The sequence below is a fragment of the Paramormyrops kingsleyae genome, chromosome 24 (assembly GCF_048594095.1).
Source record: "Paramormyrops kingsleyae isolate MSU_618 chromosome 24, PKINGS_0.4, whole genome shotgun sequence".
Lineage (NCBI taxonomy): Eukaryota > Metazoa > Chordata > Actinopteri > Osteoglossiformes > Mormyridae > Paramormyrops > Paramormyrops kingsleyae.
The window spans coordinates 16,883,750-16,950,364 of NC_132820.1; the positions used below are offsets into that span (position 1 = coordinate 16,883,750).

Below are 66,615 nucleotides of genomic sequence, written 5' to 3' on the forward strand. Positions count from 1 at the left end.
TAGTAAAGTATGATTCATATACTGTATAGCATGAACTATTTTACTGCATGTAAGTGTATCTGAAAAAAAAATAGCTTGTACCGCTACAGCCAGATAAAAACAAAAAACAAAACTCAAAGATTCAGTATTCTTTAAGGGTGCAAAGATTGAACCAAATTATACATTGTAATAAATCAGTATGTACTACTAAATTTTGATTGCAAAGATCATTGTCCCATTTGCCATAGCTCCAATAACATCCGCAAAATGGTCAGCTACAACAATTTTGATTTTAGTGACTGGACTCTCGCAGAGCAGGTATCACCAAGATCCATAAAGATTTTCTGAATGACTTCAAAAGTATATTTCAGTTCTTTTGGGTATTCCATATTGAGTGCATACAAGAGACCGAACAAGTAAGCAAAGGCTTCAGGCAGATCTGGAATTTCCTGAAGAACAATGGCCTCTTCCAGGATTATTGCATGGTTGATCACAGTGGCCAGTGAAGCAGGAGTGCCAACATCATCTTCAACCACAGTGAGGATTCCGATCTTTACACCTCTGGTGCTGCGGTCTTCAGGGTCAACGTCCTAGGAGATTAAGTGATAGGAGGGGGCATTAATTGACATGTAAACATAATTACTTATTGTTATTAGGGTTTGAGCAATGGTGGTGCTTGCAGCCCTAATTATTATTTTTATAATGTGCAAAGAAAATGAACAAATGTAATACTAAGCATGCTAACAAATTACAAATAAGGTATGAAAAGGGCAACTTACCAGACACATCTTGAGCAAGAAAGCCGAATTTTCACGCAGAATGAGTGGCAGTCCCTCAAGAGCTGCTCTTTTTCGGTGAGTGACAATATCACTGGCCTGGAAAAAAAAAGAAAGTTTACAAAGGGTGCAGATGCTTTACCGCCTTATAAGTCTTATGGATTAAATGGATCTCAAATTGAGAGTAAAAAGGATCATTTGTGATTAATTGCACAGTGCTTTCACAGTGGGGAACAATTATATAGTTTATAATTATTATACAATTATTCCTAAAATTCACCAGTTCAATTAGATTCCCACACAACACAGACGAAAGATATGCAAACTTGCTTTAATTACCCTATTCAGGAAGGTACTTCAGTATTTTAAATATGTGTATTGTATATTAAAGAATCTTAAAGAGTACCTGGTCATCCAGCTTGTCCAAAAGTGTCTTCATTTCTGGACTACTAATTTGCAAAAACTTTTTTTTCCAGCCATTTCACATATTTAAAATGTGATTTCCAGCTAGCGAACTGTCTTGAGGTAAGTTAAGTTGGCCTGGATAGCCAGCGCCACAATACAATTTATTGGCCGTTTAGTCGAGGTAACCGAACGTCTCAAGTGATGTATATTGCCTGAATGTCACACGATGTTCTTGATATACTTAGTTCTCACTGTCTGTTCCACTGTTAAAACCGTTAAGAATACGCGCAACGTTTAAACAGTGCCGACAGGCATCCGGATAGACAGGACTTAAAGTTAACGTTATATTCCTTGTTTTGCAAATGCATATGACTAGCAAACGTCACGTTGAACTCATTGCAATACTCATGTATTTTTTTTTTCAATAAATAAATGACAAATTCGCTGTTCAAACATAAGCATTCAAAAGTCTAAATTAGTTAAAAAGCTAACATAACCCCGCAAGCAGCTACATTCGAATAGATAGTTATTTTGGGACACCAACATCCAAGCTTACACGTCAAATAATATAACTTTAAGTTAGATGATAATAAAAAAAAATTAATACATAACTTACCTATGATTTGGCAGAAATGCTGGACTGCTTTGAACCAGCACGCTGTTTCAAATCAACACTACACTAGTAAAACAGATTATGTAGTTAGCTTGGTAGCACATCACATATTAAATGAAAAAAAAAGTTATTCGATCATGAAAATGATTGACACTCACCTGTAACTCGGCAGAAACAAGTGAATTGTTGGCACGATGCTGCCCTTTCACTAATCCCCGCAGTTGAAGTTTCAAATTACCATGCGATTGGGCCAACAAGACGCAAACGCACGCTTTAACGCAAAACTAACATTTTAATGTAAGTTCAACAAAACATTTTTAGTATTATGCAGTTTTTTAACATTGAAGCAACATATTTGTTGAATAAACTAAGTATTATTTCTGAATATTTCAAACAAAAATATCTTAGTTCAGTTTACTTTTAAAACTTTATCTAGATAACTTTTCATAAGTTGGCTTTTTTACAGTGCAGTACTATATGCTATATACAATATCTATACAGTATCTAAGTAGTATTGCATTTTTAAAATGCAACTAGAAAACCCCTTGTCTCATGCTGTCTTGCCATGCTTCCCCAAAGATAATACTTGTTACAGTTCGCATCAGTTAGCATAGCACTGCGCTAGCAGACCATAGCTGCTCTGGGTAAAATTGTTCTAAAATACGTTACACAGCAAATGTGCCAGTGTTAAATTAACACTGCATACTGTTTATATTGGCCCACAGCATTCAGTGTTACCTATAATACTTTACAGTGTGCAGTGAGTGTTGTTTTTACAGTGTTAATATTTCTTAAAACTCTTATAGTGTTCAGTTGACAACATAGACTGTTAAGTCAGTAAGTCGCCACCTCTTCCTGGATTGCAAGCCAATATGGGTGGCACACAAGTACAAAATGGGTGGCCCATGTCTGCCCCATTTTAATATGCACTCATTTGAACTCATTTGGGCATTCAGCTGCTGTGTTTTACTAACCCACCATAATAAGAAAGACTTAGACCAACATTGCCTTTTCTCATTTAAGCATGACTAATAGGTTTTTTGTATTTGTATAAGAAAGAACCAGTTAAGTTCATCTATGAACTGTTTGTGGTATTAATGTGTGTAAAATGTATAACACCAGCCACCAAACACAGATTACAAAACTTGCCTGTGTTCAACCGCATAACAATTATTTAACAGGGCTGTGAAAAGGTGAGAGCTCTGGTAATGGTTGGAGTGTGTTTCAGCTAAAGCAGCCAGAATGGGTGGTGGCCTTATTGCTTTTAGACCACAACTTGTGATGGTAGAACAAATAAAATCATTTTGCTCATTTAATATTCAGATTTAAATTAAGCTTAATTTTTGAAACCCACCACGACTGAGGATGGTATGGCACTGATATTAGTCTTCACCACATTTTGCTACTTGTGTATGCTAGTTGGTCTGAGCGGTGTATTTGTGCTGCAATCTTAACTGTAGTGGTGCATGTGATCTGGATACTTTACCTAGAGAGCCCAGGCTTAGAAAAGGAGAAAAAAGAAAATATATTGATTTTCCCATAGCCTTTTCTTTCCCACCTAGTGCTGCCTTTAGTCAAAGCATATAGGCTAATTAATCTCATTTAGTCATTGGCAAGCACACAAGTGGCATTTCTGTGGTTTTTATTCTCTTGCCCTATTCATCACAATCGCGGTGGATTGAAAAAAATAATCTATTAAGTCAAAAACAGTACCGTGTCATGCTATGCAAATATTCATCCAGTACCATTGGTCTACAGTGGAGTGGGCGGTACCAGGAACTGCAAAGAAAAGGGTATCACAACTGTCCTAACACCTTTCCGCATATATTCATCCAAGGGCCAGACTAGCAATCAAATGCACCCCCACCCCATTAAAATACATATCACTCTAGAGACATGTCCTGTACGTCTCCACAAAACTTTCTTTGACCAGACACCAACATATATAAAACCACAAATCAGTGGAAAACCACCAGGACCACAGCTCTTTAATCTTCAAGATCAGACAGAACTTAGCCAACAACACTTTAACATAAGACAAGAAAAAGCTGGTCTTTTTTGGTCAGAGTCTTTCTCATTATGGTGGGTGAATCTGGGGTGGCTCTTCTGATCCTTATGACTTCTTGTGTGCATATTGAAATGGGGCTAATATGTGGAGCTGGTGACTTAACAGTCTAGGTTGTCAATTGAACACTATATGAATTAATAAATATTAACACTGTAAAAACAAAACTTACTGCACACTGTAAAGTATTATAGGTAACACTGAATGCTGTGGGCCAATATAAACAGTATGCAGTGTTAATTTAACACTGGCACATTTGCTGTGTAACGTATTTTAGAACAATTTTACCCAGAGCAGCTATGGTCTGCTAGCGCAGTGCTATGCTAACTGATGCGAACTGTAACAAGTATTATCTTTGGGGAAGCATGGCAAGACAGCATGAGACAAGCGGTTTTCTAGTTGCATTTTACAAATGCAATACTACTTAGATACTGTATAGATATTGTATATAGCATATAGTACTGTATATAGAATTGTGCTGTACAATATAGATGTATTGAAATTGACTGACTGTACTCATATTTAAACCCTGCTGATCATACACACATATAATGCACACGATTATATTCCACTATTCAAATTGTTTTCTACTTGACTACTTTTGCAACATTTGCACAATTTCTGGATGTCTAAAATACCTATTGTATGCTTTCTGTGTTTAGAGTTGATATTTGTAATTTATTTATAAAAGTTCTTGTACTCAAACAACAGGGTCCATGTGTTCTGTATGGCTCAGTGGGCTAAGCCTGTGTGCCAATAATCACAAGGCCACCGGTTCAAATCCAGTTTCAGCATGTCTGCGGGTCCTTGAGCAAGGCCCTTAACCCCCAGCTTCCTGGGCACAGCCATGAGTGGCTGCCCTTCATGGACAACTTACTTACAAAGAGCAAGTTGAGGGAGACATAAAAGGCAGTTTCCCCATGGGGACTTGCAGTCAAATATAAGAACATTGTTAAACAGCTTTAAGTTACATTTTCATGTTGAGTTAACTTAAATATATAAGTACACTTAAAAAAAGTGAACAAGTGAATGTTGGGAGATATTAAAAAAAATATTAATTGATCTCAAAATGTATAAACAGGGTAACTTGGGTATTTTAAGTAAGAACAAATTATTTTGCATGAGTACAACAAACTCAAAACTAGATTTTTCTGTTTACTTAAAACTGGAAATTTCATAACTTAAAAAATTTGATGTAACTGATTATCTCAAATTTTTTGAGTTTTGCCTACTTATTCGGGATTACAGTGCAGTATATTGTTAATTTTACTGCAATAAACCATATTTTCATGTTTTTAACTGTGAAATGTAAGGTCTTACTCTGTAAAACTAATTACGGTATTTCACTGTAAATTCTAAGGTTATCGCATGTTTTGTGGAATATGGTTTTATCCGGTAGCATTTATACGGTATTTTACTGTTAAATCTACGGACATTTTTTACAGTGTAACGCTGTCAGTGAAATTTAATTTTATAGGGAGACGCAGCAGCAGCATCAACAGAAAACAATTGAGGAATTTAAAACGTGGATGCTTAGCCTGTATATTCTTTAGGCTATTAAGTCCACAAGATTAATTTATTTTAAGCCTATTTTTGTGTGGAATGCCATTGCCAAACCTGTCCGTTGTTGCCTATATGTTGTTTAAAAATAAATATTTTCTGTTCTGAGTGACAATGTTGCCGTTGCTCATATTTCTTTATGATATAAGGCTTCGGTTTAAGGTGACATTTGTTAGGCATGCAGATTATTTGTCCCTCTTTTAAATAGGAGCGAGCTTGGAGCGATATGACTGGAGCGGGAGGAAATTTTAGTGGAGCGAGGAGCGGTGTTGAGCGGAGCGGCGTAGTGCGAATTAGAGCGCAGGAGCGGGCGCAGCCATAGCCTCGTGAGCGAGGAGCGGAAATTGTCGCCGCTCCACTCCGCTCACATGCTCTGGCTCACATCCATATTAATGCACCGATGACGACGGGGTACCTGAAGTCGGCTACTTATTCGCCAGCTTCTTATTCGCAGGATCCGCGCCACATAAATGGGGGATGCTGTTTCAATAGAGTCCAGTAGACTTTATTCTAAATGGAAAGCTCCAAGAACGTTTTCAGCTTTTCATTTAACTAAGAAAATGGTAATAATTTAAATGTATTTGTTTGTTCGGCCATTGGCTCTGAAATTAAACTATTAATTTAAATGAAATTTATTAAATTCCGAATCTGAGTTGTATGCTGTGCTTGGTTTCTCGGGTATTATCATTATTGTACAATAATAAGAATTATTATTATTATTGTTTTTGTTGTTATTTCAAAATGTTTCATTTAACATTTTTTCATTTTAATGCCCTCTGAAAGTGATAGGCTACTCATTCATTAAGACCTACTGACCTGGTTAAAAGCTTTTCATTATTAGTTTCCCTGTGGGGATAGTACTCGCAGCAACACATACTCTACAGTTTCTAATAAAGACATTTTACAAATACAAAATAATGTATGAACAAAACGTTTCTGCTGTAGCACTTACATGTATCTCATATATGAATTTCACAAATCTCACTGTAATGAAGAAACTACCCAGGCTTAGTGTGACTTTTCTTTCATAACAGCCAAATGATAGCAGGGCATGGTCAGCAAGTGGACAAATAGATTTGAATAAGAGGCCTCATTGCCAATAGGAATTTGGAGGTCTTACTCATCCTGGGCCAGGCAGACGCAAAATGCATAGTACACAGCAGGTATGGCTCTGTAAGGAAACACTGAAACTAGCCTGGCCTTGCGTACTGCTCTTTGTTCTTTTTCCAGCTGAAGGGTTTCCTTTTCCCTTCTACTCTTAGCTTTGGACATGCATTCCTTTGTCCCAGTTTGACCACACCTATTGAGGCATTCGTCATAGATGATATCACTAAAGATGGTCACTATGTTTCCCACTTTGCCTTTGACAGAGTTCTTCAAGAGGAGTGCCAAGTCATTGTCCAGTTTTCTCCAAACCTCAAAATCATTTAGCCTTTTTCCTGCCAGGATCTTCCTATTTCTTCTATCCTCGGTTGCTGGGGGCCGCTCTGCTGCTTGGAAGTTCCCCAGGCAGTTAGTGTTGGGGGATTCTCCATAGCGCTGTGGTACTCAACCCGGCTCTGTGCCCTTCTTCTCTCATCTGTCTGGGCAGTGCAAGGCTGCCTTTGGTCGTCCCGGAGACGCCTCTTCTTCCCTTGGTGGACTCTCAAGCCTCTGATGGTTGGTATCTTCCTCCAGCCTCCGGTCTTCTCATTTTCCATTGCCATTCCATTCATTACACTTCCATCCCACCTCTTGATGGACCGCTGGACTCTCTTCTCTTTTCCATAATTGTAATTCAGTTGATGATACTGCTTCCTTTTTTTGCTCCACAGATGGAAATAACTCAAACAACAACATTTAAAATGAAAACGACAAACAACATTTAAGCGCTTCACTCTTCACATCTTAAAAACTTTAAACACGAATAGCCCTGAATGGAGCTTGTAAGTCTTTGGCTTCAACTCCAGTGATCAGCTATTGGCCATTCATGAAAATGTTTAAAAACCAAAACGTCCTCCTTGTGTAACACAAACATTTTGCGCACATGACGTCATCGTGCATTTATTAAGGGGAAAGTATTTCTTGTATTTTCAAAATTTAATTTCAAAGTATTTAGATAAAAATGACAATCATTTTCCTGAATAAGTCAAATACAAATGATAAAATATATTTTTGTGTTTGAAATACGCATTTTAAATACAATTATAGAGATATAAGCCATTCCTGCTTCTGTCTAATCTTCATGTTGCCTTGTTTTTTTTTTGTAATTTCAATGATAACTTCCATCCTCTCTGTGTATTATGATGTACTGTAGAATGTGTAGTTAAAAAAAAACACTGGCAATGTACCAAGATGGCAGCATGAGGCAGTTGCACAAAACTGTTATAACTCTAGTGGTGTGGCACCAGGTTTGCCCGAACCACACGCTGGCCCTATAGGAAATAAGTAGGAAACGTCTGTATTTGGTCTTCAGGGTTCTAAGATCTTTTATATTCCAGCTGCAGACGAAGCTGTCAAAAACATTTATTCCCTTAAGTCTGACAGCCGTGTCCTATTGGCAGTGTGACTGTCTCCTCGTCCATCCTCAGAACTTTACTGCATCAAAACAAAAAAGAATTGTAATACAGACCCCACCTTATCATCCTTTGGAAATGTAAGGATGGGAACACAAGTAAAATGAAGCTTTCTGTTCTCCCTTATTTTTATACTGTATTTGTTTTTAAGTCATTCATAGGAACCTGCACCAAGTTACGCAACGTGCTCATATTAGGTGAACACAAGGACCTGATGATGTGGTTTTCACTTACAGACATGAGCCTAGATAGCTCAGTCGGTAGAGCATCAAACTTTTAATCTGAGAGTCCAGGGTTCAAGTCCCTGTTTGGGTGGTTGTCCCTTTATGCACCTGTACAGCACAGTATCTTGTACGTCGTCACTCCGAAAGACCGAGGACTGCACTGTAAAAAAAAAATGTTCAGCCAACTCAAAAATTCAAGGCAACATGCTGCGATAACATTTTTGAGTTAAGCTAGCCAACTCAATTACAGAAGTTTAACAAACCTATAGACAGAGGTTCAGCTAACTTTGACTTCAGAGTTAAGGCAACACTGTAATACAAGTTAGATTAACCTAGGTACAAAGTTTCAATAAACTTGGATTGTTAAATTGTCAACACTATTTTGCAAGTTCGATTAACATAGGTACAGAGGTTTAGTCAACTTTGTTTGAGGAATCAAATTAAATACCTCCTGAGACCCAAGGAAAAAAGTGTCCTTCAATTGTAGGTTATTTGTCTTTGGAGGAAATAAGACATCTTACAATTTAGATTTTTTCTAATTTATTCTTATTTTAATTTCACAGCATGTCCTCTTTAGTGCACAACAGGAATAAATACGTTTCCCAACATCAGTGAAAAAATAAATGCAAAAATACAATGTCCACTACAATGGACATAAATGAATAGGTCGGGTCTCAGGAGGTTAAATAAACCTGCCTTGTTTAGGTGACATTTTAAGAGTTAATGTTTTCATTAACTTTTTTAAATAGCAAGATTCAACTGTAATATTTCAAGTTGCCTTGTTTAGCGTAATAAAAAACTTATATTACCATTAGAACTCACTGAAAAAAGTGTCACAAGTTTCACGTAGGATTGATGTATAATTTTCTTTAATGTGTTCAACTTTAATTTTTTAGCTGCCCCATTTTAATATGCGCACAAGAAATCATGAGGATCAGAAGAGCCATCACAGATTTACCCACCATCATGAGAAAGACTCTGACCAAAAAGGACCTTGCAGCTTTTTTTCTTTTTCTTATATTGAAGTTTTGCTGGCTCAGTTCTGACTGATCTTAGAGGTTAGAGAGCTGTGGTCTTGGTGGTTTTATAGCATGTTGATATCAAGACAGATGAAAAACTCTAGGAAACGTACTGGGTGTGTCTCCCGAGTGATTTGTATTTTAATGTTGTAGTGGTGTATTTGATTGCAGGTCCCGCCCTTCGATGATTAACATATTTGGAAAGGTTTCAGGACAGTTTCTGTGCAGCTCCTGGTACCACCCACTCCCCTTTAGACCAATGGTGCTGGATGTATATTTGCATAGTATGACACAGTACTGTCTTTGACTTAAGATTTTTTTAATCCACCATGATTGTGATGAATAGGGCAAGAGAACAAAAACCACATAAATGGTTTTAGTCTGCTTGCCAGTGAGTAGTTCAGATGGAGTATCCTCTATGGTTCAAAGAAAACGATATGGAAAATGATTTGCTTCGCTTTGATTCACAGCCAAGACCCTCTAGGAAATGCATCCAGACCATGCAGTATGTACCTCCGTAATTGATATACTTTGAAAGAATGTGTTGCAAAGCACAACAAGATTTCTTGGGGGATGCATACACGTAAGAATAACAGCACTTAGACCAATTAATATACATCAAACCAAAAGCAGTAGCTATCAAATGTGGCAAAGACTAATATCAGTGCCATACCATCCTCAATTGTGGTGGGTTTCTAAAAATTAAGCTTAATGAAAATCTGAATATTAAATGAGCAAAATGATTTCATTGGTTTTCAATCCAAGTTGTGGTCTAAAGACCAAAGGTACTGTTTCTGGCCACTGTATCTTGTTTATAGCTATTTATGCAAGGATGCAACAATGTGTTGTAATAAAGTGGACTGTTGCAGTAAACTGGCTTTTGGGTTATTTAGTTCTTTCAAATTATATTTATTAGTTGAGAATGAGCAGTTTTATTGGTTTTAAGTGCAAAAATCTAATGTATTAGCTTGACTACTTTAAGTTGAACTGACTTGAAAAAATTATATTAACCAAACTTGAAAAAAGTTTGAAAAAAAATATTTTAAGTTGATCCAATGTTTCCTTTTTAGCCTGTAGGTTCTAATGGTAATATGTTTTTTAGTACTCTAAACAAGGCAACTTGAAATATTACAGTTGAATCTTGCTATTTAAAAAAGTTAATGAAAACAGTAACTCTTAAAATGTCACCTAAACAAGGCAGGTTTATTTAAATTTAACTTGACTCCTCAAACAAAGTTGAATAAACCTCTGAACCTATGTTAATAGAACTTGCAAAATAGTGTTGACAATTTAACAATCTAAGTTTATTGAAACTTTGTACCTAGGTTAATCTAACTTGTATTAGTGTTGCCTTAAGTCTTAAGTCAAAGTTAGCTGAACCTCTGTCTATAGGTTTGTTGAACTTTTGTAACTGAGTTGACTTAACTCAAAAATGTATTGCAGCATGTTGCCTTGAATTTTTGAGTTGACTGAACATTTTTTTTACAGTGTAGGTTAATCTAACTTGTATTAGTGTTGCCTTAACTCTTAAGTCAAAGTTAGCTGAACCTCTGTCTATAGGTAATTTGTTGAACTTTTGTAACTGAGTTGACTTAACTCAAAAATGTTATCGCAGCATTTTGCCTTGAATTTTTGAGTTGGCTGAACATTTTTTTTTTTACAGTGCATAATTGTCTAAGCAATGGCTCACCAAGAGGTTTGGCTACAGTATTTTGGCATCTGATGCATTTTGTCTATAAATACCAGACACTGAAAGGCAGGGAAGCTTAAGCTGAGTAACGATTTTCAGCTGAAAGTTGCTGAACATAGCAGATAAAAAGCTCCCTCTCTGCAGTGCTCTTCCCCAGACTACTTCCGTATCGTACCGCCTTACACCAAATGGTACAGACGGGCTGGAACAGAATAACTTAATCTAAAATATTTATAATTATATTACTTCCGTACCGCCTTACACCAAATGTTACAGACGGGCTGCAACAGAATAACTTAATCTAAAATATGTATAATTATATTACTTCCTTACCGCCTTACACCAAATGTTACAGACGGGCTGCAACAGAATAACTTAATATAAAATATGTATAATTATATTACTTCCGTACCGCTTTACACCAAATGGTACAGACGGGCAGGAACAGAATAACTTAATCTAAAATATGTATAATTATATTACTTCCGTACGGCCTTACACCAAATGGTACAGACGGGCAGGAACAGAATAACTTAATCTAAAATATGTATAATTATATTTCTTCCGTACGGCCTTACACCAAATGCTACAGACGGGCAGGAACAGAATAACTTAATCTAAAATATGTATAATTATATTACTTCCTTACCGCCTTACACCAAATGTTACAGACGGGCTGCAACAGAATAACTTAATATAAAATATGTATAATTATATTACTTCCGTACCGCTTTACACCAAATGGTACAGACGGGCAGGAACAAAATAACTTAATCTAAAATATGTATAATTATATTACTTCCGTACCACCCTACACCAAATGTTACAGACGGGCTGGAACAGAATAACTTAATCTAAAATATGTATAATGATATTAGATGCTGCCTAAACATGATGTTTGTAATCTGTTTTGATTTTGACCCTATTGTTTTAATGTGCTCTATTGGATCTTAAATTTAAACTCTTTATATTGGACAGGTCTCTCTTATAAAAGAGATTTTTAAAATCAGTGAGACTAACCTGGTTAAATAAGGCAGAAATAAACAGACGTGTGTCTCCTATAGTAATGAAAAATCACAGCAGGTGTCTTCAGCAGCCACATAAGACTGTGAGCAGGAAAACTGCCTTCTGTTAACGGAAAGTTCAGTGCATGTGTGTGAGTCTCATGGACTCATCTCCCACATTCTGCAGACTCAGAACTCACTCGCCGACCTCTTGCTGGATTATCTGAAGGAGCTCGATGATGATGAGCTGAAGAAGTTTAAATGGAAACTGAATCGCACGAAGTATAAAGAGTTAAAGCCCCTTCCCAGGGGTCAGGTAAAGCACTTGGATAGAACAGACCTCGCCGACATGATGATAAGTTACTACATGGAAGTTGGTGCTATTGAAGTCACACTTGAAATCCTGAAGAATATGACCCTGAATGACCTTGCTGAGAGACTGAATGAAGACCTGCAGAAGTGTAATCATATTTTTAACCTTTCTTGTTTTTTGTCTAAATTGTAACCTTTTTAATCTCTCGAAAAATTAACATATTGTATAGGATTATATGGGAAATGCTGATGTTTGTTAGATACTGATGCTGAAGACAGAAATGAATTTGAAATTCTTCCTTATTTCAGGTCCCCAAGCAGGAAGTGAGCTGGGTGACATATTGGAGCAGAGTAAGAGCTTTTTCTATACTGTTAGTATGGGGGGGGGCAGCCAGTTGTCCGTTGTCATCTGACTTTCTTTCTTTTATTTCTTTGTCTTCTCTTTTCTGTGTTTTTGAAATATTCTGTATAAATGATGCAGGAATGTATCCCAACATGCCCATGTAAAGCACCTTGGACTCGGTAATGAAAGACGCTATATAAAAATACATTGAATTGAACCCTGTATATCAGGGTGGCCCATGGCATAGGCAGTACAGGAAAATGCCAGGGGTGCCGTCTATTTAAAAGGGGTAGAATGGGTAGGGGGAAATTAAAATTTTGACTTTTACTATATGGATTTACTACTGTTTTACACTATTATCTCAGAATAATAAAAAGCTTATTAAATAAGCAAACCTTATTAAAAAAGGGATATTTTTTTGCTTTGCCCGGCGCCCCCCTCCCCTCCGTATCACACACTGTGGCGTCTTTAAGTGACATTGATACGATTGATAAGTGTGTGACACGATTAATGGTATCTAATTCAAACAGACACTATCATGTCAGAAAGACCAAAGCCATCCGGTGCCCAGGAAGGAAAAGGAGGGAGAGAAGAGGAGGAAAAACGGGGAAAAGACAGAGGTAATGATCACTAATCAGAATAACCATGTTACCATGTTACTGTCTGTGGTTTGTGGAGTGTTACTAGCTTACCTTGGATAATTTGGCATTTGCTGGTTTAATAAATAGCTAGAATCAACGTCAGTTACTCCCAGCGTAAATTCATTAGGGAAAGTTGGAAATACTTTTCAGGTGTTTGGGAACAGGAATAACCTACAGCATCATTTTCAGAAATACACTTTATCTTTAAAGTGTCCTGCTGCTTCTGCAGGAACCGTCCACTGTGTCTGTCTCAGGATAGTAAACTGTAATAGTCAAATAAAATGCTTTTCTGTTCCCATCCCCCTTTTTAACTAATAGTTTAAAACCTTTGCATTTTTATTATTGATTAGTCTTATATGCATAGCAAACAGCATTATCATGTGAGCGATGTGCTCATTGAATGAGGTTTTGTGCATGAATGCCAGCCAGCTGTAAATTCTCTTGCTGTTTACTTTGTGTTTAGAAAGTTATAATCTGGCTTAGGTGCTGTTATTGGCTGGGTTTAATGCCACCCCAGCCAGGGCCGGTCTGTCCTATAGGCGACATAGGCGGCCGCCTAGGGCACCACCTTCTGAGGGGGCACCGACTTGCCAGCCAATTTCACTTTGCCTCAAGCAGGGGGCACCGGTGGTGATGCTCTCCTAGGGCTCCACATCAGCTAGGACTGGAAATGCTGTACAGATATCTGGGGCTTCAGTAACAATATGTAGGATGTGAAATTTAAAGTTTAATTTTAATACAATGAAATAGTAAAAAGTGTTTGTGTGGGGGGAGGGGAGGATTAGGTATCCCAACAAAAATGCCCTTTTATTTTTACGGTGTGGGGAACATTTCTCAGGTCCCCACTAACATCTGTGAAGGCAATCAAAAAACTAAACATGCCAAAAAACCTCGTAATTTGTTTGGTAGCTTATGGTTAAGGATAGGGCTGAGTAGGGGTTAAGGTCATCAAGTTGGGATTAATGTTGTGTGTTTTAATCCTCCTACCACACTGGTCAGGATCATGTTGAGAATTAGTGCATTTTCCTCTCATTTTTCTTCAGGGGAGCTCATGTCCAGCATGATCAAATGTACCCTGAAGCAGAACTGTGAATGTGTATTTGAAGGGAAAGCTAAGGGAGGACAGCGAACACTTCTCAATGAGATTTACACAGAACTCTACATAACTGAAGGTGAGACTGGAGGAATCAATGATGAACATGAAGTGAGACAGATTGAAACAGCATCCAAGAAATGCTGTGGTCAAGAACTCCAGGACGGCTCTGTAAGTGACAGGGGGATGGGAAATCATGTTTGGTCTGGCAGTAATACATTAACATTATATTAAATATATCTAATTTATTTCTCCTCTTGGATTAATAACTGGGGTGTTTGTTTGATAATCTGGAACACAGACTTTATAATGACTGAATGTAGTAACAAGCAAAAAAGTCACAGGCACAGCATCCTAATCTGCTATAGAAACAGTGAGGGCTCTTTATCCACAGGGTGTATAAGTGGTATGTGAGTGTTATTGTCAGCAGGTGTGTTCATGTGATGGAGCCCAGAGCTGGGAGCTTCCGTATGACTGCTGTCTCTGGCTGCTCACTGGCGGCCTCTGCTGGCCACAGCTGCTCCTGGCTGAGGATGTGATGATACATCTAGTTTGGCAGTAATACATAAACATTATTTACCATATAAAATGATGATGTATATATGTAATTTATTTACCCTCTTGTATCAATAAATAGGATTTTTAGGAACCTAGATTTTATATTAACTGAAGGTAGTGATGTAGTAAAAACAAAAAAGACAAGATTTCCATGACCATCCTTTGTGTAACAAATAACCAAAGATACAACATTATACAGAATGGTCCAGTTTTCATGAATAGTGGGAAAACCACTCATATTCTTTTCAGTTCTGGATACTGTAAGAAGCATTTCTGTAAATACTGGGTGTGGTGCGTGACTCTTTGGGTTCGGACACTGTGTCCATGAGCGGAAAATCACTGGTTCAGATCTCCTGGCCGGCAGAGTGATGTCATCGCTGAGTCCTTGAGCTATGGGGGGGGGGGCTGGATGCCCCCCCAGTCAGCAAATCAGAGGGAACAGTGGCAAGGATAAGCTCCATAGAAGGACAAAACCTTGGGAGGAACCAGACTCAGAGGGGGAGCCCATCCTCCAGGGGGCAGCAGAGGAAGCCCTAACCCTAACCAGACTCAGAGGGGGAGCCCATCCTCCAGGGGGCAGCAGAGGAAGCCCTAACCCTAACCAGACTCAGAGGGGGAGCCCATCCTCCAGGGGGCAGCAGAGGAAGCCCTAACCCTAACCAGACCCAAAGGGGGAGCCCATCCTCCAGGGGGCAGCAGAGGAAGCCCTAACCCTAACCAGACTCAGAGGGGGAGCCCATCCTCCAGGGGGCAGCAGAGGAAGCCCTAACCCTAACCAGACCCAAAGGGGGAGCCCATCCTCCAGGGGGCAGCAGAGGAAGCCCTAACCCTAACCAGATACCAAGGGGGAGCCCATCCTCCAGGGGGAAGCAGAGGAAGCCCTAACCCTAACCAGACTCAGAGGGGGAGCCCATCCTCCAGGGGGCAGCAGAGGAAGCCCTAACCCTAACCAGACTCAGAGGGGGAGCCCATCCTCCAGGGGGCAGCAGAGGAAGCCCTAACCCTAACCAGACTCAGAGGGGGAGCCCATCCTCCAGGGGGCAGCAGAGGAAGCCCTAACCCTAACCAGATACCAAGGGGGAGCCCATCCTCCAGGGAGAAGCAGAGGAAGCCCTAACCCTAACCAGATACCAAGGGGGAGCCCATCCCCCAGGGGGCAGCAGAGGAAGCCCTAACCCTAAGCAGACTCAGAGGGGGAGCCCATCCTCCAGGGGGCAGCAGAGGAAGTCAATTAATGAAGATGGTGACATCTCAATTCACATTGTCCCAGTCTTAACATTTGAGTTTTTAGTTTAGACCTGAATATTGGGAGTGAGCCTGAATCCCGCACATCCGGTGGAAGACCATTCCACAGCTGAGGAGCTCTATAGGAGAAAGCTCTGCAGCCTGCCGTAGCTCTTTCTACCCTGGGTACTAACAGATATCCTGCTCCTTTAGATCGAAGAAAGCGAGGAGGGTTATATAAAGCCAGCAGATTACTAAGGTATTCTATATATAAAACTGTGTATCATCTGCATAACAATGAAACCCAACACCATGATTTCGGATAATGTTACCAAGAGGTAACATATGTAAAGTGAACAGTAGGGGGCCCAGCACTGATCCCTGTGGGACACCATACTTGACTTTGGTGATCTTGGAAGATTCATTATTCATGTGGACAAACTGACAACGATCAGTTAAATTGGAGTGAAACCAATAGAGGGCTGTCTCCTTAAGGCTAACCACAGATTGTAGCCGGTCCAAGAGGATATTATGGTCCACAGTATCGAATACTGCAGTTAAGTCTATTAACCCCAACAAAGATATACAGCCATGGTCAGAAACCATGAGCAAATCATTCATTACTTTAACTGAAGCTGTTTCTGTGCTGTGGTTTGGTCTAAAGCCAGAATGATATAATTCATTAGCATTATTTTTCTGTAGGAATGAATTTAGAATTTAGTAATTAATTATCATTGTTGACACACAACAACAAAATGTGTTCTCTGCATTTAACCTATATGTGACATAGCAGGGGGCAGCTAATTTAGTGCCCAGGGAGCAGTACCTTGTTGGTCAGGGATTCAAACCAGCAATCTTTCAATTACAAGGGTGCTTCCCTAACCATTAAGCCACCACTGCCCAGAGAGAAGACAGCTGGTGAGCAACAGCTTTTTCCAGAATCTTTGAACAGTGTAGTACTAATCAGTGGTGCAATCTCCTTGAGGATTTTTTTAGGAATTGGGTCTATGAGGCTAGAAGAGGATTTGCAGGGGGACACTAAGCTCAAAAGTTCTGATTGTTTGTTTTATAGGAAGGAAAGATTCAAAGGTCACATTATCAGTATGCATAGGACTATCAGGAGGCTGGCAGCTGTATGTAGCTACAGACGTGCACTGGATGGTCTGTCTAATCTTGTTATTTTACCATTTAAAAATGTAATAAAGTCATCACTCTTAAAAGCTTGTGAGACTTGCAAGTTCAACGTTGAAGAATTCAGACACAGATTCAAATACTGTAGGAATTTAGGATTATTTTTGTTCTCTTCAATTAGTCTGGAGAGGTACACAGATCTCACAGTCACTAGTGCTTGTCTGTACCTAGTGAGGTTCTCTTTCCAGGCAGATTTGAAAACTTCTAGTATAGTTGAGCGTCATTTGCGCTCTAGCTTGCGTGAAGCCTGTTTAAGTTCACGCGTATGATCAGAGTACCTGGGGGCAGGTTTCTTATCTCTATGCTTTATCATCTTAAATGGAGCTACAAGATCTAGGTGCTGCGAGGCGATTTCTCCATGTGCATAGTTACCCGTTCCAGTTCATTTTCACACGAGGCTTCGGAAGTAAGGTTTAAGGACTGGGGAAGTTAGTTGATAAACGTTGTTATAGTTAATTAGGCAATGAAACATCTGATACTGTACTTTGGAGCTGGAGCCGAAGGGAGGCTTTACTGTATATCAAACGTTAACAAGTAATGATCTGAAAGCAGAGGATTCTGAGGTATAATAGATATGTGTTCCACCAGGACACCATGGCTAAGAATCACATGCAGGTTATGGTTACAGGCATGAGTAGGCTGACTACATTCTAACATACACCTACAGAGTCTAGGATAGCAGCAAACATCGTTGTTAAAGGATCCCTGTCATTCTCCATGTGAATATTAAAATCACGGCTTTCTCAGTAGTGACCACCAGGATTGTTGAAAACTCCAGGGACCAGGTGGTCTATACACAATAAAAATGGTGACTGGAGGTTAGGGACCAGGCGGTCTATACACAATAACAATGGTGATTGGGGGTGAAGAACTACAAAGAGATGATTTGGCAAGACTAAGAAAAAGAATTTCAAATGTGCTAAAGCTATAAGCACTTTGCTCAGACACTCCTAGGTTAGACTGAAATATTGCAGCAGCACCAGCACCTTTGCCATCTGGGCGAGGGTTATGCTGTAATCAGCTGGAGTAGATTCATTTAGTGTCATGAATTCATTTGGTTTAAGCCAGGTTTCAGTTAGGCATAAGGACTGTAAATGACCGCAAAATGGTGTTGTGTTTCTTTAAATTAATTGTACGTGTTACGTGCATTACACCGTGAGGGGTGGAGTAAAAGGGGTAATCAGTTCATCGGTGAGAAGCGTGAAGATTTCTGTTCTTTCAAAGTACATGGAGAAAATTGAGTTTTTTGGTGAATGCAGTTTGATTCAGCTCAACTTTAAACTTAGTACCCTTTGGTAAAGCGGAGCGAGGTATGTGAAGCTGACACATGTTGCATTTTGTACTTTATTTCGAAGTTGTATGGGCTCGCTTTATATGTCATAAGCTCTTCTTATTAGTTTTACTGTAAATTATTTATTTATTTTGGTGGTTCTTTGTAAATGTACACCTTATTTGTGACATTTATTCGATTATTGTTTTCTTTGTGTAGTTTCACGGTGCTACGCAACAAAAGGCTCAACGGCGCTCTGCAAGCGCGAAGTAAAGAGAGATAAGCACCCGTTTGAAGCACTCTGTGTCCCGTTATTTATCGATACCGAAGGGCAGCTACAAGGACCAAAAACTAAAATCAGTAATCATTTAATTTATGAGAAGCGCCTTAGGAGCCAGTGATCTTACATTCAAAAGTCCAGGTTTTAGCCTTGCATTACACCAATTATCTAATAACAGATTTGGTTTAATTGTTATTAAGTTATTATGGCACACACTACGGTGGAATAGGCTTCCATGATTAAAAACGCCAGGAACAGACACAGTCCCAATAACATGAACCCTAGGTGACGACTCTAAGCGACTAGCAGGTGGTCGGTTATGCCGGTTTGCCTGCCGCCCAGAATTGGCTCTAGTTAGCCAGTGATTTGCCTGGAGGCTATGAGCTATGCTTTTGGACAGGAGATCGGCACCAGCCCACGAGGGGTGAATACCGTCCCTCTTCAAAAGCCCAGGCCTACCTCCAAACGTTCGGCAATTGTCTATATAACCCACAGCATTTATCGGGCACCATTCCGACAGCCAGCGATGCAGCGACGATAATCTGCTGTATATTTCATCACCACGTCTAGCAGGGATGGGGCCAGAGCACGTTACTGACACAGACCATCTTCTTTCCATGGCTGCACACCTCTATGAAATGTGTCTATGTAACTATTGACTGTGAATTGCAGAAGCATAAGAACATAAGAAATTTACAAACGAGAGGAGGCCATTCGGCCCATCAAGCTCGTTTGGGGAGAACTTAACTAATAGCTCAGAGTTGTTAAAATCTTATCTAGCTCTGATTTAAAGGAACCCAGGGTTTTAGCTTCCACTACACTAGCAGGAAGACTATTCCATAATCTAACTACACGCTGTGTAAAGAAGTGCTTCCTCAAATTTGTTTTAAAATGTTCTCCCGCTAATTTCCACTTATGGCCACGAGTTCTAGTATTTAGACTAATATTGAAATAGTCATTTGGCTGAACAGCATCCAGACCCGTTAGAATCTTATAGACCTGAATCATATCCCCCCTTAGTCTCCTTTGCTCAAGGTTAAACAGATTCAGTTCCGCTAACCTCTCCTCATAAGACATTCCTCTAAGACCAGGAATCATTCTCGTAGCTCTTCGTTGCACCTTTTCTAAGGCAGCAATGTCCTTCTTGAGGTATGGTGACCAAACCTGCACACAGTATTCTAGGTGGGGTCTTACCAAGGAATTATATAAGTGTAACATCACCTCCCTTGACTTAAACTCCACACATCTAGAGATATAACCCAACATTCTGTTCGCCTTTTTTATTGCTTCCCCACACTGGCGAGAGGGGGACATGGAAGCATCAACATACATACCGAGATCTTTCTCGTAATCAGCTACCTTTATTTCAGTGGAACCCATAAAATATCTGTACTTTATATTTCTGCTCCCTGCATGGATTACCTTGCATTTATCTGTGTTAAATTTCATCTGCCAAGTATCAGCCCATTCGCTAATTAAATCCAGATCCCGTTGAAGCCTCTCTGCTGCTAGATTAGTATCTGCTACCCCGCCCACCTTGGTGTCGTCTGCAAATTTAACCAGTTTACTGTATGTATTTGTGTCAATATCATTAATGTAAATTAGGAACAATAGAGGTCCTAAAATTGAACCCTGCTGTACCCCACTATGAACGGAGGCCCACTGTGACATTGTGCCTCTAATAACTACTCGCTGCTTCCTGTCAGTTAGCCAGTTTTTGATCCAAGTTGCCACAGTTCCTAAAATCCCTGCAGCTTTAAGCTTTAGCAAGAGACGTTTGTGGGGGACAACATCAAAGGCCTTCTGGAAATCTAAGTAGATCACGTCGTAGGCCTTTTTGTGATCAATTTCACTTGTAGCTTCCTCAAAGAACTCAAGTAGATTCGTTAAGCAGGATCTACCTCTCCTAAATCCATGTTGGCTATCCTTTATGATGTTATTTGCATCTAGGTAATCTACCATTTTCACTTGAATTGTAGCTTCCATTATTTTTCCAGTAATGCTAGTTAAACTGATTGGCCTATAGTTTGCTGGATTACTTCTATCCCCTTTTTTGAATATGGGTGTTATATTAGCATGCTTCCAATCTGCCTGATCGGTCAATAGATACAGCTCTACATTAATTTTATAGGGTTTTTTTAAGATGTGAACAGAATGCACAACCGTGTTGGGGTGTGACGTCGGTTTCCTGACTATGAAACTTGCCAAGGGGGGGGGGTGACATATAATATATTTTGCCGAGCTCAGGGGTAGGAAATGTTTGTGAAAATACGGGACAAATTGCACATTATCGTGGATCAGTGTGAGACAAAGCATTGTGTTTTTCAGTGCAGGATGATGTTGCCCAGAGGAACAGCGGTTCATGTTGTGATTTGCTGGTTGGAAGTCGGGCTGTGATTGGTCAATAGGTTGTCAGGCAACTGTGCTCCAATAGTGAAACTATTCTGGAATTCCATGATAAGTCACTTTGTTTATAATAATAATAATAATAATAATAATGATAATAATACAGAGGGGCGGCATGGGGGTGCAGTGGTCAGCATTGTCGCCTCACATCTGTAGGACCAGGGTTTGTGTCCCCCAGGCTCTTTGTGGGGTTTCTCTGGGTGCTCTGGTTTCCCCTTACAGTTCAAAAACATGCTGAGGCTAGTTAGTTACCAAATTACCCATCGGTGTGTGAGTGTGCCCTGCCAGGGGTTAGCACGCCAGCCGGGGTTGTTTCCTGCCTTGTACCCATAGGCTCCAGACCCCCCACAATCTGGAGGAGGATAAGAAATTACAGAAAATATTATGCTTGATAAAAATGGCGGTTACACACCACAACAGGCAAGCTTTTTAAACTAATTAATAGTTAGGCCGAGTTAATTTAAAAACTGTTAATGGTTCTTTATATTTTATCTCAAGTTTTGATCGTAATGAAAGGATCTGCAAAGAAGGGATTCGTAGCTGGGTTATCAAGGCTGTTTTTCTTATTTTGGACAGAAATTAACATTTGTAAGTGCTTGTGTTGTTCGTCCCTCCACATAAGTTATGGGGTCTGCTGTCATATTCTGGCTGTGGAAAAATAATACCTGCTTTAGTTTCTAGTCGGCGCTCTTGTCTGGTCGGCCTAAGAAATCTATTTCACATCTACAACGGGCCCAGAATGCCGCAGCTGGAGTGTTAACATGCACCAGGCACAGGGATCACATCACACCTGCTCTCACATCCCTGCACTGGCTTCCTCTGGCTTCTAGGATTGATTTTAAAGTTCATTTGCTTTTTTGTAAATATTTATGTTGTTTTGCTCTATCCTACCTTAGTAACATGACTGTAAGGTATGTCCCAGGCAGGTCACTCAGATCATCGGGCAGTAATTTACTGATTATTCCTAAAACCCGGCTGAGGAGGGAGGGGGCAGCTTTTAGTCACTATGGTCCCAAACTCTGGAACTCTCTCCCAGAGAACCTGAGAGCTACTGAATGTCTTAGTGCTGTCAAAACTAGGCTGAAAATGCATATTTTCACCATTGCATATAATAATCTATGATAATCAGTTTTATTATTTTACGCATTTATTATTATTACTTATTGGGGGGGGGTGTTCGCTCACCTCAGAAGACATTGGGGCTACAGGCCCCTACAGAGAACATGGGTGATTAAAGTCCTTTACGATGGTATTTTTTATTTTATTTCTTTTACGCTTATTGTTATTTATTCTGTGCTTATTTGAATTTCTTTCTTTTTCTTCTTTTTAAATGTTTGCAAAACACTTTGTAAACCCTGTTGTCACGTCCCGACCACGCCCCCAACAGACGGAGTGCACTCCCTAATCTGCGGAATCTCGTCCACCTGTACCAGCGGCTTTAAAAGGGGTCGCCTCGCTCTCCTCGGTGCGAGGTATTGTTGATTCCCATGTGACTTACTGAGCGTTTCTCTCCTTGTCTTCTTTGCAGCCCTAGCCCAGTCCTTCCGTGTTGGTCCCGATATCCCCCGCTTTCCCGACTCCCGCCTGTGTCCACCCGTCCCACGTCCTGTGTCCTCCCTCGGCTTGACTTCACCGGCTTCCTAGACCCCTTGCTCCGTGCCCGGATTACGTCTTCTGATCACCCACTCCGACTCTGTCTGCCTGGTCGAGTAAATAAAGCTCTTCCACGGAAGTCCCGTTGTCTCGTGTGCTCTGTGACAGAATACCTCGCCGACTGACATGGACCCGGCGGACATCCGGCAGCAACTGCAGGACACCCTGGATCAGGTGGACCACCTGAACGCGCTAGTGGGACAGCTCCAGCAGAGCATCGCCTCGACCGCTCCCTTACCGGTAACACCCCCCCGTGCTTCAGGAGGGATCCCCATCGCTATCCCGGAGCGTTATGACGGAAACCCCGACCAATGTCGGGCGTTTCTTATGCAATGTGAGCTGTATATTGACCACCACCCGGACATGTTTGTGGATGACAAAGACCGGGTCCACTTTGTCATTTCTCTCCTGACCGGCAGAGCACGAGATTGGGCGACCGCCCTCTGGATCGAGAAGAGTCCGGTTCTGGACTCCACCGTGGCTTTTCAGCAGACCTTCAGCGCTGTGTTTGACCACCCCGCGGTCGGAAGGAACCTGGGAGACCGGCTCCTAGACCTCCGCCAAGGGAACAAATCTGCCACGGACTTCGCGCTGGAATTCCAGACACTCGCTGCTGGCCTCAACTGGTCGGCGTCATCCCTCCAAGTGCTCTACAGACGAGCTCTCAACCCGGAGCTGCAAGCCGAACTGGCGTGCCGGGGCGAGGCGAGGGAGTTCGATGACTACGTCCAGCTGTCAATCGCTTTGGACAACGTGGTACGCGAACGACGCCGAACCCGCTCACGTACTGAGTCTCCCTGCGCTCCGCCCAATCCCAGCGCCGTGGAGGCGGAGCCCATGAAGCTCGGTCGAGCTCCACTCACCCCGGCAGAAAGGCAGCGCTAGCTACAGCAACAATTGTGTCTATACTGCGGGGAAGCGGGCCACCTAATCCGGTCCTGCCCGACCCGTCCAGCCCAACGCCCCTCTTCCCAGAGCCAGGTAGGAGTTCTAGGGTCTGTCAGTGGGCCCGCGGCACAGATGGTCGTCTCTGCTTCTCTCTCCTGGCCAGGCAATCATCTGCTCCACCGAGCCTTCGTGGATTCCAGAGCTGCAGGGAATTTCCTGGATCAGGGTCTGGCCACGCTCCACGCTATCCCTCTGGAGCCCCTCACCAAACCGATTAGGGTGCGTGGGGTGGATGGCTCCCCGCTGGCCACAGGTTGCGTCCTTCACCAGACGTGTCCTGTTACTTTACACTTAGGAGCAATCCACACCGAGGTGATAGCGTTCCTGGTTCTTCCCATTGTCTGAGATGTACTAATTCTAGGCCACCCCTGGCTACAGCAGCATAACCCCCGCATTGACTGGGCTAAAGGGGAGATCGTAGCTTGGTCACCGTCCTGCTTTACTCAGTGCCTCTCTCTCCCCTGTCGGGTGTCCTCGGTCGAGAGTCCCCTTCCCGATGACTGCACCCGCATTCCCCATGAGTATTTGGCTTTCTCAGATGTGTTTAGCAGATCCCGGGCTTTCCGACTGCCACCCCACCGACCCACCGATTGCGCGATCGACCTGGAGGAGGGACCGCCCTGGCCCAAGGGACGTCTGTACGCCCTCTCTCGACCTGAGGAGGACTCCATGCGGGTCTACGTTAAGGAGGCGCTCGCCCAAGGTATCATCCGCCCATCCACCTCCCCTATCACCTCCGGATTCTTCTTCGTAAAGAAGAGAGACGGAGGTCTCCGACCCTGTGTCGACTACCGGGATCTTCACCAAGCTGGACCTGCGGAGCGCCTACAACCTAATCCGCATACGCGAAGGTGACGAGTGGAAAACCTCCTTCATTACCACTACCGGTCAATTCAAATATTTAGTTATGCCACACAGGCTTGCTAATAGTCCGTCAATCTTCCAAAACTTCATGTGTCAGGTGTTTGGTGACATGTTGCACCACTTCGTTATAGTGTACATCGACGACATCCTGGTGTATTCTCCTTCCTTTGACACCCACATAACTCACGTTCGGCAGGTACTGCAACGTCTCTGGGAGAACTGTTTATATGTGAAGGGGGAAAAGTGTGCATTCCATGTCCGTTCCCTTAACTCTTCCATTGTCGCCGCCTAGTGGTTCGGACGCATACGTCCAAATTTTCAATAACAAAAAAAAATGACGTTCAATAAAAGAAACAAATGTATCAAATCAACCAAAAACGGCTTGTTACACTACAAAAAACCTTTCAGATAATATCTGTAGAAAGTTGCGCAATTTTTGTGCCATGGTTTTTTTGTAACAAGTAAAAATAAAATGACCATGGTAGCCATCTTTAAACGGGTCGAGTGTCAGGAAGTAAAATATAAGTGTTAATAAAATGAAAACTAAGCACTTCAAACTATTTCTTTCACGGCCAATAATTCATAAACCGTCACAGTATTAAGACAAAACACGCATTTTTCCATAAATATGACTGTAATGCTCTGAAATAGCTTGCTCACTCATCGCGGAAAAATGTCAGTCGGCATTCTGTACATTCGTGCAATGTTTATTATCTTCGGAGTTTTAGAAGAAAACCAATGAATAAAATGACAAAGTTACCCTCGTTTGAAAGCTTGATCTCTTATGTACATAAATCAATCACTGTAATCCTTCATTGTCAAGTATTTTTTCAGATATATGCTCTGCTTCCCTGCTAGCACATTATTTTTTACGCACTGAACCTTTGCCCATGGTTATGTTTCACCATAATAAACTTTTTACATGAACATCAAATTACAGTGTCATTTGCTTCATCCAATAGAGGTGTGTCTAAGGTTTGCAAAATGGTATGGGATGTGCTGATTGGGCATTGTTTTTCGCGCTGGGGACATGAATGCGCAACTTATTATCTGCAGGTGCAGTATTTGTGGGAGTGTCTCGATTACGCATTGCGCACGTAGTCTCCGTGAGTTTACCCAGTTATTTTCGGACAACAACTTTTTTGACTGAAGAAAAATGGCTCGGATGACTTTCACTGTTGAGAAAGCACAGAAGATGATTTTGAAGAGTGGTTCGGGGGAAGAAAGTGTCGCTTTTATCCATTGATTCGATGGAGGAGGACGCTTTTTTGCGCGGAGAGGATGCAACGCTCGACATAAGTACATTTATTTACAGTTTACTCTTTTATTCTATAGATTTTTATAATTCCGTGATTCAGTAAATTACAATTAACATTTGCTTTGGTAACACTTGTATTGTGGTACATTGGGAAAAGTTCCGCATCGCCTTTGTCAAGCTTTGAAGTGTGCAAAGTAATGCAGCGCTTTTGGCTTTCACTTGGGCAAAGTTACGCGGGGCTTTGTTTGGGCAAAGTTATGCGGGGCACTTGTCGGCCTTGTTTGAGCAAAGTTATGTACAGTACTTGTCGGCTTTGTTTGGGCAACATTATGTACGGTACTTGTCGGCTTTGTTTGGGCAAAGTTATGCGGGGCACTTGTCAGCTTTGTTTGGGCAAAGTTATGCGGGGCACTTGTCGGGCTTTGTTTGGGCAAAGTTATGCGGGGCACTTGTCGGGCTTTGTTTGGGCACAGTTATGCGGGGCACTTGTCGGGCTTTGTTTGGGCACAGTTATGCAGGGTTAGGGTTAGAAACAAAATGTTTCTTATGACCCATAAGTGGTAATGCATTTAGAAAGAAAGACGCTATCCCAAAACACTGCTAGTTACACTGCGGCCATTTTGGATAGGTTTTGGATAGGTTTGGCACAAGTCGTGTGAATAAAATATAGATTTTCCTACAAATGTGTGGTGATTTTGTGTGACAAAATGTTACTTATGACCCATAAGTGGTAATGCATTTAGAAAGAAAGACGCTACCCCAAAAAACACTGCTAGTTACACTGTGGCCAGTTTGGATAGGTTTTGGATAGGTTTTGGATAAGTTTGGCACAAGTCGTGTGAATAAAATATAGATTTTCCTACAAATGTGTGGTGATGATGTGTGACAAATTGTTACTTATGACCTATAAGCGGTAATGCATTTAGAAAGAAAGTTGCTACCCCAAAAAACACTGCTAGTTACACTATTGCCATTTTGGATAAGTTTCAGATTAGTTTAGGTTAGGTTTTGGATAGGAAAGGCTCCCAGTTGCACCATTTGCTCTTTCCTCCGTAAAACCTGTTGGGCTGCATCAAATGATATGAAATTGGGCACACATGTAGAAAACAAGTTTGGGAACCAGATTTTTAAAATTGGACCTATTCCATCATGTAGTTTTTGAAATATTTACAAAAATCCAAGACACAAAGACAGGTTTTTGTATTTTTCCAGCTGTTTTTGTTATATTCGCATGTCCATAAATTATACACAGGTTATTCATTTCGTTATTGAACTTCCTACAATCAATTGTAAAGGGGTCAACTCTGATTTTAGGTATCAGGCATGTGTCTGTGACTTTTATATCTGAAGTTATAAGGTAATTATTCCAAAGAGGGAAGAAATGCCCCCCCATGCAAGGGGCCCCTGGTGCCCTCCATAGAGTTAAGTTCCTAGGCTACCAGATTCAACCCGGAAAAGTGGGCATGGACGAGGAGAAGGTAAGAGCCGTGAGAGACTGGCCCCGACCTAAAACCGTCAAAGACCTGCAGCGTTTCCTGGGTTTCTCCAATTTTTATCGGCGGTTCATCAGAGGTTTTAGCGCTGTGGCAGTGCCCCTGACATCCCTGCTCCGGACGAATGGAAAGCTGCTGCCGTGGACTCCCGATGCAGAAACTGCGTGGACCATGTTAAAAACCCTGTTTTGCAGAGCTCCTGTCCTGCGACAACCGGACCCCGCCGAGCCGTTTATTGTAGAAGTAGATGCCTCCGAGGTCGGGGTGGGTGCAGTGCTATCCCAATGTGCCCCCGATGGTAAGGTGCATCCCTGCACCTTTTATTCCCGCAAGCTCACCCCCGCCGAGGAGTGGCGCCACTGGTTGGAGGGAGCCCAGCACCCTTTCCAAGTGCTAACGGACCATCGAAACCTCGAATACCTGAAAACCGCCAAGCGACTCAACCCCAGGCAAGCGAGGTGGGCTCTCTTCTTTACTCGCTTTCTGTTCAAGGTATCCTACATCCCTGGGTCCCGGAATACCAAGGCAGATGCCCTCTCCCGGCTCTACGATCCCCCACGACACCAGAGAAACCCGCCCCTATCCTACCCGCCTCCTGCTTTCTGAGACCCATTACCTGGAACCTGGACCGCGAAGTGCGTGATCAGCACCGGCGTCAGCCAGTACCTGCAGAGTGCCCTCTGGGTAAGCTCTACATCCGCGACACGCACCGCCAAGCCCTCATGCGGTGGATCCACACCTCCCCCAGTTCAGGTCACCCGGGAATCGCCACCACTACCTGCCTGGTCTAACGCCACTACTGGTGGCCAAATTGGAGAGAGGACGTGGAGGAATTTTTGCTTTCCTGCCCAACGTGTGCCCGACATAAGGCAGATCGGCACCCCCCTGCCGGGCTGCTTCAACCCCTGCCGACCCCCCTGCGCCCATGGTCCCATATCACCCTGGACTTCATGACCGACTTGCCCCGCTCACAGGGTCATACGGTGATCCTAACCATTGTTGACCGCTTTTCCCGAATGTGTCGACTCCTCCCACTGCCTAAACTGCCTTCCGCCACCGAACTCGCGGAGCTCCTGTTTACCTGGGTGTTCCGTTATTACGGAATCCCCGAGGACATAGTGTCCGATAGGGGTCCGCAGTTTACCTCCTGCGTCTTCTGCGCTTTCTGTAAGCTGCTTAACCCCTTGGGGTCGGCGGTCCCGCCGGCGGGATCTGACAGAAATTTCGCAAAACCGTTTAAATAACTCCGCGAGTTTTTGTCATATACACATTTTAAAAATACTCTCAGAAACCTTGGACGGTCTACTTTCCAAATATATATAGGTAGAAACTAAATATATTTTTACAGCTTCGTGATACGAATTGAAAGAACAAGAGTGACTGGCTTAAGCGTCTGCATCTCGAAGCGGCTCTGATCGCCCACCCACTTGCAAATTGTGCTATTCGCATGATAACAACATGATAATCCGACAGTTAGTATTGGGTAAAGAAATATGTGAATACGCCCATTTTGACCGAAATAAACAAGAGCACATGTCTGGGTAGTGTTTACACTGATCGGCTACAATATAGCACACGGATACGTCTCTGCCGCTGAAGCTTTGCGCCAGTGTTGCCACTTTCAGCAGCGAAGCTCAGAACTGCGTTCATGGCTCAGTGGGCTAAGCCTGTGTGCCTGCAATCACGTGGTCGCCGATTCAAACGCAGCGTATTTAGAACGTGAATAGCGATCTTCCGCTGAGAGTGGCGATACAAGTAAAACAAATAAAGGTGACACGATTTGCTTTTTTGCCCATTTAACCTAATTTTAAAAACTTTAATACTTCTGACAATGGAAGTTTTGAAAAGAAGACAGATAACGGATTTAGTCAGTGTTTTTTTCATGATTTTACATAATGATTTCAGCGAGATATAAACTGAAATACACGAGAAAGATACGCGGTCGACGATGCCCTCGTCCCCAGAGCGTTAATAATAGTCACTGCATCATATTTATCGCTTTCTATATTTATATAGTAACAGTTTTTCATTTTTCATTCCATCTACCAATAAACTGTGAAAGGGATTTTATTGTTGCTACTTTTCTTGCGTTTCAAACTGCCTTTCCAAAGTGATGGGTGTGGGGTGCAGTGACATTCCAGACTGATGGGCCATTGACAGCATGCAAAGTACTACAGGTGTGAGGACACCTATCTCATCAATATTCATTGTGAAGGCCACTGACTTTGAGAAAAAGAGTGTCACTCTAAAGTGCTAACACTTTAGTAATCAAACTACATAAAATTTCAGAATGCCACTTTCACCTATGTGTAGCCAACCCCTGTGTCTATAAGCTTCAGAGCTCAAAAGTCTTACCTAGAAATGTCTATAATGTGATTTTTTACAATTTCTCAGCATGTCTGAAAATAGGTTTTTGAAAAGTATATGTTTAAAGTTGATTTTAACAAAAAATAGAATAATAACATTCTAAGAGGTCTCAGATTATTGGTGCTGAGTTTGTGCTGAATAAAAGCAAATGTATCACTTTGGGATAAATGTTTTTTAGATAGGTGAAATATTTTAAAATGTCAAGGCATGTCAGACTACCTCGAAAGTGGAAAAGAGGCCTCAGGCCCCAGGGGGTTAATGTGTCCCTAAGTTTGTCCTCCAGCTATCACCCCCAGACCAACGGCCTGACGGAACGCACTCAGCAGGAGATCGCAAAGATCCTCCGGAGTCTCTGCTCAGACCACCCGATGCAATGGGCACGCTACCTCCCTTGGGCTGAGTACACCCACAATTCCCATCCCCTGGCGGACACTGAACTGACATCTTTTCAGTGTGTCTTAGGCTACCAACCTCCCCTGTTTCCCTGGGACCCTCCACGGAGTGAGATCCCCGCTCTGGATGACTGGTTTCAGTGCAGCCGAAGGGTCTGGCGCGGCACCCGCCGACTTCTAGAAGCAGGAGCGCAACGGCGGAAACGGCAAGCGGACAAACACCGGCGCCCCGGACCGCCACTGCGCCCTGGTCAGAGGGTCTGGCTTGCGACAAAAAATCTCCGCCTTCCTGGATGCCGTAAGCTCGCCCCGCGATATGTCGCACCGTATCGCGTCCTTCAACGGATGGGTCCTGTCACATATCGACTCCAGCTCCCCCGCTTCTTCCGCATTTCACCAGTCTTTCACCGGTCCCTGCTAAAGCCTGTTCGTTACAGCCTTGGTCACCCGCCAGACGCCGGGACTACCCCCCCGGGTCCCCTGCCCGTGGGAGATGACACTTATGCCGTAAGCGCCCTGCTGGACTCCCGTCGATGCAGGGGGCGCCTCCAGTACCTGATCGACTGGGAAGGTTACGGTCCGGAGGAATGCACCTGGATTCCAGCCGCTGACATCCTGGACCCGGAGCTAGTGACATCCTTCCATCTTGCTCACCCAGATAGACCGGCACCGCGGCCGCGGGGACGGCCCCGTCACTCCCCTCGGCCACCAGGTGGCGGCCGTCAGGAGGGTGGTTCTGTCACGTCCCGACCACGCCCCCGACGGACGGAGCGCACTCCCTAATCTGCGGAATCTCGTCCACCTGTACCAGCGCCTTTAAAAGGGGTCGCCTCGCTCTCCTCGGTGCGAGGTATTGTTGATTCCCATGCGACTTACTGAGCGTTTCTCTCCTTGTCTTCTTTGCAGCCCTAGCCCAGTCCTTCCGTGTTGGTCCCGATATCCCCCGCTTTCCCGACTCCCGCCTGTGTCCTCCCTCGGCTTGACTTCACCGGCTTCCTAGACCCCTTGCTCCGTGCCCCGATTATGTCTTCTGATCACCCCCTCCGACTCTGTCTGCCTGGTCGAGTAAATAAAGCTCTTCCACGGAAGTCCCGTTGTCTCGTGTGCTCTGTACTCGGTGACACCTGTGGTTAAAACAAGCTATATAAATAATGATTGATTAATTCAGATAGATAGATGAGAGAGAGAGAGAGAGAGAGAGAGAGAGGAAGCTCAAAATTCCCACCAGACAGCTGCACTTGAATGGCTGACATTCTGGCTGTTGACTCGAAGATAGAAGTTGGTGATGTGACAATACTGGACTTGCAAGAATGGCGAACACACGGTTACTGCAAGGGACAATGCTTGTGAAACTCTGCGCTAAAATAGCAATGTTTCTATTTTACTGCTTCAGAATCTTAGGCTAGAAGGCTGAACTGAAAGCAAATCATGAATCCTTCTGTCATCCTGCTTTGTATGTAGCCTAAGCACATTTCCCCAGCAAAGATAATAATCGCCGGTTAGTCACTTTCAGATATCGACACTGGGATACTTGTCTGATTATGCTGATTACCGATAATATCATCATATCACCCAGACCTAATTGGTGATTTGACATGTTCCCAGGTATAACAATACAGGGAAAATGGATTTTACTCATGGGATCAGGAATTCTAGTGCCAGTTGCTGCTGCATTAGCTGCTGGGGATGTTCACATCTCCTCCTTTCAGTGATACGTGTCCAGTGTAGGGACACCTGGCAGAAAGATGGCTGAGGACTGCACTGGAAGCACTGGTCTGACTGTTATGGGAGGCTTCAAGTCCATCTTGCTGTTGATGTGTTTCTATATATTCTGTCATTTTTGGCTGTAGTTTGTACTTAATGTTTTTACCTATAGTTTTGAGCTAAGATGCACTGACTCACAATTAGTGATCATATGACTGCAGCAAATTGCCGGGATGCACAGTACACTCTGCAGACTATAATTCATTTTGAAGTGTAAGCTGTGCTGCTAATTATATTGAAAACAAATGCTTATTGTAATGCTTTGTATTTAACTAATGTGTAGGATGTGTATATGTCTGTGTCTTAAAGTGTTTTCTGTTTCAGGCTGAACAGCTGTGATCTCAGAGATAAACAATGTGAAGTGCTGACTTCAGCTCTAAGATCAAACTCTTCCCCACTGAGAGAGCTGGACCTGAGTGACAATAACCTGAAGGATTCAGGAGTGAAGCTGCTCTCTGCTGCACTGGGGGATTTACACTGTAAACTGGAGATATTGAGGTCAGTATTACTGGGTATTCCACACTGTAAACTGGGGATTCTGAGGTCAGTATTTCTTATTATTCCACAATGTAAACTGGGGATACTGAGGTCATAATTGCTGGGTATTCCACACTGTAAGCTAGAGATACTGAGGTCAGTACTACTGGGTATTCCACACTGTAAACTGGGGATACTGAGGTCAGTATTACTGGGTATTTCACACTGTACGCTGGAGATACTGAGGTCAGTATTACTGGGTATTCCACACTGTAAACTGGAGATACTGAGGTCACTATTACTGGGTATTCCACAGTGTACGCTGGAGATACTGAGGCCAGTATTGCTGGGTATTTCACACTGTAAACTGGGGATAATGAGATCAGTATTACTGGGTATTCCACAGTGTACGCTGGGTATCCCACACTGCAAACTGGGGATACTGAGGTCAGTATTACTAGGTATTCCACACTGTACACTGGAGATACTGAGGTCAGTATGCTGGGTATTCCACACTATAAAGAGGAGATAGTGAGCAATTAGCTAAGGGAAAGGGAGGAGGGTGCTTGTCTTCTCTTAGACACTAAACTGTAATTCTTGAAATATTTATTACAGCAGTTACTTTTACTTAAAAGTAATACTTGTAATGGTGAGGTGATCTTATTTATTGAGGAGTCTTTGTCTGTCTCTCTGCAGGCTGTCATGCTGTAGAGTCACAGAAGAAGGCTGTTCTTCCCTGGCTTCAGCACTGAGGTCAAACCCCTCACACCTGAGAAAGCTGGATCTGAGCTACAATCACCCAGGAGACTCAGGAGTGAAGCTGCTCTCTGCTGTACTGGAGGATCCCAGCTGTAAACTGGAGAAGCTGCAGTGAGTACAGAATATGAATTTTACAAGACAGCAGTTACATAATAAACAAACTGTTACAACCCGCTCGTTTGAGGTCGCAACATAAAAGAGGGATCAAAACAGAATATATAATCAATAAAGATTATTTATTATTTGTACGGGTTCAACGGTAAGAATAAGACAGATAATAAAGTCTAGGGATAGAGAAGCAAACAATCACAACCAACCCTTAATCTACATGGTATAAAATGCACAAGAGAAAACAAAACTAAAGAGTCAGCAAAAGGTTACATGACACACAAAGAACCACTCCTGAGACTCCCTCCCCACAGAGTCCAACTCTCGTTAACCCCCACATAGTCTTATATAAGATACCAATTAGCAATTAATTATAGGATAGGCCAATCAAGATCAGCCACACTCTTCCCAGTAGGGCCTGGAGAAACGTCAGGGTCGTCACACAAACACAAACAGCTTCTGTTTTCTTCTCCTACTCCCACAATCTTCTCCCACAATCTTATCAGCTCTCGATCCATGCAAGGAATAATTAGCAGTGAAGCAGGAAGCATCCATTCAACCATATAATCCATGCAAAACATTTTTGTTGGTTAGCAAAGTTAACTGTTACTGTTACAGTTAAACATGCTGACTTTAATGTGTTATGGACAAAAATATAATGGACACCAAACAGAATCAAGATGATTGTTAAAATGATTTCTAGTAATTTAATTGTTTTCTGAAAATCCATTATGTTATGGCCCCTATTCTCCTCATTTGAATACAGTGCTGGAGTGTAAAAAGTGGATTTAAAAGTGTTTAATTTTATTAAGGGTGGGCCGATGTGAACTCACAGAGTGCTGTGAGGCGCTGGCTTCAGCTTTAAGATCAAACTCCTCACCCCTGAGAGAGCTGGACCTGAGTGACAATGACCTGCAGGATTCAGGAGTGGAGCTGCTCTGTGCTGGACTGGGGGATTCACACTGTAAGCTGGAGATACTGAGGTCAGTCTTACTGGGTATTCCACACTGTAGACTGGGGGTAGTGAGGTTAGTATTACTGAGAGCATGAGAGCAACGATACTTCGCAGCAGTGGTTTGTCAGAGTGCCGGTTAAATAGACGAGCGTCAGGAGGCTTGGTCACGTGGCCCCGCCCACCGAGGCGTGACAACAGGTGGAGTTAAATAATAACATTAGACTCGCTAAGTGGAATGTCGAAAGGAAGATTGCATTGGAAGCTAAGGATGACATAAAAAATTTCTTCCAATATTTTAACTCCAAAAGAACTATAAAAGCTGAAATCACTAATCTGCAGGATAGTAAGGGCCTTATAATTGAAAGTGAAATTCATATAGTAAATGAGTTTAATGATTATTTTTACGGGTGTTCACTGTAGAGGACATGATTAACTTACCACCATTTAGTACTAATACAGTGTCGTATATAAACAATATACAGTGCCCTCCCCTTGTAAAAATTTGTAAAAAGGGTTAGAAAAAAATCCACCTTTTGGCGAAGCAGCTTCATCTCACACTGAAAAAATGAGAAAAATCCAACCTTTCACTGAAATAAATTTATTCAAAGAAAAACAAATCCTTCATCAAGAAATAATTATTTCCAACAAAAACACATGTGCCATGACTATTGGCAGCCCTGCCTTTAATACTTTGTACAGCCTCCCTTTGCTAGTATAACAGCACTGAGTCTTCTCCTATAACATTTTAAAAGGTTGAAGAATACAGAGCAGGGCGTCTGAAACCATTCCTCTTTACAGAATCTCTCCAGATCATCCAGGGTCCTAGGCCTTCTCTTGTGCACTCTCCTCTTCAGTTCAGCCCACAGGTTTTTAGTGGGGTTCAGGTCAGGGGACTGAGATGGCCATGGCAGAAGCTTGATTCTGTGGTCATCTAATCATTTTTATGTTGATATGGACATGTGCTTAGGGTCACTGTCCTGCTGGAAGATCTAATGACGGCCCAGTTTTAGTTTCCTGGCAGAAGCAGCCAAATTTTGATATAAAATATCCTGGTATTTCATGGAGTCCATAGTGACATGTACCCTAACGCGGTTTCCAGGGCCTTTGGAGGAAAAACAGCCCCACAACATCATAGAACCTCCACCATATTTTACAGTTGGGATGAGGTTCATTTCATTATATCCATCCTTCTGTTTACGCCAAACCCTCCTTGAATGTTTATTTCCAAAAAACTCCATTTTTGTTTCATTAGACCATTGAATTTGGTTCAAGTCAAAGTCGTAGTAATGTTTTGCAAACTCCTGGTACATTTTATGTAACTGACACACAAAGAAAAGGCTTCTTTCTGTCATACATTTCAAAAAATCTGTTAGCATGAAGGTGTCGTCTGATGTTTTTTTTTGGAAACGTGGTAACCCCAAGATTTTACTTGGTCTTGTAATTCACCAACAGTCATCCTTGGGGATTTTTTTGCCTCTTATGATCCTCCTCACTGTATGTGGGGGCAAAATAAACTTGGGTCCTCTTTCAGGCAGATTTCTAACAGTTCCAGTTAATGTCCACTTTTTAATGATCAGTAGAAATGGGCATTTTAAGGCGAGTAGCTATTTTTCATACCCATTCCCTGACATATGAAGGTCAGCACACTTTTCCCTCATTTGGTCTGTGTGTTCTCTTATCTTTCCCATGTTGATGTATGATTAAGGAAATTTGGCCTCTGTGTCTCCTCATGTTTGTACCACAGTTAATCAGGAATTAATGGATTACAGCTGGAAGGTTCCTATTCACTCCAATCAACTCAAAGATGTATAATTTACATGGGAAACATGCTTCAGTTATATTGTGTTCACTATATTTTGCAGGGGTGCCAATAATCATACCACGTGTGTTTTTGTTAAAAATAATTATTTCTTGATGGTTTTGTTTTTTTTTAAATAAATTAATTTCAATGAAAGGTTGGATTTTTCTCATTATTTCAGTGTGAGATGAAGCAACTTCACTAGAAGGTGGATTTTTTCTTACCCCTTGTACAAAGGGGTGCCAATAATTGCGGAGGGCACTGTATGTACTGTATAACTGAGGCTGATGTGGTACAAAGTCTAGCTAAACTCAAAATAAATAAATCACAGGACCCAGATGGCATCTTACCTATAGTTTTAAAAGAGATGAAGGATATTATTATCCAACCTTTAACTTTACTATTCCAGAAATGCTTATCTGCTGGTGTGATAAGAGACAGGAAGCAGCAGGTAGTTATTAGAGGCACAATGTCACAGTGGACCTGCATTCATAGTGGGGTACCGCAGGGTTCAATTTTAGGACCACTATTGTTACTAATTTACATTAATGATATTGACACCAATACATACAGTAAACTGGTTCAATTTGCAGATGACACCAAGGTGGGTGGTGTAGCAGATACTGATCTAGCAGCACAGAGGCTACAATGGGATCTGGATTTAATTAGCGACTGGGCTGATACCTGGCAGATATAATTTATCGTAGATAAATGTAAGGTAATCCATGCAGGGAGCAGAAATATAAAGTACAGATATTTTATGAGTTCCACTGAAATAAAGGTAGCTGATTATGAGAAAGACCTTGGTGTATATGTTGATGCTTCCATGTCCCACTCTCACCAGTGTGGGGAAGCAATAAAAAAGGCCAATAGGATGTTGGGTTACATGTTCAGGTGTGTGGAGTTTAAGTCAAAGGAGGTGATGCTAGGATTATACAATTCCTTGGTAAGATTCCACCTAGAATATTGTGTGCAGGTTTGGTCACCATACCTTAAAAAGGACATTGCTGCCTTGGAAAGGGCTCAACGTAGGGCTACAAGAGTGATTCCTGGTCTTAGAGGAATGTCTTATAAGGAGAGGTTAGCTGAGCTGAATCTGTTCTGCACCACACGCACACAGTGAAATTCACTTTTAGGCTAATAAAATGTCACCTTCTGGACTACTAATCTCATCTAATTGGGTAAGTCTATCTTTCACTAATCTCATCTAATTTGGTAAGTCTGTCTTTCAGTTTCTAAGTGTAGGTGCTGGGTGATAATTTGGTAACTTAATCAGTCTCATGTTATACCAAATCCTACAACTAACAAAATTCTTTGGATAGTATGCTGGCTTGTCTGAATGACCGCAAGACAACAATTGATTTGATAGAGACATTTATTTGCACAAAACAACACTAAACTACAACAAACAATGGACAGATTTAAGGAGGCTGTGAAGCTGGTAGGAAAATGGTGAGTGTGATATATGACTGTGTGACATATGCGACATGTATATGAGAGCATCTGCGACAGGGTACATGTGTATGAGAGCGTCTGCGACAGGGTACGTGTGTATGAGAGCGTCTGTTACAGGGTACGTGTGTATGAGAGCATTTGCGACAGGGTACGTGTGTATGAGAGCGTCTGCGACAGGGTACGTGTGTATGAGAGCGTCTGCGACAGGGTACGTGTGTATGAGAGCGTCTGCGACAGGGTACGTGTGTATGAGAGCGTCTGTTACAGGGTACGTGTGTATGAGAGCATTTGCGACAGGGTACGTGTGTATGAGAGCATTTGCGACAGGGTATCTGTGTATGACAGCGTCTCTTACAGGGTATGTGTGTATGAGAGCGTCTGCTACAGGGTACGTGTGTATGAGAGCATTTGCGACAGGGTATGTGTGTATGACAGCGTCTGTTACAGGGTACGTGTGTATGAGAGCGTCTGCGACAGGGTACGTGTGTATGAGAGCGTCTGCGACAGGGTACGTGTGTATGAGAGCGTCTGTGACGGTACGTGTGTATGAGAGCGTCTGCGACAGGGTACGTGTGTATGAGAGCGTCTGTGACGGTACGTGTGTATGAGAGCGTCTGTTACAGGGTACGTGTGTATGAGAGCGTCTGTTACAGGGTACGTGTGTATGAGAGCGTCTGCGACAGGGTACGTGTGTATGAGAGCGTCTGTGACGGTACGTGTGTATGAGAGCGTCTGCGACAGGGTACGTGTGTATGAGAGCGTCTGTTACAGGGTACGTGTGTATGAGAGTGTCTGCGACAGGGTACGTGTGTATAAGAGCGTCTGCGACAGGGTACGTGTGTATGAGAGCGTCTGCGACAGGGTACGTGTGTATGAGAGCGTCTGTTACAGGGTACGTGTGTATGAGAGCGTCTGTTACAGGGTACGTGTGTGTGTCTGCAATAATACTTATATAATGCTATAATTATATTTAAATGTTGTAATAATAATTAACATTATACAGACACATACATACATGTACATATATAACTGTACGAATTATTATAATTATTATAATAATACTATAATTTCACAGAGGATCATGGGTACCATACTCCCAGATCTGAACAATGCTTATGCGGTATAGTCAGAAAAACAACGAAATTTGAGAGTAGTGGCCTCCGTCACACCCCTTCCACTACAGAACACTGACCATTAAGTCACTTCCACATGTCTGTATTGCTGCTGATATGCACTTGGTCACTTTAAATCACATTGACGTGTAAATACCTCTGTAAATAATTTAAGACTGCACTTGGGAATATAATTTTTTATATTGTATTTTACTAATAGTTATCTTTGGTTTATTTATATTTATACCATGTCTATGAGACTGTATTCTATATTAATGTGGTACATTAATGTATACCTCTTTGCTGCTGAGCTGTGAGCTACCAAACAAATTTCGTTGTATTTCTGATACAATGACAATAAAGTCTCTTATCTTATCTGAATAATTATTAACAATAATTATAATATCTCTATCCTATACTACTACTAACTACTAACGTTTGCATAATGTTATGTCTGACTCAGGAGTGCAGTTCATGCGATTTCCGACCCCTCAGTGGAGATCATGCGATTTCCGGCCCTACGTGGAGGTCATGCGATTTCCGGCCCCTCCATGGAGATCATGCGATTTCCGCCCCCTCAGTGGAGGTCATGCGATTTCCGGCCCCTCAGTGGAGGTCATGCGATTTCTGGCCCCTCAGTGGAGGTCATGCGATTTCCGGCCCCTCAGTGGAGTTCATGCGATTTCTGGCCCCTCAGTGGAGGTCATGCGATTTCCGGCCCCTCAGTGGAGAGCATGCGATTTCCGGCCCCTCAGTGGAGCTCATGCGATTTCCGGCCCCTCAGTGGAGATCATGTGATTTCCAGCCCCTCAGTGGAGATCATGTGATTTCCGGCCGCTCAGTGAAGATCATGTGATTTCTGGCCCCTCAGTGGAGTTCATGTGATTTCTGGCCCCTCAGTGAAGATCATGTGATTTCTGGCCCCTCAGTGGAGATCATGTGATTTCTGGCCCCTCAGTGAAGTGATTTCCATGTAACATTCTGAAGCAGCAGAGAGACAAAAAATGCACCCTCCCTCCTTTTAACGGGTTGCTTCCTACCTCAAATAAAGTCAAATAAAGGCATTTTTTTGGTCAATACTGTAAACAATATGCCTTTGAAGGGGAATGAAAAGTAATTAAGCTGCAGCTTGGTAATTACATAGAGTAAAATAGAGTAACATAAAAGTACAAAAAAGAGTGATAGAAGAGTGAGTCTTAAGGTTTGTTTGTGTGTGTGTGTGTGTGTGTGCGTGCGTGTGTGAGTGTGTGTATGTGAGGGTGAGCGTGCACGTCTGTGTGTGTGTGAGTGTGAGGATGAGCGTGCACACGTGTGTGTGTGTATGGACTGTGATTATACGTTTAATGCCTTTATAGAAATGTATGTGGCATTAGCCTGGCTGTTTGTTCAGGGTTAGATGCTGTAAGGATGGTTCCCAGTTTTCCCCAAACAGCAGGATGTTAATTTTATCTAAGGCTGTAATTTTTTCCATGGATATGTATTCTATCATTAGATTAGTCCAATGATTACAGTGAGTGTGTTTTTGGATTTCCAGAGAAATATGTATATCATTCTTGCATATGGTCAGTGTGTTTACCTGTGTAAAATCTCCAAGCAAACAAAGTTGGGGAGAAGGAGGGATTCTGCAGTTTATGGTGGAAGTGAGTTTTTCAGTGATTGCTACCGAAAAAGTGTGAACAGGTATACAGGCCCACAGAGCATGCAGATAATTATCTGTGACACCCATGGTACACTGTGAGCAGGTATAGAGGCCCACAGAGCATGCAGATAATCATCTGTGACACCCATGGTGCACTGTGAGCGGGTATACAGGCCCACAGAGCACGCAGATAATCATCTGTGACACCCATGGTGCACTGTGAGCGGGTATACAGGCCCACAGAGCATGCAGATAATTATCTGTGACGCCCATGGTGCACTGTGAACAGGTATACAGGCCCACAGAGCATGCAGATAATTATCTGTGACACCCATGGTACACTGTGAGCAGGTATAGAGGCCCACAGAGCATGCAGATAATTATCTGTGACACCCATGGTGCACTGTGAGCGGGTATACAGGCCCACAGAGCACGCAGATAATCATCTGTGACACCCATGGTGCACTGTGAGCGGGTATACAGGCCCACAGAGCATGCAGATAATTATCTGTGACACTCATGGTGCACTGTGAAGAGGTATACAGGCCCACAGAGCATGCAGATAATTATCTGTGACACCCATGGTGCACTGTGAGCGGGTATACAGGCCCACAGAGCATGCAGATAATTATCTGTGACACCCATGGTGCACTGTGAGCGGGTATACAGGCCCACAGAGCATGCAGATAATTATCTGTGACACCCATGGTGCACTGTGAGCGGGTATACAGGCCCACAGAGCATGCAGATAATTATCTGTGACACCCATGGTGCACTGTGAGCGGGTATACAGGCCCACAGAGCATGCAGATAATTATCTGTGACACCCATGGTGCACTGTGAGCGGGTATACAGGCCCACATAGCATGCAGATAATTATCTGTGACGCCCATGGTGCACTGTGAGCGGGTATACAGGCCCACATAGCATGCAGATAATTATCTGTGACGCCCATGGTGCACTGTGAGCGGGTATACAGGCCCACAGAGCATGCAGATAATCATCTGTGACGCCCCTGGGTGCACTGTGAGCGGGTATACGGGCCCACATAGCATGCAGATAATTATCTGTGACGCCCATGGTGCACTGTGAGCGGGTATACAGGCCCACAGAGCATGCAGATAATTATCTGTGACACCCATTCTGTTACAGGGTACGTGTGTATGAGACACTCTGTATTTATGGATTGAGTCTTTGAATGTCATGAAATGACTGTTATTGAAAAGGAGGCAGAGATGTGTAATCCCTTTCTGTTCCCATGAGTGATAGTTATTAGTGGGATTGTAAAGTAGGAATTCCAGATTATTCCATATTGGGGTGTATTTACAAGGTCTGAGAGTGCAGTTTGTGATTTTAATGGCTTTCCACTGGGCTGTCAGTGTTGTGGAAATGGCAGAACTGTTAAAGCAGTTATGTTTCTTTAATGAAATATTGAGTTAGGGTAAGTCTGCATGTCTGACATTTTTACAGTACAGCTGCTCCTGCTCTAACCATGTAGTGTGACCATTTAGTTAAGTGTTGCAGTTCATTGCTAAGTAAAAATGAAGAAAAATCTGAGGTTGTAATCTGCCTTGAGATTAATTTTCATATGTGGGAATGATTGATTTTTGTGTTTTTGTTTTTCCAGTAAAAATGTGACATTAATGAGTTCAGAGTTTGAAAGAATTTTTCTGAAGGAAGCATTGAGAAATAGTAATTAATCTGGAGGAGAATTTTAATTTTGTTTGTTGAAATATGTCCTATTAGTGAGAGTGGGAGATTCATCTTTTGTTTTGAGTATGGGGGTGTAGTTTAGGGTAAACAAGTCTGACAGCCTGGGGGAGATGTTGATACCCAAGTACCGGATATTTCCAGTGTGAAATGGACCATCCTGATCAACAGAATCCCAGGCATCTTCAGACCGTGAGAATATTATGGGTTTATTCCAGTTTATTGTGTCGTTTGATAGTTTAGAAAAATAATTTATCAAATTAAAATTTCATGTAGTGAGGATTGAGTGTTTTGTACAAACAGCAAGAAACCATCTACACAGAGACTAATTTTCTGTTGAGTTGTTGGTATGAATTCCATTTATTTCACTGTTCTCTTGTATTGCTGCCACAAGTGGTTCTGTGAAGATGGCAAACAATGAAGGAGAGAGTGGGCAGGCAGGCCATCTTCCCCGTCAGAGTGTAAATGCAGGTGATGTGATCCCATCTGTGACCACTGTAGCTTTGGGTGAGGTGTACAGCATTTTAACCCAGTGGGTGAACGACTCTCCGAAGCCAAATCTATGGAATGTATTAAAGAGAAATGTCCAACTGACTGTCAGATGCCTTTTCTGCTTCTAATGATGTAATTATGGTTTTAGTATGGATATGCGGAGTAATATTGACTAAATTAAATAATCTACGAATGTTGTCCGAGGCGTGTCTTGTCTTGATGAAGTCTGTCTGATCAGGATGGATTATAGTAGGAATGACTGTCTCTAACTGAGTGGCGAGAGCTTTTGTAATGATTTTCAAGTTTGTATTCATTAGTGAGGGTGGCTGGTAACTGGAGGATTGTGTTGGGTCTTTATCAGGTCTCAATAACACTGTAATGGCCGGTAACTGGAGGGCTGTGTTGGGTCTTTATCAGGTCTCAATAACACTGTAATGGCCGGTAACTGGAGGGCTGTGTTGGGTCTTTATCAGGTCTCAATAACACTGTAATGGCCGGTAACTGGAGGGCTGTGTTGGGTCTTTATCAGGTCTCAATAACACTGTAATGGCCGGTAACTGGAGGGCTGTGTTGGGTCTTTATCAGGTCTCAATAACACTGTAATGGCCGGTAACTGGAGGGCTGTGTTGGGTCTTTATCAGGTCTCAATAACACTGTAATGGCCGGTAACTGGAGGGCTGTGTTGGGTCTTTATCAGGTTTCAATAACACTGTAATGGCCGGTAACTGGAGGGCTGTGTTGGGTCTTTATCAGGTCTCAATAACACTGTAATGGTCGCTGTGCTCATATGTGATGGGATTTGTGATGTATGTTTAATTTCTCTATCTGTCTATTGAAGAGTGGAGATAATACATCCCAAAAATGTTAATATATTTCTGCAGGGAAACCGTCCGGTCTGGGCACTTTATTGTTAGGCATTTGATTGAGGAACTTATGGAGTTATTCTGATGTTAATGGGTCAAGGGTACCAGATGCATCAAGGGTATCTGCTATTTCATTGGTTAATATGGGTAAGTCTAGATTATTTAAAATGATTCTATATCAACTGCATCTGGTTCTTGTTCTGAGGAGTATAGGTTCTTGTAAAATGTTCGGAAGGTGTTGTTCATTTCGCGTCATTATTGAAATATTTATTACAGCAGTCACTTTTACTTAAAAGTAATGCTTGTAACGGTGAGGTGATCTTATTTATTGGGGAGTTTTTGTCTGTCTCTCTGCAGGCTGTCAGGCTGTAGAGTCACAGAAGAAGGCTGTTCTTCCCTGGCTTCAGCTCTGAGGTCAAACCCCTCACACCTGAGAGAGCTGGATCTGAGCTACAATCACCCAGGAGACTCAGGAGTGAAGCTGCTCTCTGCTGTACTGGAGGATTCCAGCTGTAAACTGGGGAAGCTGAAGTGAGTAGAGAGTGTGTGTCTGACACGCTACAGATACTTATACATGTATGTGAAGAAGAAGCACCAATAAATAAATGGATACAGCAGCACTATGTCATTCTGCTTCTCCTATAGTGTGGACCACTGTGGAGAGTGCAGGACCAGACCAGGCTTACAGAAATGTAAGTGTGTTTGCATGTTTTTTTTAATTGTCACGTCCCTGTCTAGGGTAAGGGCAAGTGACAAAAGGGTCCTGTCACGCCAACAACCAACCGAACAAACCATGCCCAATCTCCGGTCTGTTTTTAAGCTTCTAATGTTTTTATTCAACCGAAGGACTCGGTTAACAAAGTGATCAGCATCATAGGTCGTAGCAACGACCAGACAACAGACAACTACAGGCAACAAAGGCTGCTGGGCTCCAAGACTCTTCTTTCTTCAGTAAGCTGGGCTCGCTTTTAAAAACGCCGCGCCGGCTGGACGGCCAACCGGAACACCCGGGACGACAGGCGGGGCTATTAATCCCCCAATCCGGTCCCGACGCGTCTGCCTGTTAGAAGGGATAGAAGAGAAAAAAAAAAAAAACACAGGCAAAGAACCCAGAGCACCCAACTCGTCCCAAAACATGCAGGACGTAACATTAATAATACCATTAATACTATGTTATGGTTGTATTCACACGATTGTTGTGATGAGTGTGGCTTTTTGCATTGTGTGTAGATGGATTTCCATGTTTGTGTTTTCGTGAGTTTCTGTTTGTGTCATTTTAGACAACATCCAAATGAGAAAAATAAAATATCAAAATCATCACCAAAAACACTATCAATTCATTTAATTGTTTTAAAAAATATTTTTTACAAATACTTTATAGCTGCTCATATTGTCTTTGTGTTTGTGTGGGAGTTGTTACGGGCCGTAAGGAAAGTACGTGCCATAAGGGAGATACGTGCCGTAAGTTTCGGGTATGTGCCGTAAGTTCAGGAGGATGCCTACAGGTTCTTCGGACATCCTGCCCACTCGCCCATTGGTCAACCGTTCCCTCGACTCTGCCTTCTGGACCTGGCCCCGCCTCCCTTGCCTTTGGAGCAGTGTCCGGTTCCTCGACAGAACAGGCTGCAGCTTCGTCACTTCATTGGCCCACTGCTCGCGTCTCGCCTGCTAGCTTGCTCTTCGTTCGCTTTGCTTTTTGTATGACTGCTCGTGTATGACTGTTTTTGTTCTTGGTTTCCGATTTTCACCGGGCCCTTATTGTACCTTCGCCCTGGTTTTGACTACCTGTTTGGTTTTGAACTTTCGTTTGTGCTCCGACTTCGCCTCTTTGATCTCCCCTCTGGATACTGTCGCTTCGGCTGTGTGTTTGCGTGTTCCACTAGGTGTGTGCGTAAGGAGTGTCTGCCTTTTTTGTTTCTTAGTAAACGTGGGGATTACTGTTTGTTTGGTTAGGGAGTTAGGCTTAGGCATTGTTGTTTCGTTTTACCCTTTTGTTGTGTTCACTTAGGATTAGGTTAGCTTGGGGTTGTATTCGGTAGATGTGTTTTTGTTTGTTTCTTTGGCCTTTGTCACTCCTGATGTTCGTTACATCTAGTGTTTGTAAAGTGTCTGTGAAAAACTATAAAAAAAATATATAAAAAGACTCCCTTTGTGTCCCATATTCCCTTCTCCTAGCTCTGGTTGTCTTGTCCTTCCCAATCCCTCCTTCCCTTACAATTTGTTAGGCTCCAACCCTAGACTGGAGCGTAACAGAGTGTAAGATGGTTAAAATATATTCTGATGTTGTACATATTTAATTTCACAAAAAAAAAATTCTTTGCATTTGTGTTCTTTGCGCATGCCGTGAGTGTATGTGTTTTCTAGGAAAGATTTGTTAGTATTGTCCTAAGACACCGGACTTTCTCCTCAAGTGTGAAATGTGAATCTGCATTTTTACAGGGTGGTTCTGGAACAGTCCTTAATATTCATGAGAGAATATTCCTGATTGGCCACTGAATGCCTTAGACCAGGGGTGCCAAAATCCAGTCCTGGAGGGCCAGAGCCCTGCACATTTTTTGGTTTCCCCTCATTTAACAAAACCTGATTCAACTGCTTCTGCTAATTACCACACAGCACTTGAGCTGAATCATTTATGGTGGATCAGGGAAAGAACTAAGCTACACAGGGCTCCGGCCCCCCAGGACTGGATTTGGACACTAGTGATGCGCGGGTCGGGTATTTTTCCAACCCGCGGTCCCGCTTTTATGAAATTATTTGGCCCGCCCCAGCCCGCCCCGCACCACTGTATCTATTTTTACAACCCACCCCGCCCCGCACCCGCGACCATTAAATAGACATACTAGGCATTGTAATTCAAATGAAATGCTGGAAGTGCCTGTTTTGTATATTTTTTCACACGAATTGCACTTCACGTAGCCGATACTGCTGTTGTCTCCTGCTGCAACTATTTCTGAGAACCGGTCCCAAACATTAGATTTAGCAGCCTGACCTTTTTTTCTTTTAATGATGTAAATTCCCGACCTCAATTTCTCCCGCACCTCGTCTTCCATCTTCACTTTTATTTCTTTGTTTTTGTTGTGACTGGCAGCGGTAGCTGCTTGGCGCTTTCGTGACTTTATCAAAGAACTTAATAAAATATGAAAATAGATATTCCCAAATATTTAATATAGGCTATAGGGAATTGCACGCAACATACATGGATTTTTTATTTAATTTTGTTTTTAATGACTCGCCCCAACCCGCCCTGCAAATAAAGTGACAATTTCTTTACCCGCCCCAACCCGACCCGCGGGTTACCCGCGGGGTCCGCGAGTTACGAGACGACCCGCGCATCACTATTGGACACCCCTGCCTTAGACAGGAAAAACAGGCAGCGCATGTCAATGTTCACTGGCCAATCAGGTAGCAATCCTCTAATAAATATTAATGAGCCAGCCAATCATGTAGGGCTTCGCTCATGAATATTAATTAGATCTCCAGAACCACCCTGCTAAAACAAATTTGTGCCCGGGACACACTGGATGTGCGGCGGAAAATGTCGAATTTCATTTTGGCACCCACATTAACAGATTAGAGCGGCCACATGCCTGCGCGAGATGCGGGGCTCACACCTCGCGGCAGCGGCACCACGTCTAGAGTCACGCGCGCGGTAAGCGGTTCTCTATGGAAGCGTGTTGCATTCATCTGAAAAACAATCAATTCTGTTTTTCCGAATTAATGTAATAATCATCCTGTTTTTTTCCGAATTAATGAGATAATAATCCCGTTTTTCTAAGCAATATTTTTTTGTTTTTCTGAATTAATGAGATAACCTTTCTGTTGTTCATGATGCACGATCTGTGTAGTTTGATCCGCTTTTATTGATGGTTTGTAGACGGTATTATCTTTAGTTTGCTGACTTTGCGCAGCACCTATTCCGCCCCGCTTGACAACACAGTGTGACTAAAGACCATGTCAGACAAGCGCTGCAAATACTGGATCCTCATGGAGCGCAACTCCGGCGCCGGAGTCGTCTTCGGAGGTGTTTGTATCGGAATCCAGGTCCAAACTTTTATTAAATATCACTTTAAATATTTAATAATATTACTTAAATATTCTGTTATTGATGGCCATTTTCAAGTCGCCCGCGCAGGCTTTAGCGGTTAGAAGGAAAGACACTGACTTTTAGTATTAATATCTGGTGCCATTTTGTGGTAAATATGCTTGTGGTGAATGTGTCTGATGAATGTCGCTGCTTTGTAATTTTATTTACCCGTAATTAAGCTGTTAGTTTAGCTTGCACCGCATTATGGCAGCTACTACATAAAGTACAAGCGGCCTGATGGTATTAATAATTCTTCCTCCTGCCTACAGACTCCTGCCAGCTGACGCTGGACCCCAACACAGCAAACAGACACCTGTCTCTGTCAGGGGGGAACAGGAAGGCGAGACGGGGGTCAGAGGACCAGCCACATCCTGATCATCCAGAGAGATTTGAATATGACCCCCAAGTTCTGTGCAGAGAGAGTCTGACTGGCCGCTGTTACTGGGAGGCTGAGTGGGATGGAGATGGAGCCTGGATAGGAGTGACTTATAAAGGAATCGGGAGGAAAGGAGAGAGTGATGATTGTGGGCTTGGACTCAATAACAAGTCATGGATTCTGTGGTGTGATCGTCACATTTACTCTGTCCTGCACAATAATAAAGGGACTTTCATACCCATAGAGCCCTCAGGCTCCCGCAGAGTAGGAGTGTATCTGGACTGGGGGGCTGGTGCTCTGTCCTTCTACAGAGTCTCCTCTGATGGACTGACCCTCCTGTACAGATTCACCTCCTCATTCACTGAGCCCCTCTATCCAGGGTTTCGAGTTAATAGAAAATCCTCAGTGTCGCTGTGACGTGTTGCTGGTTCTCCCGGCAAAAAGCTAAAATCTCTGCTTTTTAACCTTTATAATCCTTTTTACTCTAAAATGTATGTTTGACTAAAATAAATGCCTGTGTTCAGTGAGCTGAATTAACAAGAAAAATATAATTTTATAGTGTTTCTCTCTGACTAAAATGTAACTCCCCCTCCCCTGTATATGTACATTTTATATATTTGTACCTATTTACTGTATTTCCTCCCTGTACATTGACAATAAAGGTTTTCTGTTCTGTCCTATTAATGTCCTGCTTCAGCGTCACCCAAAGCATAACTGAGTAACATAATGAAACCACGGTCTGGTGGATTAAGTTAAATTCACTTTACTGCTGCAGCTGAAGATAACGAACACAGTGACACTAAATCAGTGTATATAATAATCATTTAACTGGACATACAAAAGAAAATAAAAACATTAGAAAATATAATTCTATCCTGTTACTAACCTGATTCAGTGGATTAAAGTAAATAAATTTATAAATTTATTTGATTAAATAATGAAATTTATTTATTTTGTTAAATAATTACTACCCCACCCCAGTGCAAAAGGTATGCTTATGCCCCCCCGCTGCACTATGAAAGGTCTGATTACGCCCCTGTCAGACAGAAGGGGCAGGTGCACAGGCAGCCTTACCCCAGCCCACCCCACTGAAAATGTTCTGGTTACGCCCCCATCAGACAGAAGGGGTAGGTGCACAGACACCCTTATTCCCCCTCACCCCACTGTAAGAGGTCTGGTTACGCCCCCGTCAGACAGAAGGGGCTGAGTCCCCCCATACACATGCCTGATCCAGAGATGTTGATGCATAGATTGTTGTGGTTTTTCCCTCTCTGCCAAACCAGAAGTCAGAAGCCGCTGGTGTGGATCCAAATTCAGTCTTTATTGCAACAATGAAGTTACAACCAAGGCCGGACACTTACAAGTGTGTCCAGTACTGTTTTACACCAATTTTTATACAAGTTCCTGTCATTTAACAATATCTCGTCACTTGAGCATCATCATTCCTTCAACCATTCGCAATCATTGTTTTTTCACTTAATCCACACCCCTAGTTGATAAGTTTATCAACCATTTCTTTTATTGTTTGGTCCCTCCGCCGAACATAATGATGGCGCGACCATCTCCACTTGGTTTTTTAAAAATGCTCAGCCGTGAACTTCTGATGAACTTCGATGAATCCCTTCCTTCAGTAGTAAACCTTGGCAGCTTCAGCCTGTTGCACATTGTCTAATTAGTGGGTTGATATTATATTTGTCCTTCAACATAGAGATAAGGTATAACACTAATAAAGGTGGATATTCATACATTCACGGCTAACATAAAGTAGCTAACAGAAACTCTTAGGCTAACATGAGGTACAAATACATACTCAATTGATTGCATTGTGTTGATTACATTATAATGATTACATGGTAATGATTACATCATGGGAATTTGGCATGCTTTTTAATAATACCATAATGATTATATTCTTTGTTGTATTGTGCTAAATAATATTCCATAAGATATATACTGAATCCCACCCCGAGAGGCAAAAACCACTAAATTTATCTACATGCATTATTATTAATAATAGACATGTAAGAATATGCACAGACATCCATTAAGCCATTGAATTCATTATCTATTGCAGATTAAAATTCCATACAGTGACTGTAGTCAGTTATAATGTCTTTCTATCAAGCTGCTGCCATATTCCTTACATCCACTGGACACGTCAATTCACAGAACAAACGATCCAGAAACAATGTGTACTTTTCAGGGAGGCCACTAGATGGAGACAAGACATAGATTACTAAATATAAGAGGTTCAGTATTAAGGAAACGGCAACAACAGTGAGGAAAAAACAGGGAGGAATACGAAGAAGGATAAAGGCCATCCAGAATGGTCGTCTTTGCAGGCTGTAGCATGTGTATTGTTTTATGAGTACTGCAGTATTTTCTTTTGCACTTAAATGGAAGCAAAAAAGCAATGTATTTTGGGAAGAGTAGTTTTTTTACGATGTCTGTCGTGGATGGACGCAGTTATTTCTCTTCAGGTTTCATTTTACCTGGAATGTCAGATTTTAAGTGAAATTTAACCGGTAACTTAGTTTTAGTCTTTGTTTTATTTCATAACCTTTAGCTTTTGTTTTTTTTACGATCAATAGTTCGTTAGATAATACGGTTTAACTCGACTTATATACGTGAAAAGAGATGTAGCAAATAACGAACATATATAAGTATATGTATGTATAATTTAACAGTTGAGTTGCGGCTTGTTTATATATTTGCATTGTCAGTGAGTACAAATTGTTGTAAAGCATTCCCTCCTGTGATTCTATTAATGATTGAAAAGAAATCAATGACGTCATCAGCGACTAGTCGAAGTCGACTTGACTTTCATCACATTAACAGGGTTTCTGCAGGTTTTCTAAGAGTAAATTTAAGACTTTTTTAAGACCTTTTTAAGACCAAATAAAGAAAATTTAAGGAAAAAAAATATATAGGGAAATTCATACGAATATATTATAATCATAAGAATTATGATATTATATTATAATCATAAGAATCATAAGAATATACGTATTCTTCGGCCTTCCAATCGCACTACATGTCTAAATAGCGCGCTTTAGAAGAAAGGGTTCATCTGCGCATGCTTGTCAAGTTCTTCTTCGGGTTACTGACAGATGAAGCAGCACATAACGCCATCTACCGTTCAATGAATATTGAGCGATCTAAGCCATGTAGCACAGAAATTACGCTTTCGCTTCTCTTTAAAATCAAAACACACGAGGAAACAATCCCTCACAAAAATTAATGCCATGATCATATGAATTTAAGACTTGCTGGTCTGATTTAAGACCTTTTCAAGGCCTTAATTCACGGAAAAGTGATTTAAGACTTTTTAAGACTTTTTTAAGACCCGCGGAAACCCTGCATTAAGGTCGACTTTAAAAAATCTGAAGTCATGCAACCCCTAGTAGTATGTTACTTATTCTGTCAATTGTGTGTTTGTCAAACTTTTTGTTGCCTCTAAGGTCTAATAGCCTTTGGTATCTGGATTCTTTCACATAATATGAGCTACTGTATTTGGCCCAAAATCAATTACAGCTTCTGTCTTACATATCTAAAGAAGACTACTGAGACATACAAACCTAGAAATGCTCATCTTGTGGTTTGAAGATGAAGGAATGTAGCCTTCATTGCTGCAATGAAAAAATGCAGCCCATATCTTAATTATAACCTCAAACATAAGAAGGTATAAATACATACCATACAAAGACACAAATAAAAGAATGCCTTAAATGTAAACTTTTTGAAAGATTTTGTCAACACTAAGCAAAAATCTTATTGCAACAATCACAACCAAATAGCAAAAAAAATTGTCAAGTGTTATCAAGTATACGACATAAAGCATAGTCAATTCTTTGTTTAATCGTCCAGTCTGTGAAGAGATTATTTTAGGGTGGCACATGCCCCTGAGGCTATCCCATCGGTGCGCCCCTCCGCAATACCTCTGCACTCCCCTCACTGGTGGAAACAGATGTTTGAAAGGAGATTTCAAGCTTATAGGCTACAACATATTTTTGAAGTTTTGCTAGAAGATTCTGTTACTTCTCTCCACACTTGCTTGCATGTGCCTCAAGCTCATTGGGTGGAAATTTCTGCTCACAGATTGGGCACAGGGTCTGCAACTGGAAGCACTTAAATGTTCTCACAACAAATACACACAAATTAACAACTATAAAAAATTCAGTCATTTTTGTCACAAGTAGAAATCACACCTCAGAAAGACACACTCCACATTAAAACATACCTCTGTGTTTGAGGGCACTATAACCACATCATCTTCTGTAGGCTGTCAAGAGGAATAAAAGAAAAAATAATATGATGCTTACACTCATCTTGCATACATCTCAAACGTAATAGTGCATGGCAGTCATTTCTGAGATTGTCATCTTGCAACATTGTCTGTACTTGCAGTACATACCTCCTTTGTATTAGTATCTGAAGGCTGACATTTTCGAATATGCAATTCTAGAAATTGTAATGGATAGCTGGTGTGGCACCATGTCCTTGGCATATTGGAGAAGTGCCTGGAGTCAGGTGGCAGTGGTTGAGTGTCTAGTTCTTCCTGTATGGGAACGATGTATAGGACAGACTTTCCGATTGTAGCTGCAGTCTTCAGTACTCTCCCAGTATATCCACTCTCCTCAGGAGACAGCATATTTAGTTTCCGAGAACCCCATCCTCCTAACGAGAAAAGTTATTTAAAACCTGAATTGTATTGAAATGTGGCAGTACATTAAAACAACCTAATTATGGTAACCATACATTCCAAATAATTTTACAGCAATATTAAAATACGTCAAACTCTAAAAGATTCTAAAACAATTTGAAATAGGTAGGTTCAGTGTACCTCTCCTGGAGCCGACACCTTACCATGGTGGAGGGGTTTGCGTGTTCCAATGATCCCAGGAGCTAAGTTGCCCGGGGCTTTATGCCCCTGGTAGGGTCACCCAAGGCAAACAGGTCCGGGGTGAGGAACCAGACGAAGTGCGGCTCAAAAGACCCCTAATGATCTATAAAATGATGGAATCATGGTTTCCCTTGCCCGGACGCAGGTCACCGCCCCCCCCCCCCGGAGCCAGGCCTGGGGGTGGGGCTCGATGGCGAGTGCCTGGTGGCCAGGCCTATACTCATGGGGCCTGGTCGGGCATAGCCCGAACAAGGCACGTGGGTCCCCCCTCCAATGGGCTCACCACCCATAGGAGGGGCCATAGGGATCGGGTGCGATGTGAGCTGGGCAGTGGCCAAAGGCGGGGACCTTGGCGGTCCGATCCTCGGCTGCAGAAGCTAGCTCTTGGGACATGGAATGTCACTTCTCTGATGGGGAAGGAACCTGAGCTGGTGCGCGAGGTCGTGAAGTTCCGGCTAGACATAGTCGGGCTCACCTCGACGCATGGCTTGGGCTCTGGAACCAGTCTCCTCGAAGGGGGTTGGACCCTTTTCCACTCTGGAGTTGCTCAAGGGGAGAGGCGCCAAGTGGGGGTGGGAATATTTATTGCCCCCTGGCGGGGCGCCTGTACATTGGGGTTTACCGCAGTGGATGAGAGGGTAGCCTCCCTTCGCCTTCGGGTGGGGGGACAGGTCCTGACTGTTGTTTGTGCTTATGCACCAAATAGCAGTTCAGAATACCCACCCTTTTTAGAGTCCCTGGAGGGGCTGTTGGAGAGCACTCCTCCTGGGGACTCTCTTGTTCTACTGGGGGACTTCATTGCCCACGTGGGCAATGACAGTGAGAGTGGCGTGATTGGGAGGAATGCCCCCCCCCCAATCTGAACCCGAGCGGTGTTTTGTTGTTGGACTTCTGTGGTCATCATGGATTGTCCATAATGAACACCATGTTCAGGCATAAGGGTGTTCATATGTGCACTTAGCACCAGGACACCCTAGGCCGCAGTTCGATGATCGACTTTGTAGTCGTGTCATCAGACTTGCGGCCGCATGTCTTAGACACTCGGGTGAGCTGTCAACTGATCACTACCTGGTGGTGGGTTGGCTCCGCTGGTGGGGGAGGAAGCCGGCCAGGCCCGGCAGACCCAAGCGTATAATGAGGGTCTGCTGGGAACGTCTGGCGGAATCCCCTGTCAGGAGGAGTTTCAACTCCTACCTCCAGCAGAACTTCTCCCATGTCCCGGGGGAGGCAGGGGACATTGAGTCCGAATGGGCCATGTTCCGCGCCCCCATTTTGGAGGCGGCTGACCGGATCTGTGGCCGTAAGGTGTTCGGTGCCTGTCGCGGCGGCAATCCCCAAACCCGCTGGTGGACACCAGTGGTGAGGGATGCCGTCAAGCTGAAGAAGGAGTCCTATCGGGCCTTTTTAGCCTGTGGGACTCCAGAGGCAGCTGACAGGTACCGACAGGCTAAGCGGGGTGCGGCTTCGGCGGTCGCTGAGGCAAAATCTCGGGTATGAGAGGAGTTTGGCGAGGCCATAGAAAACGACTTCAGGATGGCTTCGAGGTGATTCTGGTCCACCATCCGGTGGCTCCGGGCAGGAAAGCGGTGCAACATCAACATTGTTTATGGTGGGGATGGAGTGCTGCTGACCTCAACTCGAGACGTTTTGAGTCGGTGGAAGGAATACTTTGAAGACCTCCTCAATCCCACCGACACACCTTCCAATGTGGAGGCAGAGTGTGGGGACTTGGGGGTGGACTCCCCTATCTCTGGGGCGGAGGACGCTGAGGTGGTTAAGGAGCTCCCTGGTAAGGTCTATTCGGGGGTACTGGAGAGGAGGGTCCGCCAGATTGTCGAACCTCAGATTCAGGAGGAGCAGTGTGGTTTTCGCCCCGGCCGTGGAACAGTGGACCAGCTCTATACTCTCCACAGGGTTCTGGAGGGTTCATGGGAGTTTGCCCAACCAGTCTACATGTATTTTGTGGACTTGGAGAAGGCATTCGACCGTGTCCCTCGGGGAGTCCTGTAGGGGGTGCTCCGGGAATATAGGGTGCCGGGCTTCCTTTTAAGGGCTGTTCGGTCCCTGTATGGTCCGCATGGGTCTGGTCCGCATGGGCGGCAATAAGTCGGACTTGTTTCCGGTGAGGGTTGGACTCCATCTGGGCTGTCCTTTGTCACCGACTCTTTTCATAGTTTTTATGGACAGAATTTCTAGGCGCAGCCAGGGCGTTGAGGGTGTCCACTTTGGTGACCTCAGGATTGGGTCTCTGCTTTTTGCAGATGATGTGGTTCTGTTGGCCTCATTGGACCGTGAACTTCAGCTCTCGCTGGGACAGTTCGCAGCCGAGTGTGAAGCGGCTGGGATGAGAATCAGCACCTCCAAATCCGAGACCATGGTCCTCAGCCGGAAAAGGGTGGAGTGCTCTCTCCAGGTCGGGGAGGGGGTCCTCCCCCAAATGGAGAAGTTTAAGTACCACGGGGTGGGGGGACGATGGAACGGGAGATCGACAGGCGGATCGGTGCGGCGTCCTCAGTGATGCGGGCGCTGCATCGGTCTGTCATGGTAAAGGAGCTGAGCCAAAAGGCAAAGCTCTCGATTTACCAGTCGATCTACGTTCCTACCCTCACCTATGGTCACGAGCTGTGGGTAGTGACCGAAAGAACAAGATCGTGAGTACAAGCGGCCGAAATGAGTTTTCTCCGCAAGGTGGCTGGGCTCTCCCTTAGAGAAAAGGTGAGGAGCTCAGTCATTCGGGAGGGACTCAGAGTAGAGCCGCTGCTCCTCTGCATCGAGAGGAGCCAGATTAAGTGGCTCGGGCATCTGATTAGGATGCCTCCTGGACGCTTCCCTGGTGAGGTGGTCCGGGCATGTCCCACTGGGAGGAGGCCCCGGGGAAGATCCAGGACACGCTGGAGGGACTATGTCTCTCGGCTGGCCTGGGAACGCCTCGGGATTCCCCCAGAGGAGCTGGATGAAGTGGCCGGGGAGAGGGAAGTCTGGGTTTCCCTGCTGAGACTGCTGCCCCCCGCGACCCGACCTCCGATAAGCGGGAGAAAATGGATGGATGGAGGTTCAGTGTACCTGCTCCTTTGTAAATCAGCCAGCCCCCAGCCACACTTTCCAGTTTTGGATAAAGATCTTTGAGTGTTGAACATATCTTCAAGAACAATATAAAACAAAGCACCATATACAGAGGGAGCCACGTCAAATAGCCGCGGCCGTGTGAATGGCGTGCGAATGGCGTACGGCTGCCCTATGGACGGCGTAGTCCCCCCTCCCTCTCAAGCCAGATAGGCGTGTCAAGATTTCACAGTAAACACGCCTATTTATTCATTTACCTGGTGCCACCACTAGATGGAGCTTCGTTCTCAAGAACATGTTAACACAAGCCAGCAATCTAGCTGCGCTGAGTTGCAATCACGTGATTTTAACCACCCACCCCCGCCGAACTGACGCTATCAAACTGCACTACAGAAATGAAGATCGCGGCTTAATGGACTATTCGCGGTAAGTGGTGTTTTATTTTATAAAATTTGTTTGGGGTAGTTTACAGGTTACTTCCCAGTTTAGTTTTTTATTGGCCGTTTCGAAAATCACTGGCAGCAACAGCAGCGGTCAGATGTGACTTTAGATAACTTAATGATCTGTTTACCAAGTCTGGAGTTAACATTACAGCTTACTGTCAGTGTCACAAACTAACAATACAATGTCACTCCTCTTTTCCTCAAAAAGACGCTAAAGCTTCGAAAATACTATTAATGTCCCTATTACAAAAACTGCACTACTCGAGAAACATACAGTAAATGTGTTTGTGCTCTCTGAAAATGCATTTATTTATTCTTTGGGTAAGAGTTAATCTGCAGGTTATTTCTGTGACTGGAATATAATGTGATGTAGTTCATGAGGGACAGAAGATAAGGATAGCTGTACAGGAGCTAGCGAGCTAAACGCTCATAACCAGGTTTATATTTTTCCCATTTTTTGCATGGTAGTTTTGCAACGCATACTGTACAGTACAGTGTATATACTGCTCATATACAGTATGAATGTTATATCGCTTAACTTATTTGTATAAAAAGCGCATTAAGTAAATTCTCAGTTATTTTAATGCAGACGATAATACAAACAGTCAGTGGCTACTGTTAACAAAGTTCAATGGTTAACATTAGCGCAGGCAGTTTATTTACATTCCAGATTTCCCAAAACAGTATTTTACACACTCTGTGTTACATAGGTTTATTAGTATATTTTCTTTTTTTATCTTAACTAGATATTCTGTAAAGCGTATTTACAGTATCTTTTTCTTCACTAAATTCTCCTGTTCTCTTTAAGCAGAGCTCCGCTATGGAGGCTTGGGTCAGACGGGTGACGGCTGGCCTTTTGGAGCTACTGGAGGAGCCTGAACAAGCTGTTGAGGGAGCTGGAATGACGTCACAGTGCAACAGATCTAGAATGATGTTTGGTCAGATCTATATTCTGAACATAGAATTGCAAAACGTCTGACAGTTTGGCGGAAACAAAGACTTAACCCCTTGGGACCGGCGATCCCGCCGGCGGGATCTGACAGAAATTTCGCAAAACCGTTTAAATAACTCCGCGAGTTTTTGTCATATACACATTTTAAAAATACTCTCAGAAACCTTGGACAGTCTACTTTTCAAATATATATAGGTAGAAACTAAATATATTTTTACAGCTTCGTGATACGAATTGAAAGAACAAGAGTGACTGACTTAAGCGTCTGCGTCTCGAAGCGGCTCTGATCGCCCACCCACTTGCAAATCGCGCTATTCGCATGATAACATGATAATCCGACAGTTAGTATTGGGTAAAGAAATATGTGAATAGGCCCATTGTGACCGAAATAAACAAGAGCACATGTCTGGGTAGTGTTTACACTGATCGGCTACAATATAGCACACGGATACGTCTCTGCCGCTGAAGCTTTGCGCCAGTGTTGCCACTTTCAGCAGCGAAGCTCATACCTGTGTTCATAGCTCAGTGGGCTAAGCCTGTGTGCCTGCAATCACGTGGTCGCCGATTCAAACGCAGCGTATTTAGAACGTGAATAGCGATCTTCCGCTGAGAGCGGTCCTACACGCTCCCGACGCAAGTAAAACAAAGAAAGATGACACGATTTGCTTTTTTGCCTATTTAACCTAATTTTAAAAACTTTAATACTTCTGACAATGGAAGTTTTGAAAAGAAGACAGATAACGGATTTAGTCAGTGTTTTTTTCATGATTCTACATAATGATTTCAGCGAGATATAAACTGAAATACACGAGAAAGATACGCGGTCGATGATGCCCTCGTCCCCAGAGCGTCAAGAATAGTCACTGCATCATATTTATCGCTTTCTATATTTATATAGTCACAGTTTTTCATTTTTAATTCCATCTATCAATAAACTGTGAAAGGGGTTTTATTGTTGCTACTTTTCTTGCGTTTCAAACTGCCTTTCCAAAGTGATGGGTGTGGGGTGCAGTGACATTCCAGACTGATGGGCCATTGACAGTATGCAAACTACTACAGGTGTGAGGACACCTATCTCATCAATATTCATTGTGAAGACCACTGACTTTGAGAAAAAGAGTGTCACTCCAAAGTTCTAACACTTTAGTAATCAAACCATATAAAATTTCTGAATGTCACTTTCACCTATGTGTAGCCAACCCCTGTGTCTATAAGCTTCAGAGCTCAAGTCTTACCTAGAAATGTCTATAATGTGATTTTTTACAATTTCTCAGCATGTCTGAAAATAGGTTTTTGAAAAGTATATGTTTAAAGTTGATTTTAACAAAAAATAGAATAATAACATTCTAAGAGGTCTCAGATTATTGGTGCTGAGTTTGTGCTGAATAAAAGCAAATGTATCACTTTGGGATAAATGTTTTTTAGATAGGTGAAATATTTTAAAATGTCAAGGCATGTCAGACTACCTCGAAAGTGGAAAAAAGGCCTCAGGCCCCAGGGGGTTAAACTGTTGCATCTTTGATAGTTTTTTTTTTAAATAATATTTTAGTATAAAAGAACCAGATAGAGACTAATCAGCAGATGGTGTTATCCGGGTATTTTAATGACCTTTAAGCAAAATGCAACATGTACTGTATTGTATGTTTTAGACAAATTACTGTTTTAACTCTGACTATTTTTGGAAGAATAAATTTTTAAGTCATGTTTGCGTGTTTTAATTGTTGGGGATTTTGTTGGGGTATTGGAAAAAAAAAAACATTTACTTGAACCAACTACTTCAATGGGCAGAAAATGGGAGACATTCTTAAATTCAGTCTGTCTGAATCGTTATAAACGCCAAATTTGGGAACCATGTTTAACACTAGCATCCCTGAAAAAATCAAGCTCTCCTCACAAGGAACCCCCCCCCTCACTCCCCACACAAGCTGCTCGCAGCCTCCTCAGCGCCGATCAACACTTATTGTTTTGCAAATGAAGCGAGTTTCACGGTTTCAACCTCGAGTGAGCACAAAGACGTTTTTCTAAGAGTGTGGTCTGAGGAATCATGAAATACAGGTTGTAATATATCGTACAGTAATTTGAAATACAGTTCAATCCCCATTTCTCGTGATTCGGCAATTGCGATTTCAGTTTTCCCACCGTCAGCCAAATATATTACGGCGCAAACAGTGTAGACAGTGTTTATTTTGCTGACCATTACAAAACTGCCATGTCCACAAAACAGTGCATCTTTAATAAGCCATGTTTACAAACATAGCTATAGTGTACAGTACAGTATGTGCGCTGGTAGGGATTACATTTCTTCATCAGTTCATTTTCCACTGTGCCCCCCATTGTTTTTCACTATCATTCTCAGTACATTATGAAGTCCAGTGATTAATGTACTGCAGAAGTCTTGTGTGACTTTTGTCTCCCAAAAAGCCTCAATGGCATGAATGAGCTCTTCTTTTGTACCCGGCTTTGCCTCCTTTCGGATGAAGTCTTTCATCGAGTGCCAGACAAGCTCGATAGGGTTCAAATCCGGTGATTCTGGCGGAGTCTTCACCCAGTTGATTCCCTCTGCCGTAATGCATGATGTAGCAGCAGTGTGCTTTGGATCGTTATCCTGGAAGAAGCGATGATGCGGTCCAAAATATTTTCTTATATATGGTCCTGCAGCTGCTTTGATTATGGAATCTTCAAAAAACTGACTGTCCATAATTCCTTCAAAAATTACAATAGGCCCTGCTCCATATCTTGAAATCATTCCCCAGACATGGACCTTCAATGGATGTTTAGGCCGTGGTTTGCAAGCCAAATGTCCCTTTTTTCGGAAACTCTGTCGGGCATAGTGCTCCAGAGCTACTGTTGTTTCGTCTGTAAACAACACATCACCCCATATCTCCCCCGACTCCATCCACTGAAGAGATTGGTTTAGCCGTGCCTCCTTACTGCGGTCTCTCATCATTGGGGTGAAACGAGTCATTCCAAACGTCCACCCAAGTTTTCTGCGAGCTCGGCGAACACTGGTGATACTCAGATGAACGCCGAAGTCTTTGAAAACTTTCTGCTGCACTTGCCGGGCGGTCATCTCATCATTAGCCAGGGTCATGTCGTCAATAGCCTTCAGGATATTGCTACAGAAATCAGAGATAACCATTAGACAAAAACAAACATAACTTGTTCTATGAATAACAGTATCACACACTTGTTCAGTATTTGCTCATTCTTTTTATTACTTACTGGTGTAGTGTCTTTGGATAAGAACGTCGAGGATGTCTCTCCTTGTAGTGATATCGCACAACACGAAGCGAAACCTTAATCCCCAATCCTGCAAAATGCTGCTGTATCTGCTGTGCTGATTTTCCACAGGCCCGCATTTGACGAATTTGTTGTGAGCACAGTTGAGTGATGTGCGGCATCTTCACAACACAATACAGTCGTTAAAAAGGTGAATAATCGCAGTGGTTGATCTGCGCAAAATTTAATAGCGCACAAATGGGCGCATCTCATTCTGGTTGGCTAAAATATTTACAGGTTGCTAACCAATTGGATTCTGCTGTATTTGGTCAGTATCGCAATCCAGGTAACAAATAAATAGCGCTCAAGTTTTTTGAGAGAATTACAAGAATTCTGACAAGAATTCTGACAAGAATGGAAGCGGCGACATTCTACAAGACACAGAGACCACAACGTGTTTCAGCTATGGTAAGCAAGTTGTTCCCTTTTTTTGGGTGTGAGTTGAGATACTGTATGTTACCGTAAGCCCTAATATTGTGTACAGTATTATGCTTTGGTGTCATAATGTGTGACTGATTCATGTTTCTCTGGACACAGATGCCGTCCTCAGCAACCAAAAAGGTAAAGCAGAGGACACCTGCAACTCCCACCACGAGAGGAAAAGTAAGAATGGTGAAAAAGAGAGCGGTAAGTTGAATTAATGTACTACATATTACAGTATATTAAAATACATTATGAAATATATAATGGGTGTGATTCAGATATGTTAAGCTCTAATATTGTGTACAGTATTATGCTTTGGTTTCATAATGTATAAAATATAATTCAGAAAATATTAAATATTTTTGAATAGCATAATTAAATAATATCTTTTTTTGCAGGCTAGCGTTCTCTCGTCGCCGCTAGTTTACTTGGGATCACCAAAGAATCCACTAGTTGTTGAGATCGGGGACCTCCGAAGTCGACTGGCAAAAATCGAACGACGGCTGGCCCAACCCGAGGTAGTGGGACCGTGTGAGGGGTGTGCGGTCCTAAAGACGCAGCTGGAGGATGTGACCCAGAGACTGGAACAGCTGGAAAAAGACAGAACCTCCATTCCTCCAATGCGGCGGCAGCTCACCTCTCCCTCCCCACACTCCTCTTGTGGACGTCGCCTATTTGGGTCTCCGGACTCTGACCAGGGCAACGCTGAACTGAGCATGTCACCATCGTTTTTAACCTCCACCCCAGCCCGCCATCTCAGCCTTAACCTGAAGAAAGGCACGCAGCTTCCAGATGTGCCTCTCAGGCCTCTGACTGCTGAAAGGGAGGAGACATTTTATAAAGAGTGTCTCCAGCGAAGAGAGCGTCGCCCAGATATATATGCGGCCAGTGTGTTTTTGGCGCTCTGTCCATTTGAAGCCTACCAGAGTTGGGCAAAGCAGGTAAACTGGGGTGGGACAAACGGCAAAGCCAAATTGCCCAACAATTTAAAAGACAAGGTGCAGGAGACTGTCATGCGGAGATTTCCGGATCTCACAGCGGACCACTGGTTCCGGATCAGAAATAAGATCAACGAACCACGTAAAGTTGACCCTGAACAGTCACGGGCTGGCTATACTAGGACTTGATGTTTGTTTTCATTTTCATTGTTTTCATTTCATTTCAGTGTAGCTATATTTTTTGAATAAAACTTCATTTTTCATACAGCGTTGGCTTAATTTGTGATTGAGACAAATGGGTTTAATTGAAATAATTTATATTGGTAGGAGTAAATCAGGCTCTAGCAACCTTGGACAAATAAACCATGTTTAACACTAGCATCCCTGAAAAAATCAAGCTCCCTCACAAGGAGCCCCCGCCTCTCACTCCCCACACAAGCTGCTCACAGCCTCGTCAGCGCCGATCAACACTTATTGTTTTGTAAATGAAGCGAGTTTCACGGTTTCAACCTCGAGTCAGCACAGAGACGTTTTTCTAACAGTGTGGTCTAAGGAATATCTTAATTTGAAATACAATTCAACCCCATCTCTCGTGATTCGGCAATTGCGATTTCAGTTTCCCATCAGCCAAATATATTACGCCGCAAAAAACTTACTTTCGCATGTGTGTTCATGTGTCTCCATATCACGTTCATTCGATTATAATTCTAATTATAAATATTGTGTGGGGAGTGAGGGGTGGTCCACCAAAGGTTCCGAAAAATTTCGTAGACCTCAGGAATGCCAGTGTTAACACTAGCATCCCTGAAAAAATCAAGCTCTCCGCACAAAGAGCCCCCCCCCCTCACTCCTCACAGACATAAACTGTATTGATATTTATTATCATTATATAAACGAATGAATGACATACGGAAACAAACACACGCACACAAAAGTCTTTTTTGTTTGCGCCGTAATATATTTGGACCGCCGTCTTGTCTTTACAACTGAATAAGGTGACGCAGATTGTTGCAGACATAAACTGTATCTATATTTACTGTATAACTAGAAATATAACCGAATGAATGTGATATGGAGACATATGAACACACATGCGTAAGTCTTTTTTGTTTGCGCCCTAATATATATTGGCGCTAATGTGGCCAGCTTGTGTGGGGAGTTGGGGGGGGGGGTCTCCACCAGAGGCTCCAAAAATTTTCGGAGCTTTCAGGGATTCTAGTGTTAATGGCGCATGCAATCTGGAACAAATGTCTGCCCATACAGATCAGTATTTCTTTTGTCATTTAACCATGCACAATGCTCCCCCATCAAAAAATCTGATGGGGCATTAATCACTTATCACAACTGTGAATAGATGTGGCAGAAGAGACAGATTAATTACCTTTGTAATGCCAATTTTTGACTATAAGTAAAAAAAAAACATCAGCGAAAACATCATCAAAAATATAACGAAAACAAACCCAAGCAGAAGTTACATTTTGAGCATAACTTTGCAGCAAAATAGTATTTATCAGTATACTAAATGGAACTAGGTAAAATACACCGTATTGTAAAATACTGTACATAGCCCGCATTTGTATTCCGTACCTACAATGATCGGTATACTGTAGATAAATTATAGACGTTACCGTGTCTTTAAGGATCATTAAGCATGTCTTGAAAAATACTTCACTAACTACTGTAGTTTTATTAATTCATTATTTAATAATAAATAGCATAATCATCATGGGTTGTGTATTGAGTGATTTAACAAATCTGTTTTATTAATCAGTTTGTTGTTTTTTTTACCACGTCATCTATCTATGAAACTATGTTTGCAATAAAAGAACTGCCTGTACTGTACTGTATATTAAAGATACGGTGCAGTTAACTGTGCCAGTCAATGCTCCACCTGGCGGGATTATACAGCATTGCAACCATCTTTTTAGAAAGCGCATGGGGCGTTTATGGGGCGGGGCTTCGTTTACTGCGTCATCGCGGGGGATCACATTCCGTGCACGAATCGTGCATTGACCTCGCATGGTTCTGCCATGGACCCGTCACGCTCCAGGCGGCTATTTGACGTGGCTCCCTCTGTAGAATAAGAGGAGCAATGGTTTTGATAGTGGACAATATTGAACTATCAGATTACAACAAAAAGATATTCTTGTCGATGTGTAACAGTGCCTCACCTCTTCATGGGTGTAGTTCTCGGTTATCAGTGCAGACCTGCGTCCTAAACCAGCTTGCAGATGGTTAAATTGTTCACTGTTGTTGGGAGTGCACTCAACATGCTTGGGTAAGAGATGAAATGTAACCTGTATGTCTTTTACTGGTGTGGAGTGGTTGGAAGGCGCTCAAAGGCACCGACGCTTTCCCTTGGTTCCAAAAAGGGCAGGAAAAGACCTGTAATAGTAATGTTTAATTTGCCATTACATAATAAATCTGTACGCAGCTGTACATAACAATAACTTGTTAGAAATTAAATTCATAAATGTAAGCAATGAGTCACTATGATGAAGACACCGAATATACTAAAAACCTAGTCATTTCCGTGTGGACGCTGGGTCGGCCATCTCTCCCTCTCTCCTGACTTCTTCCCTGTCTACCAGAGCAATACGGTGTTAGGAAGATGCATTACATAATTTTACTCTGAGTAGTCAATACTTAGGTACAACATGTCAGTGGTCAAAATGACTGAATTTTTGTACTTGTTAATCTGTGTGTATTTGTTGTGATAAGACACACCTGGGAGTCTCTTGAGTAGTTTGGGCTCATGGCCCCACAGGGCCAGGGAAAGGTGTCATACTGGTCAGTAAATTTAGGAGGTGTCTGGCTGACCTGACAACTTCTGAGTTGTTTCCCTGTCAACGTATAACAATGGAACAGTAGGTTAGCACAGCTACACGAGTCATTATATACGGAGTACTGTCACTTCTATATTTTAATCTTTATTGTACCGCCACTTCTCTGCTACTCAGAGACAAGCATCACACGAGAGTGGCAGGGCAGCGCACGCAATACCGTCAGTGTTGTTGAGGTGCTTCTGTTGTTCCCAACACCCCCACCGCAGTTCTCACGGTCAATACAGTAGCAACACTTATTTCTCCACTTTGAGCACTACTTATACAGATCACCATATTAAACGCCAGTCTAACTGATGTTCCCGGTAATTGGCACAGCACACACAGTGCGCTGTAGACATGCAGCAGACCAGATGCATAGTGTCATGTCAACGGGGGCGGGGACAGACAGGTGCGATCCATCCGGAAGCAATTAAGCTCCTTTTAAAAGGAAGACAAGCCAGTCCTACAATGCAAAGTATTGCGCTGATGACTCAAAGCCAAAGAACTACAGTTCCCAGAAGCACCTAATGGTGAGACCCTGATTAACAGGCCACCTGTAGGCCCAAGGTTAATCACTACAAAAGCACAGATTCATTGCACCTCACACGATTCCAGTGATGAGGTAATTAAGTCTCTCAACCTGAACATTGAGGATAACTTGTCTCTCCTCCTTGGATTGCCACCTTATCGTGGTGGAGGGGTTTGCGTGCCTCCGTGAACCTGGGGGCTAGGTTGTCGGGGGCAATAGCCCCTGGTAGGGTCTCCCAAGGCAAAAAGGTCCCAGGGGAGGGGCCAGACAAAGAGCAATCCGAAAGAACCCTATGAAAAAGTACAATATCAAAGTCCCGTTTCCCTCGCCCGGACTAGGGTCACCGGGGCCCCACCCTGGAGCCAGGCCTGGGGGAGGGGCCCGTTGGCGAGCGCCTGGTGGCCGGGCCTTGGCCCGTGGGGCCCGGCCGGGCACAGCCCGAAAGAGGCACGCGGGACTGTCCCCAGGTGGGCCCACCACCCGCAAGGGGAATGTCAGGGGTTCGGTGCATTGTGGATTGGGTGGCGGCCAAGGGAGGCCCTGGCGGTCCGATCCCCGGCTGACAAAACTGGCTTTCGGGACATGGAATGTCACCTCTCTGGTGGGGAAGGAGCCTGAGCTTGTGCGTGAGGTTGAGAGGTATCGACTAGATATAGTCGGGCTCACCTCAACACATAGCTTGGGTTCTGGAACCAATCTCCTGGAGAGGGGCTGGACGCTCTTTTACTCTGGAGTTGCGGCGGGTGAGCGACGCCGGGCTGGGGTTGGGCTATTGGTGGCCCCACAGCTCGGTGCATTAACATCGGAGTTTACCCTGGTGAACGAGAGGGCTGTTTCCCTGCGCCTTCGGGTCGGGGATAGGTCTCTGACTGTCATCTGCACTTATGCGCCGAATGTCAGTTCGGAGTACCCGGCCTTCTTGGATTCCCTTAGCGGTATGCTATTTGGTGTGCCGCGGGGGGATTCCATCGTTTTGCTGGGGGACTTCAACGCTCACGTGGGCAATGACAGTGTGACCTGGAAGGGGGTGATTGGGAGGAACGGCCTCCCTGATCTGAATCCGAGTGGTGTTCAGTTATTGGACTTCTGTGCAATGCATGGTTTGTCCATAACGAACACCATGTTCGAGCATAAGGGTGTCCATAAGTGGACATGGTACGAACATGCCCGGGGCTACAGGTCGATGATCGATTTTATAATCGTATCAACTGATCTGCGGCCCTCTGTCTTGGACACTCGGGTAAAGAGAGGGGCAGAGCTGTCAACTGATCACCACCTGGTGATGAGTTGGCTCAGGTGGCGGGGGAGGAAGCCGGTCAGACCTGGTAGGCCCAAGCGTATAGTGAGGGTCTGCTGGGAACATCTGGCAGAGGCTCCTGTTCGCTGGAGCTTTAACTCGTGCCTCCGGCAGAATTCCAACTGCATGCCGGGGGAGGTAGGGGACATTGAGTCCGAATGGACACTGTTCCGGACCTCCATTGTGGA

At 43.1% G+C, this 66,615-nt stretch overlaps 1 protein-coding gene, 1 long non-coding RNA gene and 1 other non-coding gene across 6 annotated transcripts; 2 read left to right on the forward strand and 1 right to left on the reverse strand.

Annotated features, from left to right (window-relative positions):
- Positions 1–206: 206 nt before the first annotated feature.
- On the reverse strand, positions 207–2,221 carry LOC140582430 (uncharacterized). 2 transcript variants are annotated; one of them, XR_011985400.1, is made up of 4 exons: positions 1,932–2,221; positions 1,777–1,839; positions 759–854; positions 207–569 (listed from the first exon to the last, which is right to left on the reverse strand). It is a non-coding gene; the product is annotated as an uncharacterized lncRNA (long non-coding RNA). The 2 variants fall into 2 exon arrangements; XR_011985399.1 differs by having other exon boundaries at positions 1,777–2,221.
- Positions 2,222–8,195: 5,974 nt separating this feature from the next.
- On the forward strand, positions 8,196–8,268 carry trnak-uuu (transfer RNA lysine (anticodon UUU)). Its single transcript has one exon. It is a non-coding gene; the product is annotated as a tRNA-Lys (tRNA).
- Positions 8,269–10,861: 2,593 nt separating this feature from the next.
- Positions 10,862–48,459, forward strand: LOC111842340 (uncharacterized). 3 transcript variants are annotated; one of them, XM_072706630.1, is made up of 12 exons: positions 10,862–10,892; positions 12,078–12,351; positions 12,512–12,553; positions 13,076–13,165; positions 14,230–14,358; positions 22,596–22,680; positions 32,272–32,445; positions 33,121–33,294; positions 34,104–34,274; positions 43,673–43,846; positions 43,961–44,007; positions 47,669–48,459. In XM_072706630.1, exons 1-12 carry the CDS (start codon positions 10,878–10,880, stop codon positions 48,190–48,192), a joined length of 1,899 nt encoding a protein of 632 aa, XP_072562731.1. In that variant the 5' UTR covers positions 10,862–10,877; the 3' UTR covers positions 48,193–48,459. The 3 variants fall into 3 exon arrangements, with proteins under 3 accessions (XP_072562731.1, XP_072562733.1, XP_072562732.1); XM_072706631.1 differs by lacking the exon at positions 10,862–10,892 and having other exon boundaries at positions 12,076–12,206; XM_072706632.1 differs by lacking the exons at positions 33,121–33,294; positions 34,104–34,274.
- The last annotated feature ends 18,156 nt before the right edge of the window (positions 48,460–66,615 follow it).

Bases quoted from the DNA above. Each gene is read 5' to 3' on its own strand.
- LOC111842340 (XM_072706630.1), top strand. The intron at 13,166-14,229 runs GTAATGATCACT...ATTTTTCTTCAG, and splicing joins AAAACGGGGAAAAGACAGAG to GGGAGCTCATGTCCAGCATG. The intron at 22,681-32,271 runs GTATTGTTGATT...TTTCTGTTTCAG, and splicing joins CTCGCTCTCCTCGGTGCGAG to GCTGAACAGCTGTGATCTCA.